This window comes from Dermacentor albipictus, chromosome 4 (assembly GCF_038994185.2).
Source record: "Dermacentor albipictus isolate Rhodes 1998 colony chromosome 4, USDA_Dalb.pri_finalv2, whole genome shotgun sequence".
Classification (NCBI taxonomy): Eukaryota; Metazoa; Arthropoda; class Arachnida; order Ixodida; family Ixodidae; genus Dermacentor; species Dermacentor albipictus.
In genome coordinates, this window is record NC_091824.1 from 25413103 (window position 1) to 25485191 (window position 72089).

The following is a 72089-nucleotide window of genomic DNA, read 5'->3' on the forward strand; positions in this document are numbered from 1 at the left end:
GTCCTGGCCCATCACAATCTGCGCCCGCGACGCAGAAGTTAAGCAAGATGATTATGACGACTGTGGTGAGTAAAGCCCGCTTCTAAAGAGCGCACCAATCCGACAGGGGCCGGTTCTTCACCGTAGCCTTCCGCGCATGCGGGAGCCTACGATGAAGGCTCGGGCGGCGTTCCACAGGCGCCGACTTTAAAGGGCCCCTCACCGGGTCTGGTCATCTTGAGCTGACAAGCGCCGAGCATAAAATGCGCGCCAACTATCGTGTTTGCAAAGAATTACATCGCTACGTGCCGCAGAAAGGCCTTAAATTTCAATCAGAACGCCGTTTCCCTCTTCCCTCGCGGCGAATCCGCCCGGAGAGGGACGGAGACGTAGTCGGGCTCCTGCGCCTACCTAATCATGTCCGCAGTGTGACGTCATGCGTGGTGATACGTGACTTCGAGAATTATTCAAGACATCATCTGTTATCTGTGCGATATGTTGATTGAATTGACGAATTGAAAATAGAAGTGAGGCGTGCAGACAGGACACAAGAGTAGAGAAGTGGACAACACGAACGCCGCACGGCGTTCGTGTTGTCCACTTCTCTACTTTTGTGTCCTGTCTGCACGCCTCACTTCTATTTTGAATTATGAATCCTTACCAACTAGCTCAGCTTTCTGTCGTTCTAAACGAATTGAAGTTTAGAGAAATAGTAAAACTCACAAACGGAATGTGTGGTTTTTTTGGTTTTACTTCTCACCGAAGCAAGATAGATGTACTTCCGCTTTGCCTGCTTCTTCCCACGGTCGTACGGTCACGCGCGCAGGTACCGAAACTATGTCATTTTCTACCGTGTTCCAGCGCATGATCGGGCTCTGTGATCCGCTTGTTCTGCCTTGCTATTCGTGTAGCACTGATTTATATCCCTGGTAATGTTTCCTTGTGCAGAGCACACCATATCGTGCGCTGTGCAAACGAGACAACTCGCGCTTGGCGCGGTCAGCGCAAATGCGAAGCGCAGGAGAAAAAAAAGAAAGCGAGGAGAAAAGAAAAATAAATGCGAGGCCTGTGACGTAGGCGTCACGCGATCCTCGAGGTCTGGTACGGGAGAATGTAGGGAGGGAATTTCACTTGCGAAGGCTAGACGGGGCTGGAGGAGAGAGCGTTTTGCTTGGCAGTAGAGCCCACCTACTGAAATCATGAGTTCACGGCACTGAGATATTTCTATCTCGGCTATTAATGAGCCGATTTGGAATATTTTTGCGTCAGAACGCTCCCTAGAGGACACGTAACAACTTCCAGCGTATAACCGAAATTTCCTATGGGCCCTTTAAGTGTGGAGAACGGTCCCGCCATAATAAGCATATTGTAAGAGTTGAGGAGGACTTTGGGATGAAAACTTGGAAGGTTTATTCACATTATTTACAGTGAGAGTCAATAAACTCTCTCGAAGACACGTCACGTTCGGCCAATGGGAGAGCCCGCTCAGGTGACACCATTTTCGACCAATCGGCGAGCCCGTTCAGGTGTAGTCATTTTCGGCCAATGGTAGGCGCCCGTGCGATTGTGTCACACCCGGCGAAGAGAGTCGCTGCTTGGTCCCCAATTATCCGAGGGCTTACTTCTCCCTGCGGCCTTGCCTTGCTGACTTGCAAGGCGACGCCACAATAGGCGGGTGAGGGCGACGGCGGACCAAGGCCGACAGGGTTTTCACGGTGCCTAACAGCCTTGCTTCTGGATCCACGTTACCTGGAACAGCTCTCGTTTCACTTTCGGGAGGAGTCAAGCAGTGAATAGCTCCACCTGCGGCACATGAAGTGGGGGTCGCCTACTTGTTTGCACATGCGCGCCTCAGGAATGTGGTATCCGTGCTTCTGCGCTTCTTAATTAGCTGTGGTGCGATTCGATGTGGTCTGGTGAACTCGAAGTATGCTCAGGAAACGGCCCCATATCTAACAATATGAAGAGGAGCCACTATCACGCCTGCTAAGCGGGAAGAGCGGTTGCTGATCCCTCCGAGTAGGCGTGATCAGTAAGCGTGGAGAAATATAACGCTCAGATTAGGCGTGCAGAAAAAAAAAAACTGCAAACGTGCATTAAGATGAGCGTGGATTTTTTTAAGGGGACACTAGTGAAAAATGATTTTTTCTGCATCAGTAAATTACCGTTATACAATTCCGAAAACACCTCTCTTACAACGATAAGACGTTTGGTAAGCCACAAAAAGAGCAAGAACGAAATACGGGTGGCGACACCTGCTTACGTTCCCACACCTGGGGGCTGTGATGTCTTGGGTTTTGATTGCATCTTCTAGCGCATACTAAATATATATAGAGGTACAGATTGACTACATTGTGTTCTAAAGGAACGAAATATTAAACATGGCAAGTTTCAGGAACCTTTATTCAGCCAACGCGTGCCAAATGCGAAAACATACTTTGGAATGACTGCCGGCAGTGTTCTCAAACAATACTTCATTAGTCTAAACTGATTTATTGTTTCGCTTTAGTGTACCTTTAAAGTGTACATCAGCTGAAGCCGTATTGTGACCAAATGATACCATCTTCACTTTGAGTTGACAGCATTGCTTCTTTTCCCAAGGGGTGGCGATTGAGGTGAAGAGAAATGCGTTGCCCTGCAATCACATCGCCACTTGTCCGGAGAGGTGCGAACTCGAGATTTTCTGGGCTGATTGGGTTGAAACACTGCCTGCGGTGCTCGCGCGACCTCTCGTGTGCTCGCTTTAGAATTTATTTATCGATCGTATGCCGCGGTAGAAAAGAGTACAAAAGTGAGGTTACACAGATACAAAAAACTTGTCTTTGTTGTTTCGCGCAAGAATATTCACTGAAGTGAAGTAACTCACAAATATTGTACAAATTTAACAGAGAGGTTACGCAAAAGCCGACCACCGGATCTGCCACAACATGAACAGAAAGAAATGTGTTATACAAAGTACATTGCATTCGATAAGACAGTCAAAGTTGCACGTATGCAAACCAATGACCAATGAATGAAGCAACCACGCGTTCGATCCCACTCACAGAATCACCCCTAAAAACGCCAGCCCGTAGCAAACTCAACTCAGTGATTGTGCGTGGAAAATACGACAACATAAACTTTTTGTCTGCGCTGAATTAGATAGCAAATTGTGATCATGGCGATGTCTGGACGAGTGTGATGAAAAGAGTTTGATGTATGTGTGCGCAGTTAAATTTACTGAGTAGGTGTACAATAAGTAAAGAAATTTGTGTTTTGCTATCTTACTTGGAGTGCCCAGTTCAGGCATGCAGTTATCAAGCATTAGCTTAGAGGGTGAATCGGTAGATCTCTATTTATTGAAGATAAAACGGACCCGGTTGCCCGATAGTAACTGCCGGATTGACGGTTCCAAGAGGAGTTTGTATCAAGCAATCGCCTTCTGATTTTATGTCATGTCCCCATCAACATCTCCAATGCGCGCATTCGATCAAAGAGAAATGTAATTTTCATCATATCTCAGTATTTCCAGTTGTCTTTATACAAATAGTTCGCCACCTTTCCTTGTGCCTGTAATTGATGCTTGTCAACATCCGCTACTCAATAAATCGCAGTCTTTCCTGCCGCAACTCTTGTCACCAACAGCTTTGTGCTTAGCAAATCTGGTTTATTAGAAATGAGCATGGTAACGTCTATCTTTCTGTTTCTGGCTCTGTTTAGCTCTCTCGTTCCCAGACTTAGCGATCGATTAGAGCTACTTATTCACAACAGTCAGACGCGCCATTGTAATCACGTAAACATCCTTTCTTCAAGGTCGGAAACTGGACCAGTTAGTAGGTGATTGAAAATGAAAAAAACAGCGACAAGGACAACATGCACAAGAAAAATGCCGCGACGAGGTTCAACAAAGGTGTTGTTCTTATAAAAATTAAACGATAATAAACTAACCTAACCCACTCTAATGTAACGTAAAACCTAGGAGCCTCGTGCTCATGCGAGAAAGCCTCCATCAAACAACGCATAAAACTTAAACTAGAAACAATTCGCCCCGACGTGCTGCCACTCAAGAAATTTAATTCCTTGTCGCTGAGGCTGAAGAGGGTCGCGCTCACGCGCTCTTTCTCCTGCATAATGATGAAAAAGCCTATAAAATATTCCTCTCTCACTTGATCTTTTTGCTTGATTTTTGCTTTTTGCTTGAACAAACTTGAACAGTTTGTTCCAGCCACGTCACAGCATCTTCTTTTTTGTGGACATGATGTTTTTAACTGGTTTTTGTGATTCGATATTTCTTTCATATTCTTACTTCTTCGTTATCATCACACCATTTACTTTCTCGTCTGTCGCCAGCACGTTTGTTCAACTTTTCGTGCAATCGTAGCGCTTTCTTGTCTTCTTTTTTTCTTGCGTTTTTTCTAGTGTGATTGCTAGCTTTGTTTCAGTACAAAGCATCATTGGTGTCAATTATCTGTGAGTTTTCTCCTTCCTACGTCAGACTGGCTAGCCGCAATAGCGCACTTACAAGAAATACGTGTCCGACGGCAGACTCTGACCCAGCTCCACGTAGCGCTGTGCCAGAGGCACTATTTCTGTATTTATCCCTCTCTCCTGCAAGCTAGCACTTTGAGATGCTTGGCGCCAACTTCGCGTCGTGTAGCAACAATTAGTTTGTGAAATAAGTGAGTGTGCGCCAGCTTTTCTAGCAGCGCAGCTGCTGCGTCTTCCTGAGTGGCGCGTTATGCGCGCGAATGCTTTGTCGTTCTATATACGTTGATCCTCGAACTTTGTATTTAAGGTGGCATTGGGCGTTGACCCAACGATAGACTCCGGCTGGCTCAAACAAAACCAGTTGTACCTGATCGTTTGGGAGTGACGTCAAACATTCTCGTCTGTGGTTGTCTTTCATACCCGTGGCGGGACGCGCTCGTATTTGGGTGTGTTTCCTGGTTTTAATTGCGCTGATATATCGTGCGTTGTACTAATTAGGGCATTGCGTATTCTACTACGCATGGTGTTGGAAACCTTGGGCCCTATACCGTAAAATTATTCCAATACGTTTTTATTCCAATCTCCTGACGTCAAACTTGCGTAACCGCCAACGCAAGCATCGGGCGGTGACCCGCAGGGTTGTCTGAATAGGCCAGTCAAACGCTCTCCTCATTTGCAGGAGGTCACTTTTGTTTGTTTTAAAAACGAATAACATTGCCTACAGTGAGCGGCTCGTCTTATCTAATTGGCTGACAAGAAGCCAGGAGCACGCTCAAGTGGAAAGGAATTCGATATGGCCGAGCCAGTGCACTGAAAATTGATAACCGGATGAAGAGGGTGGTGCCGGCGTCTGCGATCGGTCCGCTTTTCCTTACTTAGCTTGCGGTGGCTGGTCGAAAATCGCGGCGGCATGCAACGGAAGCTTAAGAATGCCGCTAAAACGCATCATCAGCAAAGAAGAGATGGCAGAACGAGGTCGTAAACGTGCCGAAAATGCTTGAAAACGTTTCATGGCCACGCAAGAAGTTTTATTGTAAGCAAAAACATCCATGCTCTCCGGCAGGTGCGAGTAGCCAGTGCCTGAGCGATCGGTGCCTGAGCGATCGGTGGTAGCCATCTTTTTACCTGCCGCTATTCAGGAAAAATTCAGTTTTGTTCGGCATAATAATGCATCTCTAAGTCGTACACGTCACTTTGACGCGGTGAGTTTTCGCAATTTCGTGACGTCACGTGACAGGAAGCTGAAGTGGGTGCAGCCCTAAATGTTTTGACCAATAGCCAAGGTCTAATAACGAAAAGGCGTCGAATGAGAAATAGCTATTTTGCTTTGTTCGGTCCAATCATGCATAATCAGTGTGTACACGTTATATCATATGGGAAGCTATCGTGGTTTTCCTAGCATCGCGTTACAGACAGGCGAAGTGGGAATGGCCCAAGAAAGTTTTTCACCAATCGCGGTGTGCTGATTGCAGAATTGGAAGAGAAAAATTTGGAATAGCTTTGCGTTATAGCTCCCCTTGACGTCATAACTGTGATTTATAAGACGAGATGTTTAAAAGGCGCGTGTCAGAGAGCTACTGATCACTCCTTAGGGAGGGGCAAACTGGTTCAGATGTGCACACATACCGAAACGTTAACGTGCGTTGTACAGCGTATGCATCGCATTAACACGGATTGTCAGAATTTCTGGTATTTCCGTAACTTTTATCCCTTTGCGAGCCGCTCATATTTGGTTTATGATTGAGATGAGTCTTAATGAGCCTTTCATATAGCTCATGACAGCTCTAAAGAACTACTTATCAGCCCTTCCTTTGCCAATCCATAATTATTCCTGGCATGTTGCTGAAATGAATAGCATGGTGAGTAATGCCATCTCCAGGTTTCATTTCTTCTCACTTCTTCTCACACACATCAACTAACATATCAAAACTAGAAAAGGTGCAAAGAAAAGCTGTGAGGTTCATTTTTAACAAATACAGTCCCTATGACTCCCCTACAAGCCTCTTAGCTGATGCAGGTCTTAAAACACTATCTGTTAGGGCCAGACACGCCCGCTTAAAATTCATCTACCAACTAATGCACGACAGTTATAAGATAGACCGAACTAAGTACGTTACTTTGTCTACATCACGCCTGTCGCGAAAAAATCACCCATTTACACTAAACCAGTACAGTATTCGCAATGACACGTTCAAGTTTTCACTTTTCCCACGTGCGATCAGAGAATGGAATCTCCTCCACTCAGACATAGTTTCCTCTCCGTCGCTTTCATCGTTCATCAACCTACTGGAGACATCAAACAGAGAAGACGCCACTTAACACACCCACATATCTTAATCTTAACCCACATATCTGTAATACTTATTTCTGTGCGTGGAATTTATGCATTTCAAACCCCAAACTCGCCGCTTCTGCGCGGTTGTCTGCAGTGTTGGCTGTATAAGTTCTGATCTTACAAGTGTCATTCATTCGTTATTTTTTATATGAATTCTAGTAATACAATATTGTTATATTGTCATACTAACTACATTGTTATATTGTTATGGCCATATTGTTATACCAGTCAAAAGTATTGTACTAATGGTGATTTCTGCAGTAGTTAAGGAAGCGTTTTTCCTTTTTTTTCTTTTATGTACCATGTAACATGACCTGTTTGTTTCTTTCTGTAAAATTGAGCCCACCTGCTTTGGTCTCAACTGAGACTGGCAGTATTACAAATAAATAAAATAAATAAACTGGATCTTACTCCTTAGTTAAATATGTTTTTCCCAGCACTGGCAGGTACTGTTTCGATATTGCGTGCAGGACCAGCTACGTTTAGTATCGCGTGCCCTGGAGTCCGTAGGATGGGGCACAAATGCAACAACTTAGTGATGCATTTGCCGATTTCCTTCGGACCACAGTTGTGTCTTTTTCGCTTAACTGCATCATTTAGGCTGTCTGCCACAAAGATGACGTTTTGGCTTGAGGCCGACTTCGAAGTTTTCATCTCGCTTCCACGATAAAGCTCCTTATTCCATCTCCATTAAATATTAAAAGCAGCATCAATGGATTATCTTGCCTTTTTTCTAATGCTACCCTCTTCCATATCTTTGCGATTGAACAAACAGTTTGATTACTTACTCTAGGTTTGCCTCCCCTTTTTGACGAATGACTTGTGAGAGCAGGAGCAGATTAGTCTCTTCCATGATGCGCTGCCTTTGCGTATTGGGCCAAGTAGTGAAGGAAGACGTTACAACGCTTCTCTGCCCGAGTACAATAAATCGCTGGTCGAAGGAGCGCCCACACACAGCGCTGCCAATTGTCGCTTGTCGCATAGAATTTTCAAGTGGAACGCTGACAATCTGAAGCATCCGGCATTTCAGCGTGTCTGGAATTTAAGATCGCTATAATTGCTGCTTCTAAAATGGGTAATTTTTCATCATGTTAGAAAGATCGAGTGACCGTAATTGTAGGCACATGACCTATTTATTCTAACTTATCATCTTGGATGTGTCGTCTATGCTACGACAAATTTGGCATCTGCTGTGTCACAAAAAAAGATGTTCCTGGTTATACAATGTTAACCAAAGTTTCACGAGGAACATTGTTATCAGTAGTATTTACCTCGGCCCACCAGCGCAGCAAGCCGATGATTCAACACAATGATTCAACACTTCAACACTCCGCAAGCACATTTTTTCGTACATGGTATTTATTGAACCATGTATAATAATATACGGAAGAAACGTGCAAGCACTACACAGCGCATCACATATTAATGGCTTAGAAAGGACCTGCAAATCGCAATGTGGACACCATGCACCACAGAAAAACTACAAGCACCTTTGAATTTCAGAAAGTATCGGCGACAGGTGATTTATCAGGAGACGGTTGCAGTCCAGTTGAAACTCTGTTAAATCACAGGTCGCGATACACTTCAAGTCACAAATCATTTGAGCATAATGACATTTCAATGAAGAAAATGCGTTGAGCGTTTCGGTCGAACATGCCAGGTCTCCGATAAGCTATGTAGTCCAATTAGGAAACACATAACAAACGGCAGGTCTTCATCGACTGGTATGGTATGGCAGAACAGATGGTATGCTCGTTCTTAAAGGGCAAGTGCAACGAAATTTCCCGTTCTCTAACATGCCTACAAATGCTTAGCATAGCCTATGAAGGTAATTTTCCAAAGTCGCAAAGCTGGTACGTCTCTAATTTTCTTATTACCAGCCATTAAAAAGCGCCTCAGCAGACGAAGCGGGCACCTGGTGGTGAGTGGTGTGATGCGCATATGGCGAAAGTGCCAGAGCAGTACACGACGGATGATCTCTCTGTGAACGCTTAGGTGCCGAGCCGCATCGGTCGCTACACATTTGCAAGTTGATGGCTTTGTCTCTTGGCGTGCTTTCTCGTTCCACGCCTGGTTTAGGTTGATGCAGAAGCGCCGACTCGTTGCGTGGCCGTCCGGTGCTCGAACACAAGCGAAGGCTGTGCAGTGCAGAACTCTTCGTAGAGGCAGGCCGGATGTATCTTTCCTATATCCAGGGCTAAGGCGGGCACCGCTTCGCGGCAGGTAAGTGTGACGCGGACCAGCCAACGCGCACAAAGCATTAAAACTGCTCATGACGAAGCTGTACAAGCTACATTTCGCCAGCGCAATGACATATAGATAGAACAAGCACAATCAATAAGAACCCTCGGAGTCTACTTTGGCAAACACATGACATGGAACGACCACGTAAACGATATGATTAGTCAGTTATCTAGAGCGACTGATGCGATACGACGGGTTTCTTTTGAATGCCTTGTACCTGTCAACATGCTTCTTTATAACGCTCTCTTTTTACCAATAATTAACTATGGCCTGGTGGGTAGCAGTACAACCACGAATCAAACATCAACAAGCTTGAAGTGTTGAAAAAGCGTGTGGTTCCGTTTATATGTGAGGTTCCATACCATTTTCACAATGGTGACCTTGTCATCAAACATAGCATTATTATTATTATTATTAATTATTGTTTTATGGCGCAAGGGCTGCAGCGGCCAAACAGCGCCAGCAACAATGTTTAGTAGTGCGGTAGAATGTTATAAACATGTCAGCGGGTATAATGGGTTGCAATGCCTGTTATGTACTGCGGTGGCTGTAAAGGCCTAGGAATTAAAAACATAAGACTTTCATTTCTTGGAAAATTTAGGACGATTACGTAGGATTTCGGGTAGCGTAGGGAAGATGAGTTTAAAAGCGGTGAGATATATTCCTCAAAAACTTCACATCATTAAGATAACTTAACAGCCGGTCGGGAGGGAACATCGGCTCAGCCGATAGGAAAAATGCAGGGTGCATACGTAAATTGGTGCGGTAAAGTTCAGTAACGTATTTTTTTCGCGTGTCTTCCATGCCAGGACATCGTATAAGACCATGGATGAGTGTGAGTTGATTTCCACATCTAATGCAGACCGGTGGATCAGTACCGGTTAGCATGTATGAGTGTGTTGCATGTGTGTGTCCTATCCTCAGTCTCGACATGATTGCTTCCTTCTGTCAATGCCGGTGTACAGGTGTTTGGGTAATGTAGGGTTGGATGATGTGAAGTTTGTTATTATTTTCTGTGTCCCATGCTTCTTGCCATGCTTGACGCAGTATTCCTCGACCGACAGGCTTCATATCTGTATGTGGAACATAACGTACATCTATTTGGGGCCTTAGAGCTGCTAAAGCTGCATTTGCGTCTGCCGCTTCATTACCAGGTATACTAGTATGGCCAGGTACCCAGCAGATTATAATATGTAGCCTTCTCTTGTAGGCTAAGGATAAGCTGCTGATGAGAGTATTTATCACCGGATTCTTTCTTAGTTTTTCTAGGTATATCGACCGGACCACACTTAAGGCTTCTGTGTTTATTATTGATTGATTCATCTGTTTTATTGTTAATTCTTTAACTGCGACGAGTATAGCATGAGCTTCAGCAGTGAAGATACTTGTGTATTTATTTGATATTAAATGGGCTATAAAATCTGGACCAATTGCAGCACATGATGTTGTTTCAGCAGTTTTTGGAGCATCAGTATAAAATCCTGGACCCTTGTACTTACTCTGTAGTGATAAGAAGTGTTGTTGAATAAAGGGAAAATGAGACATCCACCAGATTGTAGCAATTGCTACAAAGGAAACCCATACGGGTTCCTCGAAAGAAAAGCGTCAAAGTTGAAGAAAAATTCGTCCTGGTCCGGAACGAATTCCCGTCGAATTCGTCCTGGTCCTGGTTCCTACGAATATGGGATGTCTCATTTTCCCTTCATTAATTACTTCTGTCCACCTTGCGGGTTTCCTCAGAACTATTATGTCAGAAGTGTTGTTTTACAGCTTCTTGGGGTGTATGTTTTTGTTTGTTTCTGTAAACGAGAAGTCACAATGTATGGTGACTGATTCCCATGGTGCTACTAACTCGTTAGTGTTATGCAGGTGAACGTCCGACACCAATATGTTGTTTTCTTGACATAGTTACAGTGCTTTAAGTGGAAATGGCTTTGCTAATGTTGGCCGCTTTGCAAAGAGGGTTTGCGTTTCTGTGCTCTTCAACATTTTGTAACACGGGTGTTCTCGGTTGGAATTAATCTTAAGTGCGTACTGTAGTGGTTGAAGGACGGACTTTGGGATGAAAACAAACTTGGAGGATTTATTTCACATTATATACAGAGAGGTGAGAGTCAAGTAACAGTCGTACAGTCATTACGGGCCGGCAGCAACGCGGACGCTGCGGCCCGCGGCAAGAGTTTCGAGAGAGGTGAATCAGGGAATTCTCTGGTTTCTGTGGAATGCTTCTTTTAAACCCTTCGAGGACTGGAAGTCGTGTCATGTTCGGCCAATGGGAGAGTCCGCTCAGATGACGCCATTTTCGGCCAATGGTAGGCACCCGTGCGGTGGTGTCACACCCGGCGGCTCTCTGCGGTCTTGCCTTGCCGACTTGCAATGCGTTCTTCAAAGGCGGAGAAGGGGGACGCTTGGGCTCCATTGTCCGAGGGTCCACCTACTCCCGGCGGTACGCGCCCCGCTGTGGTGGCAAATGCCTTCTTCAAATGCGACCGGTGCGACGCTGCCAGGCCTTCCCGGCACATCACAGCCATCCGGCTGTCATGGCGCATTACCGCCCTCAGGCCGTCCCGGCACAATACCACCGTCTTGGTTTGGGACCCACTTTACTTCCAACAGTGCTGGGCTATCCCCTCGCTTTCTGGAAGAGTCGAGCAGTGAATAGCTACCGGTGGCGTACGAACTTGTTTGCACGTGAACTTGTGGCCTTCAACGTGTTTGCTGGAGCGCTCCTCTGGAATGTGCCTTCCGCGTTTCTGCGCTTCTCAATTAGTTGGGCTGCGATTCGATGACGTCTGGGGGAACTCGAATTAGGCGCAGGAAACAGCTCCATATCTAACAGCTCGTCCTCGCCCCGGTTGTTTTGAATGGCCGGTGAACTCAATTCGCTGGCCATGAGGAACGCTGAGAGAACCTGCAGGGTATTGGTGTCGAGCCTCGTTTGACGAACTTCGGGATCCTGGGGCCTGGAGAGCATACGTCAAACAAACAAAGCAACACAGCGCTGCACCACGTGTAAGCGCAGGCTCTTCACCCCTGACTCGCCAGGCTATTAATGAGTCAAAATCAACGCTGATCTTTTATTTCCCCAATTTTCACAAAGCAGTTCCAACCACCTTTCCAAACAGCCATCCATTTCGCCCCGAACGCGGACAGAGTACTCGACCAGAGTACTATTGTTGTTGCAAAACAAAGCGTCGTTGACGTTGCAAACAACAAATGAAAACAGCCGAACATAACTTGGGTGGCCTAACTACACGAACAGCATGTTTCCAATCTATCGCAGTGGCGTACTTATCGCACGTAATGGGGCAACTTAACAATCTGGTCAACCTCACAAGTACGTAATCACAAGCGCACTAGCGTTGTGGTCACTAAACAGAACGCGTACTTGCGTTGTAGGCAAACTTTTTATTTATGCTTACTCACGTTTCTTCGCCGAAAGTCCTACAGGACACGTGACTTAAACGAACAATTAAACTTGCGGGACTTACACGCTCCGCAGAACCCTTAAAATAATGCGTCTTTTAATAACTCGTTCCACGCATACTTATCAGAGAAGTCAGAATACGGCTGCCCTCAACACACACGAACAACCCAGTCACAAATCTGCTTCCTTCCGTCCACACAGGACACGCACTAAAGGAACTAAGGATGCTTCTCAATGCAAATCATGCACTTACTGAAAACCTACGCGCTTAACCTTAGAAAATTCAAAAACACTTAAAAAGAAAGAAGGTTAAATAGCACACATGCGCGTTACGATAGGCCTCTCAACGATAACTTTGACCTTCTGGCTACTCACACACACAAAAAGAAAGCCTATTTACTCATTAACTAACACTCGCGAGACTACATGTTTACACAAACCTCATCTTTCAAATCTCGGAGCTTCTCAAACGAAAACACAAACAAAGCTCTAACCTTGCACATTGAAAGAAATCCTAGTCTCAATTCGCGAAAACTTTCCGATGCTCAAAATAAAAAAAAAACACTTCTACGGAAGCGCTCTTGGCCTCCCTTTCCAAACGCTTATGTCTGACTCATACTTTGAGGCGTACCGGAGGTGGGCGCGGTGTGAAAGCTACTCTGGCTGCCGAGAAACAACAAAAGGGCTGATTCACTATCAGCTCCCCCAAGACGTTACGGTCTCCTGCCAATTTGCGTCCTGGCGGCCCGCTTTCCTCACAAACTAGATTGACCGCGTCGCTACTCCCCACTTGGTCTCGTCCTGCCACCTTGCGCTTCTTCATACTGCACGCTGAGCATTGAAAAGAACTACGGAACGACGAGGAGTTTAACTGCCCCGTGCCCTTTGTCCGCGTCCGTGCAGAACAAGCTTCGCGGTCCCCCTTTGACCGGTGGCTCGAACGTTTTGGAAGCGTCAACATCGTCCGTGACGACCGCACCTTTTCCCTCGCGCCCAGCCCTTTTGGGTTTCTCGCCACCTTTGGCGGTGCTACATTAGTTACCGTATTTCGGTCTTTACCGCGCTTCTTTTTACGGCGCTTTCTCTTTGCACTCACTTTCATGTCACCTTCTCGTGCCTCGTGCTGGCCGGTACACATTTCGTCGGCCCGGATCGGTCTTTTACCCGCACAGTCTGAGTGATTTACATTTAAATCTACTCTCACTTTGCCTCGACTGGCGGACAGCCCAACCGACTCTGGAACAATGCAGCAGGCTTTACTCGCGTTATGCAACTCGCACTCTTGCGAACTGCCCTCTACTGCATTGCCCAGCGCACGCTGTGCATCGGCACACAGCCCGTCGGTATCGATCGCTGTCGCACGCGCACAGTCCGAATTATTAACAACGGAATCATCCCTATCTAGGCTATCTAGACTGGCGGAGAGCCGCACCGATCCCTGAACAATGCAGTTGTTCTCTCGGGAACTACGGAGCTCGCCATCCCGAGAACTACTCTCAACTGCATCGTCCAGTTCGCACTTCACTTCTGCACGCAGATCTCTACATGGGTGGCTCTACATGGGTGCTTGCGTCTGTCGGGTCAGCAGTATCCTTTTCTTCGCTAGCAACCTCACTAACATTACAAGCGACGCACACGCGCGGTAACTGTGCCAATTTACTCGCAGCTGGCCTAGCTGTCTCTACAGTCATCTGTTGGCACAGCACCTCGTCGCTCTCCCTGCGGCCTTTAACGGCCTCTGTTGCCACTAGGGCACCGCTAGCAGCTAGCCTTTGCCCTTCACTTATGAATCTGCAGCCAATCTCACAGGCACTACTCTTTTCGTCGGCTTTTGGTGAAAATCCGCTCGATGCTGCCTCATTCTTTCGCTCTGTACTACCTACAGAATTCTCAGACAGCCGTTGTCTCTATGCCATTAACTGATCACAATACTGTATCTCTTTGATCAGTGCTGCTTTTTCTCTCTCATACTTTTGCTCACGCTCACGCTTACGTTCCTGATACTCACGTTCGCGTTCATTCTCACGTTCGTGACGCTCACATCTAAGAGTAAGGTCTTGAAGCTCATGCTTCCGTTCATTCTCGCGTTCTTGACGCTTACGCTCACTCTCACGTTCACGACGCTCACGCACACGTTCACGACACTCACGCTCCCGTGGCTCCTGTATCACCGCCCAAGCAAGCTCAATACTTTTGTCATCATTGCCACTATCGTTAATCGCCTTTATGATAGCTGGCGTTTTCATCCGTTCGTCCGTCTCAACTCCCAAATCATCGCACACCAACAAGTCTAACCTCGTCAACCTTCTAAGATCCATGGCAGCTGCCCCGACTGGTGGTTAGAGCTGTTGTCCTTAATTAATTTGGGCAAATACACAATGCAACAAATTTCCGATTCCCAGAGCTATCAAAATGAACACACAACATTTGATTCTGGCGAATCAAAAGAAAAAAAACCACGCGCTCACTTACGGTTGCAGCACACTGCCATCCGGTTCCTTTGTCCGCTGTTCCCGGTTCCTCCGGACTCCCTGGGTCGAAGGCTCGCTCTTCTTCGCTACTCCCAGTTTCTTCGGACCTCTTTCGACGAAGGCTCTCGCTTCGCTTTTCCCGGTTCCTTAGGATCTCTCTCGACGAAGATTGATCCGTAGCGCTGCCACCAGCTGTTGCATTCGGAGGTGATCTCAACGCTGCCAACCAGTTGAAGGGGTTGGAGGACGGACTTCGGGATGAAAACAAACTTGGGAGGGTTTATTTTACATTATATACAGAGAGGTGAGAGTCAAGTAACAGTCGTACAGTGATTACGGGCCGGCGGCAACTCGGACGCTGCGGCCCGCGGCAAGAAGTTCGAGAGAGGTGGTCTCTCTGGAATGCTTCTTTTAAACCCTTCGAGGACTGGAAGTCGTGTCATGTTCGGCCAGTGGGAGAGTCCGCTCAGATGACGCCATTTTCGGCCAATGGTAGGCGCCCGTGCGGCGGTGTCACACCCGGCGGCTCTCTGCGGTCTTGCCTTGATGACTTGCAATGCGTTCTTCAAAGGCGGAGAAGGGGGACGCTTGGGCTCCATTGTCCGAGGGTCCACCTACTCCCGGCGGTACGGCCCCGCTGTGATGGCAAATGCCTTCTTCAAAGGCGACCGGTGCGACGCTGCCAGGCCTTCCCGGTACATCACAGCCATCCGGCTGTCACGGCGCATTACCGCCGTCTTGGTTTGGGACCCACTTTACTTCCAACAGTGCCGGGCTATCCCCTCGCTTTCTGGAAGAGTCAAGCAGTGAATAGCTACCGGCGGCATACGAACTTGTTTGCACGTGAACTTGTGGCCTTCAACATGTTTGCTCGAGCGCTCCTCTGGAATGTGTTTTCCGCGTTTCTGTGCTTCACAATTAGTTGTGCTGCGATTCGATGAGGTCTGGGGGAACTCGAAGTAGGCGCAGGAAAGAGCTCCATATCTAACAGTACATAAAACTACAATACTTACGTTGTCGGTTTAGGTTCCAGTGATTTGCTTCTACGTGCAAACTTGGAACAGGGCTAGTACGAAATTAACCTAGGGCTAGTCGCATGCCAAGGTTATGTACAGGATCCAGAATTTTTAAAACAAAATGTGAAGCTGACTGGTAAACGATGTTCCCGTAATCGATACCTGTTCTAATCCAACTGTTATTGATCGAGAGCAAGCATTTCCTGTCAGTTCCCCACGACGGGTGCGAAAGAATTTTGAGGATGTTCATAGTTTTTGAGCACTTCATTTTTATGTTTGTTATGTGTTGCACAAACGAGAGCTTATCATCCAATAGAACGCCAAGAAATTTCTGCTCCTTTTTTACACTATGCGCATACCCGTTCACCGTAATATTCGGTTCAGGATGTATGCCTCTTTGCCGAGAAAATAACACGCATGTCGTCTTTTCTTCATTAAATCGAAAGCCATTCCTTTCAGCCCATTTTGAAAGCCTGTTCACTCCCAGCTGAATCTGCCTCTCGCATATGGACAGATTGCATGATTTAAAACTTATCTGTATATCACCAACATAGACTGTGTAGGATATAAATGGTGGGAGTGTTTTCTGTGGTGTGTTCATTTTAACTAAGAGTAGTGTGCAGCTGAGCACTCCTCCTTGTGGTACACCGTTTTCTTCCACAAAGACTCTCGAGACTGCAGTTACCACCCTTACTCTGTACTTTCGTTCGGCAAGGTAGCTTTTTATTATTTTAAACATGTTTCCTGACACGCCATACGACACGAAGTCTTGCAATATGCCATACCTCCAGGTAGTGTCATAAGCTTTTTTGAGATAAAAAAGTAGTGATAGACAGCATTGTTTATGAACAAATGCGCCTCGTATATAACTCTCAAGTAGGACTAGGCTATCTGTTGTGCACCTTCCTGGTCTAAAACCGGCTTGGCGGGGATCCAAAATTCCATTGTATTCCAAAAGTTACATTAATCGGCGGTTTGTCATTTTTTCAAACACCATACATACACAGCATCTTAGAGCGATAGGTCTATAGCTCTGTACACAGGAGGGGTCTTTTCCATGCTTTCATAGTGGTACTATTATAGCTTCCTTCCAAGAGGACGGCAATCGACCACTGCAGAAAATTTTATTGAACAGGTATAAGAGGCATTCAAGTGTTTCCTCGGGTAGGTGCTTGAGCATCTCATAATTAATACTGTCTAATCCTGGCGCAGAGTTTTTGCAGTTGCGCAAGGCTATTTTCAATTCTTGCATCGCGAACGGGCAATTGTACCCATCGGTATAGGATTTTTGGAAGGAGAAGGGTATTGACTCAGCTAATTTTTTATATGTTAGGGATGCTTTTGCGAAATTCGCGCAACTCGATATGTGCTCAAAGTGTTCGCCCAAAGAATCTGCTTGCCCTTCTAATGTAGTAGCACTGTCATTAACCATTGGCAAAGGTAGTGTGGTATTCCCGTTCAGCCTTCGAACCCTACTGTACACTTTCTGGCTATCTTTGTATGAGTTTATTGAGCCGATATATTCTCTCCAACTAGCTCTCTTGGCCTCCCAACGAATACGTATTCCATTTGCTTTTGCACGTTTGAAACTTATAAGGTTTTCTTCTGTTGGATGTTTGGAAAACGTACGCCAGGCTTTGTTTTGTTCTTTTCGTGCTTGCTTGCACTCTTCAGTCCACCAGGGCTTAGGATTAACTATTTTACCAGAGGTTTGTGGTATCAATTGTTTCGCTGCATGAATAATGTGTTCAGTTATACGGGCGGTCATTTTTTCAATGTCAAGCTGCCTTACAAATTCAAGGGACATACATGCGAGCTCATTGAATTCTGCCCAGTTTGCAGCATTTAGCTTCCATTTTTTTGGATTCACAAGTGGGTCATACATATGTATCGCCTCTAAGAGAACTGGAAAATGGTCGCTTCCAAAGGCGTCTGTGAGAGCTCTCCATTCAAACAATGGCAGAAGTGTTGCAGAACCAACCGTCAGATCTATTGAGGAGTAGGTGTTATGTGTAGTGCTATAATAAGTCGGGAATGTTTTCTTAAACAGGGATGCTGCAGAGGATAGAAGGAATTTTTCAATTACGTGGCCTCTTGCATCACAGCGTGAGTCCCCCCAGAGTCCACTATGAGCATTAAAATCACCAACCACAATATACGGCTCAGGAAGCTGGTCTATTAGGTTTTCCAACTCAGTAATGTCGAGCCTCTTGTCTGGTGGAATGTACAAAGAGCATACAGCAACAAGCCTATTAAGCAAAGTAGCTCGTACGACTACTGCTTCATAAGGCGTGTTAAGTTGGAGATATTGGCATGCATCAGTCTGTGATATTATTATTGCCACGCCACCTGATGCAGCATGTCCATCATCATGGTCTTTACGAAAAATTCCAAACAGAGTTAGAAAGTTCGAGTCACTTGATTTTAAGTGCGTCTCCTGAACACAGAACACTCTAGGCTTATACGTAGATAACATTTCTTTGACGTCATCTAGGTTATGCAAAAACCCTCTGGCATTCCATTGCAATATCTGAATGCCCATTATGACAAAGGTGTTTTTCGGAGTGTTCTGTGTAGAGTGATAACGTTATTTTGGTTTTGGTGGAATTATTCGAGAGTTTTTTTTTTCTTTTTTACGTCCCTCAAGCAAGCTGCGCTTGTCTTTTGATGCCGCTGGCACCGATATACTTGCGCCAACCTCCATCTTCTTCTCAGAGGCGGTGGGGGCGGGGTCACGAGGCTCTGGGAGACGTGTCTCGGGCCTCGGTTTTTGCACAGTAATGTAGCCCTGCAAGAGCAAGGTCTGCGTCTTGTTGGATTTGGCAGTACTGGGTGCTGCCTCTGTGGGGGCAGAAGAAGTCCCCGTGGTTCGCTGCGTGTGACCAGGGCGGGCTCTTTAGGCCGTTGTGAGAGGGCCCCCTGCCTCGTCATGGCGGCAAAATTTTCGTTGCGAGGAAATGTAAGTCGCTTTCGAGATTCAGAGAATGTGATGTTTTCTTAGATCTTAAGAGCAATCATTTCTTTCTCTTTTTTTCCAGATTTGGCATGACCGTGAGAATGCAGGATGATCCCCTTCACAGTTCGTGCAGTGTGATTCAGAATTACAATTATCTGATGGATGACCGTTAGAACTGCATTTGGCACACGTTAATTTTCCTCTGCATGTCTGAGAGCTGTACCCGAACCTCTGGCGTTTGAAACAACGTCTAGGATTGGTGATATAAGGCCTCACACGGATTTTCACATAGCCTGCTTCGACTGAGTCTGGTTGTGTTGTGGAGCCGAATGTTAGGATTACATGTTTTGTGGGAATTTTGGTGTCATTCTGACGGATCAGGATTCTTTGAACTTTGGTCACATTCTGTTCTGCCAAACCTTCAAGCAATTCTTCCTCACTAAGGTCAAGCATGTCTTCATCAGAGATTACGCCATGAACACTGTTCCTCGAACGGTGCGCCGTGACAGTTACTGTTATGCCACCAATGAATTTGAGGTCTGAAAGCTTTTTAAGTGGCTCTTTGTCTTTCAGTTCCAGAAGGATGTCGCCACTAGCCATCCTTGTAGCTTTGAATCCTGGGCCTAATTTCTCTCTTAGGCACTTCAAAACTTCAAAGCGAGATAGTTTTCTGGCTGTTATATTGCCGTCACTGTGGATCACATGGTACTTTGCAAAGTTGTCGTAGCTCTTGAGGAAAAATCGAGTGGTTGCTTCGTTGCTACCCCTTTTTAGAGGATGATCAATTAGGGAAATGGAAGGAGTAGCCATAAAAAGTATATGTCTTCGACAGCAGCGCCAGCCACCCACCACCGAGCCCAACAAAACATAGCATTATTAAGGTCAGTTCTATGTACACTTATAACTTGTGCCGCCAAAAAAATTTGCTATAGTCAACGATAAACGCCCTAGCAACACTAGCTGACTAGAAGCAAGCATTACAAAATATAATGCACGCAAACCGCAAGACTTATAATTAAAAAATGTCGCACAAATTATGACTAGCCCATGCTACAGTTCTTATTACCCGCATTATTAAATACAGTTTTCATTTTCATTTTACTATTCCTCAAAGGTCCTAATTGGGGCACTATATGAGGGATGTGTTTTGTTTACAGTGAAAGTGCGATTCCAGTGCCGCCTTGAATAGATGTGGGTCGGAGTGGTGCACGGCAATTGAGCATTGATGGTTCCAGTCCCGTGCGGTCGTCACAAAAAAGGAGTGAAGATGAGCGGTAGTTTGCGCTAAGGGAGGGTAAGCCGCGGGACATGGTTTGTGCGGCTGGACAAGCGATGAACTGGCAAGATAGCTGCTACTTCAAAGGGAGCGTTATAAAATTTGTGGTAAAAGCATAGCCAAGATATGTGAAGTCGCAATTCAAGGTTAGTAAGGTGATCACGAGCCTTAAGCTTGGAAACGCTGGAATGGTAAGAATACGCTGAGTAAATAAAACGAGCTGCAACATTTTGGACTGATTCGAGAATGTTAGATAGGTGAGATTGATGAGGGTTCCTGACAGCGCATGCGTATTCTGGCTTTACTTAATAGAGAACTATCTTTGACATTTCACAACTCTCATTCAAACAACGACGGAAAGTATTACTGGAAGTACCATCTTTACCATAACATCATACACATTAGTAGGAAATTTTTGGTGATTTGTCTATGTTCAGTTTCCTGTTCACCCAAATAGTGTTTGTGTAAGTTTTCGGACGTGTCCCTTAGCAAGTATGCTTTGCCTGTACATGAGCCATGTACACTGCACTGTATTTCATTTTATTTTTTGTAGTTTTTTTTTCCTGCAGCCACTACCATTATGCCAACGTGTGTGTAAGGTCGCTAGGTCCTCTCAACCTGTATAAACTGTTTTCACTCCTGGTGTCCTGCAGAATTGTTGCAAATGAACTCAAATTCAATTCAATGTAATTAGCCGTGTGACATCTAATTGCGATATCTCCACCCCTTCCTGGGCGTCCGCTTCAGCTGCTCGTTGTGCATCTTCAGAAAAGAAAAGCTTTGAAGAAATAAAGCTGTCTATTTCATTCCTTCGTTAAAAATCTGCCTGGCTAAACTAGCCCGCAATCACTTCATCAAATCACTCCTTGTTATGACCAGCGTATCAATGACTGATCCTATACTGCTCGAAATAGTGCCGTAATGAGTAACACCACGCGGACCAATGAGCTCATAACAAGTAGATTTGTCAAAAGCGGCGATGGCAGTGGAAAAGTGACTGTGTCATTCTTGCACATGTGCGAAAAAAATTTTCTGCCGATTTCAGTTTTTCCGCTCTTTTGGCTTTCCAAGTTTGGCCTAAATGAACATTCCGGGTGGGCAACGGCATAGGCGCAGCGCACTAAGCAGCTAGCAGAGTATTCTAATTCTGTGGCTAGCTGATGTGCAGGAGCTGTTCGTTCATAGACCGGAAGGGAAACAAGGATACCAGACGACCTTACCACTGGTTCACCACACTCTAAACCGTACGTCATCTCCGGCGAGTGCCAAAGGCGGCGTTTCTTTTTTCACTTTTGGTGTAAAATACATCGAATCTTGCGAGCGTTTTGCCAAGCACCCACCGGCACTTCAAGGGTAAATTTTTCCACAGGTGCTATTGTGTATCTACATTATCGGAAACGGGGCTTTTTACGCAGTCTACAGTTTCATTGCAGTTGACCTTTAAGAGTTACTTTTAGCGCATGTCCAAAATAATATCGCATCGTTAAAGCTTACTTATAAGCGCGTAGTTTCGGCTACACCACAAAGTCGACAATTCACAGTTGATACAAAAATGACTTTTTTATACAACAATTTTTTGAACGGGCGCGTTTCACTGTGCAGGGGAAAAAATTCCTGGATAGGGATAAAGGCAGCTAGCGAACTCGCCTTACTACGTCATGTCCTGACAGACTGAAAATAGTTGAACGGCATTGGGAGGTAGAAGAATCATTGATATTGAATGCTTACAGAGTTGTTTTCCTGATAATGTGCAGAGGTATTCAGCAAAAAACCGAACCAAGAGGAATTGCCCAGCGAAATATACATCATACAAAAAGGATGCTCAGAATACTGGAACGAGACGGCTTTGTTGGGTAAAGCACTGGCTAATTAACTTGTAGTGTACTGGGTGTGAAATATTACGAAAAAAAGAAGAAAAGACAAGGAGTCTGTCACAAAAATAGATGCACCAGACCAACTTAGCCAGCTCCAACTTCACGTACGCTTTTTTCGTGCCAACACAAACCGGCTATTTGGGATGAACACCACGTGTGGATAATTATGATTCCTATACACCAGTCAAGGAGGTGTGAACTGGAGTGTCGCCTGTACACACAACGGCAATTGGCTAGGGAGTGTTTCCACGTGTTGATTATGGTTATGATAAGCATAAAATGGCACACGCCAACATCAGATGTTTTGCCAAGTAATGGAAGGTAAATATTCTGTCAACGCCAGCTGTCGTTGCCTCAAAATGTGGCTCGTACCGACGAGGAGGCTTGGCCAGTTAGCTTATGATTGCGGCGTGTTGATGATGATAATGCTTTCCATACTGCGGCACACACAGTAAGGAGAGATCGGCCAGAAAAAGCACCCACGTGCCTATTACGGTGATGATGATAATGATGGTTCACATAAAATGGCAAGTACGTCCAAGTAACTTTTTTCTCCTGTGTCACTAACGACATCTTGAGTCTAAGCACCGTGCAGCGCATTTTTCAAAGCGAAGCTTTCTTTGGCTACTAATCTATGTTTTGGCCTGGGTCGGTCGGTTGGGCGGTCGTACCTTGGGTCGGTAAAATATGTTCCTCAACGCAATCTTTTTTTATTTACTTATCGTAGACACTGCGTTCACTATAGATGGAAAGGATAGTAATCGGTGAAAGACGAGACTAGTCGCAGTTTAATAGGTATTGTTTTAATGATCCTAACGCTTTGTGCACAAATTTATAGAAAGATTAGGTATGAATTCAATCACAAAAATTGCATTGGAAGCTTCTTTCTGTGCTGGCACTTACGTATAATTTCCTTGGCGCAAATGATGCAGACACGCAACTTGTGTAGCCCCTTGGGTTATAGAGCTCCCAGGAGTCGGGAGTGTTCTGTACTCTTACCGACCATGAGAGGCTGAAGTGGGCCTTATCGCAGTTGCGCTTCGTCGGACAGGAATTCGCTTTTGCGTTGAGGCTCGAGGAGAGAGCGGCTTCAAATCAAGCGTCCTCAATCAAGATGCCGGGCACGAATGCACACCGATGCGTGTAGACAATCGCTAGCAATAAGGACGTGTTTGTTCTTTCGATTTTGTCTCCGTGCTTTTGCCGGCACTCTGAGGTTAGACACTGGCGACCTGAAGAATGTTTTGCACTCTTTGTATGTCATGCTAGAGTCCACATTTTTCCAAAGGAAGAAAGACGTGTAATGGTTTTCTTCCTTTGTCGTTCTCATGTAGAAATTATCCTCCGAAGACTTCTTGCAGCAGTAACTGGGGAACAGTTAATGTTTCCATGAAAGTTGTGCCAAATTTGTGTGAAAAGACACAAGAAAAAAAGAGTCAGCTGGGTAAAGGTTTGGTTACTTGACACAGGATATCTGTATTTTGATCGTTAAACTTTGAGTAGGCAATAAACCTGCAGCAGCACCCACGTCTAGCTAAGAGAACGCGCGTTAAGAAATGTTTTCGAAATCAAAGAATGTGCTCTCACATTTGAATTCTTAGTAATTTCGCGTCGAATTTCGTTTCCGCCCGATATATGTACGTTTCGCACATGAACACTAATACACCACAGCCAGCTACTCACAAGCTATTGCTCTGAAGCCTCCCAAAATACAACACACATTGGACATTTAAACATAAATAAATTTATTAATTCATTTATCCATCTATTCATTTATTCATTGCTGCTGACGCCTTCTCTGTAACAGTGCAACTGGTTAGATTGGTACACGTTGACGATACAAAATCAGTGGACAGCAGTCAACATCACCACTGACAACGTCAGCTCGTATTTACCACAATAACTCATTAGTTACCATGCATCACATGGTTACACAGTTACCGTCACACAATTACCATGCATTCACAGCCCAACCAGCTTTCCCTTCTCTATCTACGAATACAATCAGGGTAACGGTCCGGCAATATTTGACGGAGTACATCCAGGGACAAAAAGTACAGCACAAGAAAGGGAGAAGAAAGGAAACCGAGCACCCGATTTTTATTAGTCATAGCATAAGAAGTCAACAAGCAAAGTCAACAAGGAAAGCATAAAGGAAATTGCATGCGCTTAATAATTGAATAAAAGAAATTATACTTTAATGGAAATGAAAGTGGCTGAAAAAATCAACTGGCTGCAGGTGGCGCACATGTCCTTACATTACGCGTGCGACGCTCTTGCCAAATGAGGTACCACCCCCTACAAAAATTTCTAGTAAGTATGAATAAAATTTCTTTAGACAAATGTTACTAGAACCTACCGACGGTTTATTGAATGTGTTCAAACCGCTTTTAAACTTTCTGCAAACTTCATACCAGCATCCTGCCGACTATTCGCAACCGATATTGAATAGAACATGCATTTACAGACTTTTTGAACATGCTTCAAACATTAAAAGCAGGATTCACTAACCATCTTCATACTTCTTAGAAGCTTTAGAGTAACATTCTATCAACTTTTTATTTCTCTCCTTAGAAGCGTCCCAGTATATTATTTCCAACTTTCTGTTGCTCACCTTAGAAACATCCTTGCAACTTTCGTGTACGTTTCAGAAACACCCTAGTGACCTTTCGCTCTTTCTCCAAAATTTATTGTAGTATTCTGGTACTGTTCTGATGTAACCATGCACATAATGGCATGTGCATGCATCTGTTATTATTGTTTGTTTTGAACACATATACACATATACACACTTTGCAGGAAAGGTAAAGGAAAAGGGAAAGGGAGCAGGTTACCAAAACATAAGAACCTTTTCAAACACTGATATTTATTTTGCAATCATTTCATACATATCCTTCGAAGCCACAATCAAGCAATGGCGATAATGCATTCCTCATATGCCCGCGGTGAAATTAAGATGCCTTACTGTGAGCCTAAGGGAGAAAAATGCAAAAATGGTTAAGATAGCCTGACGCATGTGGACGGGACAGCATGCAGTCATGCATGCTGGACAGATAGCAGTCATGGACAGATGCAGTCATGGACAGATAGCAGTCATGCAAAAGAACTTCAAGGGACCCCCAATGAAATGGAAGGTTTTAACTGACTGCCTCGCCACACATGCTTAGAATGCCACTTACACATCTGGGGCCCAAGGCCTCTTTTTCGGCGACGTCCTTGTGGGCATTGGAACACCACCCAAAAAGCGAATGAAGTGGTACTGCCCCACAGAATGTGCTCCTGTTACAAGTAGGAATCATGCAATTGTGTAAAGTAGCCATAAATCAGTTACAGCAAGAATATTCAAACTTCTTAGAACGGCTTTAGCCACACATGCCTAACTGTCAATAAATACGATGACATCACTTTTGCAGTAAACAACTTTACAAACTTGAAAGGTCCATCACACAGTCCTTGTTACTTCAATTTTCTTGTATTTAGCAACTGTGAACTCATCAGTAATAAAAGCAGCTGCCTGGACTGCTCAGTTATAGAATATCCCTAACCATAGTGTCTTACAAAGAGTATTCTACACTGTATTTGACAAATTATTCTAAAACAAGTATTTAGAAGAAATGCTCCATAATGAATAGAGTTATGAACAAATTTCAGAAACAGCAATTGCCAAGTTCTATATCTCCTTGCTTGTAGACTGAAAAAAATTATATGCACAGAATGCACCATGAAGCAAATCTAATGTACTTTTAAAGCAATGTTCCCAAATTATTTGCCCTATACTCAAAAGTACAATGTGCAAGTAAATTTGTGTTTTGCTCATCTAGCTGGAACTATGGGAGACAGGCAGCGGAAAAGCTGAAAAACCAATGCTTTGGCAGAGCACGCAGCAATGAATAAGTACAACAATCACAGGAGGAACTCTAGTATAATGGGCCAGGAAAGGAACTGGAAGCCACGCCTTTACCTCTGGGGTCCCTAGAGATGAAATCACTACGCCACACGCTTATCGAAACGAAGGAAACCTCTACCCATCTTATGCGCAGTGATTGCATCACATGCTAAAACGTACTTAAATACGCGCTTCTACGTTTCTTGCCACATTGCGAATAAGGCTTTCGTATGGAAGCCAAAATGTCTAGCTTTTAAGTTTCTTTTTGTTTATTCTATGTCTTTCTTTGTCATGTTTCATCCCGACCAGACAAGCTTCCATCAAACTCTCAGTGATAGAACTTTTGTGCGAAAGCATTAAGACACTTTTTGCCTAAACCATGTATTTGGGTGGTAGAACAAATTTTTCTAGGCGCTCTAGTGAACATTATTCACAGTATGAAACCTCAATTCGCTAAGTGTGGAACGAATAAATACACCATATTAAAAAGTGAGTATTTCAAAAATTCAGTGCAGGGCAGCATGAACTTTAAGCAGGCATCCTTGTGACATCTTGGTAAATCTGAGGGAAAGTAAAATGAATTCTTCACATTACAGATAAGTGGCTGCAAAGAACAAGCTTTATCCCACGCAACTGAAAAAGGGCAAGGAAATGAAAAAAATAATATGGGACTGTAACAGTGAATGCTCATCATTCAGCTATGTTGTCATGGTATGGCTTGCAAATACTGCACTGGGCTATTTGTTACATAATTGAGCAGTATCCTATAGCAGGTGGCCAACTCAAATTTCTCTAATGTAGAATGGTTTACTGTCCATAGCCTACAAAGTATTTACTAAGGTAATCGCAAATAGAATCAGGAACACCTTAGACTTCTGTCAAGCAAAGGATCAGGCAGGATTCCGCAAAGGCTACTGAAAAATTGACCATATTCACACTATTAATCAGGTTATAGAGAAATTAGCGGAATATAACCAACATCTATATATAGCTTTCATTGATTACGAGAAAGCGTTTGATTCTGTCAAAAGCTCAGCAGTCATGGAGGCATTGCAGATTGCAGAATCAGGGGGTAGACGAGCCGTATGTAAAAATACTGAAAGATATCTATAGTGGCTCCACAGCCACCATAGTCCTCCATAAAGAAAGCAACAAAATCCCAATAAAGAGAGGCGTCAGGCAGGGAGATACGATCTCTACAACGCTATTCACAGCGTGTTCAGAGGAGGTATTCAGAGACCTGGATTGGGAAGAATTGGGGATAAGATTTAATGAACAATTCCTTAGTAACTTGTGATTCGCTGATTATATTGCCTTGCTTAGTAACTCAGGGGACCAATTGCAATGCATGCTCACTGACCTGGAGAGGCAAAGCAGAAGAGTGGGTCTAAAAATTAATCTGCAGAAAACTAAATTAATGTTTAACAGTCTCGGAAGAGAACAGCAATTTACAATAGGTAACGAGGCACTGGAAGTTGTAAGGGAATACATCTACTTAGGGCAGGTAGTGGCGGCGCATCCGGATCATGAGACGGAAATAATCAGAAGAATAAGAATGGGCTGGGGTGCGTTTGGCAGGCATTCTCAGATCATGAACAGTAGGTTGCCATTATCCCTCAAGAGAAAAGTGTATAATAGCTGTGTCTTACCAGTACTCACCTACGGGGCAGAAACCTGGAGGCTTACGAAAAGGGCTCTACTCAAATTGAGGACGACTCAACGAGCTATGGAAAGAAGAATGATAGGCGTAACGTTAAGGGATAAGAAAAGAGAACATTGGGTGAGGGAACAAACGCGAGTTATAGAATCTTAGTTGAAATCAAGAAAAGGAAATCGGCATGGGGAGGACATGTAATAAGGAGGGAAGATAACAGATGGTCATTAAGGGTTACGGACTGGAATCCAAGGGAAGGGAAGCGTAGCAGGGGGCGGCAGAAAGTTAGGTGGGCGGATGAGATTGAGAAGTTTGCAGGGACGACATGGCCACAATTAGTACATGACCGGGGTAGTTGGAGAAGTATGGGAGAGGTCTTTGCCCTGCAGTGAGCGTAACCAGGATGATGATGACGACGATAGTTATGATGATGATGATGATGATGATAAAGGAGAACAGCTTCCAGTGTGAAGCGACCTGCACTTGGGACCCACAGTCAGCTTCTAACTTCAAAAGGTTAATGACTTGTTATAAGCTTGAGGGAATTGAACTCTCATACTGTCGCTAGGAATTCAGCAGCTATCTAATAATGCAACTAAATATATATATATGCAATAGGGGGTGTGAGAAGTTAACTCCATAAGACTGCATAATGAAGGGACAAAAATGATACACGCCTGAACACCTCATGCATCTCAACAAGATTCTTAGAAAAGCAATTTAGATAGATTAATATAGAGCCTGTATGGAGTTTATCATGCATAATTACTCAAGCCCCCAATTATATGTAACTTAGAGGAGGCTGCTTTGGTAAGTTGATTAAACTGAGGGCCCTCCAGATCAACAAACGATAAAATTCAAATTATCTGCCATTAGAAATCCTGGAAATGGCACATACTGCAAAATACTGCATATTACACAAACGTTTCCTACACCTCACAAGGTAGCGACATTTTTGTACGCACCTTTGTGACAGCACGCAGATCCGGTGCTTTATCGCTGTGCTGCCCAGCTTCCAGCAGTGCAGCAGGTTCCTGTGTGATGTAGGGATGCCTCCAGAATCCGCATAATCTTCAAGAATAAGAAATGTTTGTTTATTACTTTGTGAAGATGGAAATTTGTGATTTACCAGTGTCATGTGGAATTGCAAAAAGAACCTTACACAGGCAGCTACATAAATCTACGTCTCGTCGGCAAATGGGCGTTCGTTATATCTGAAGAGGTTACAGTGCTAGTTTATTTATTTATTTATTTATTAAAAGACCTAAAGTCCGAAGCAGGCATAAAATTGGGGGGGGGGGGACAACAACAACAGTAAGCACAAAGCAACGCCGCACTATGATGTGTACAGAAGACGTTCGTCGTTAACAGCATGTTGAAAAGAAAAACGCAGTATATAACGACAGATAGCAAGAAGCACCAACAAGCATTAAGTTTTTACAGAGAGCAGTGTTATATAAAAGAAAGGGGGGGGGGGCAGAATGAAGGCTTTAGCTCAAAGTGGCGTTTCAGGCTGGTTACACGCATTTCGTAATTAATGACAGGTGCAATGGTGCCAAGCAGAAGATTCCATTGACGGATGGCGAGGACGAGAGGCGAATGAAAGAAGAAAGTCAGCGCCCGTGCGTCGTCTTCTTGTCACGTGTCCCTTCTACGTTTTGCACTGTTAACACCAGGATGGAAAACCAAAAAGCCAAAGCTGCTATTCTTGTGACATGTACTGTACTTATGGGATTGCTTATATAACCTTGATTGGATTGCCTATATATTTATTGCCAGGAAACTCCTGAGCAAACAGTAACTTTCAGTGTTTTCATATTTGTATGCGCATTCAGCCATAGCATTTAGGGCGGGTAGTATACTTCGCAGTGAATGCAAGTGCGCAATTACACCAGAGGAAGCTGTCCTGAATTGGTTAGCTAAATGTTCACAGCATAACCTACCCTCAGAAAGCACTCTGCTCTGGTTACACAAAGCTCATCACATGAGCCATAAACTACAAGAACGCGCGCAAGCGCCAAGCTTGCGTCCCTTTCAAGACGTAGTCGGCAAACGCTCCTTCAATTCATAGGTACCATGGCTCCGACGCTTTTTCCGGCGCAAACACCGTAGAACGTCCGATGAACTCGAGCTTGACGAAGGCACAACCATGAACCAATTCTTCCCATGAAGCCCAAGTACCGCAAGCACCAGGCTTTTCACGAGAGAGTGCGAACAGGCAGCTCGGCAGAACGAAGGCAGCTCGGCAGAACGAAGGCAGCTCGGATGGACTCTGTATTAGCACACTTTTGACACTATTGCATCGCACGAAACACGCAGCGAACTATTGGCATTACAAGAGTCCGGAGGTTTTACGAAGGTTAATGCACAGGATAAGGAGCATATTCTGTCTAGGCACTTCTGAAATATACTTAATCTGCCGCATTACTGCAACGAGCACTCAGGCCCAGTCAGCGTCTTGAGTGGTCCAAATGGATGGTTGGTTATATGAGCGTTCTATTTAGACCGGGATGGTGGGTTGAGCCACCGTGCTCTTGCTATTATACTGCCTAATGTCCCACGTTTGTTAAAGAACAAAAAAAGGGGAAAAAAACCACGATGAATTTCCATCATAAAATTTTCCGACCCCCTATTGTGACCTTTCTTTTGTGCGTCTCCGTTTTTAGTCGTTTCCCTACTTTTCTTCCACCAATCTTTAATTCGCCTCTCACCAATCTCTATTGCGGCCGTGTTTACTTTCGCCCTCCTCTCGCTGAATAGAAGGGCTTCAAGGAGGCCAGCGGTGCCTAAATTGGTCGCTGGACAGATGTCTTCCCATTCAATAAAACATGTTCCATCGTTCCCCTAGCTTTACCGCAGCAAGCACATGCTTCATCCTCCTTCTTATATCTAGCTTTTTATGTGCGTGTTCTAAGGCATCCTGATCTCGCTTCGAAAAGTAATGCGCGTCCCTTATAGTTCTCGTAAATTGTTTCTTTCCTGATATCGTTTTTTCCTCGGAAGTAGTTACTCGTGGCATGTTTCTTTTCCATTGCCGCCACCCATGAGATTATTTCAGCCTCTCTGTATTTCCGCTTGACATTCTTTATTGCTGTGTTGCTCACACTACAGGCCGGATACTTGCTCGTAAGCTTCCTAGTTCTTTTCCTCCAATGTGCATCAATGTTTTTTCCTGTACAGATACCTCAACACCCTCCCAGCCCATTTACTTTCTTCCATATTCCTCAGTAGTTCTTCATAATCAATTTTACTGTGAGATTTCCTCACTTCAAAACTTTTCCAGCCCATATCACCCTGCACAGCTTCATTCCTTGTCTTCCCGTGGGCGCCCGATGCGAGGTGTCCCACTGACCTTTGGTTGCCATCGAGTCGTGATGGTAACCCTGATTTCAAATAAACAACTGCATTTCCAAAAGCAAATCCTGGAACCATTGCCTCTTCCCACTTACCCCGGGGCACCTAGTACTTATTGTATCGCCATAGCGCTCTGTGTTTCATTATGGCTGCATTTCTCTTTCCCTTTGCTGTTATTGTTTTGCCGGTGTTTCCATATATCTATTGCCTTCGTTTATCGATATACCACATTTTTATATTATTTTACCCGAGGTATTTCTTGGCCATGTATTGCCAGCGTCTGTTCCCTGCTTTGATTGAATGCCATGACACCTGATTTTCTAACGCTTAAATTTCAAACCTCAATTCTCGCCTTCCTTTCTACAGATATCAGCCAGCCGTTGCAACTCACTCTGCTTGTTATCTAGCAACACAATGTCGACCACATAAAATAAACCTGGAAGTTGCTGCGCTACTGGTGTACCCACCTGTCTGTATGAGAAATAATACCCGATATTACTTCCTTCTAGTGCTTTCTCAATCCTCACCATGTACATCATAAACACCAGTGGGGTTAAAGAGCATCCCTGCCTCAGTTCCTTGCTGATATGAACATTTTCCTCGCCCCTCATCCCTTTCCATTCAACACAAACTGTATTTTCTTGGTGAATCTCTCTCAAAAGCTGTAAACAATCGTCACCTAAGCCTTCCCCGCCCAGAACATCCCACAAAATGTTGCGGTCTACATTGTCATGCGCTCCTGAAATGTCTAAAAAGGCCACATATACCGGTTTGATTTCTTCTCTTGATATTTCAAACCTATTATGAAGCCTATCTAAATTTCTCCCAAAATGGCCATTATTCTTTGTCCATGCTTGCAGCTTTAATTTGATTACCTGCATTGCTAACTTGTATATTAGCGATGTAATGGTCAATGGTCTATAGGAGCAATTCTTTCTCCCCCTTAGCTTTATAAATTAACTCCATTCCACTTTGTGGCTATTTGTCTGGTATTCATGTATTATTTGCCGTTTTTTTTTCCACTGCTTTCACCAGAGCTTCGTTACTTCTTGGTCCTAGTTCATTAATCAGCCTAACGGGAATCTCGTCAAGCCCTGCGGCTGTGCGCTAAGGAACTTTCTCTTCGGCTTTCTTCCAGTCGAATTTTGTCAGCACGTGCTCCTTTTCCATCTCATTCTCTTTCATGCTCTTTTTTTTTTCTTCAGGTACAACCTCGTCTTTGCCTTGGAAATATTCGGCTCCTATTTTTCTGATGTAATTTGACGCCGCTTCCCCTTCCAGTTTGTTTCGATCTTCGTCTAGGATATCTTGTATTGTTCTTGACTTCCTGTCTAGTAATTTTATGTGATTCCAAAATATTCTAGGTGCGGCCTGCTTTTTCTCACGTATTTCTGACAACCAACGATAACTTTCCCTTTTTACCTTTCCTTTCACCAGTATTTGAACCATAGATTCTTTTTCTCCCGGTATATTTCCCATTTACTGGCTACTTCATACTGCGCCAACTACGCTTTTTTTGCATGCATGTGCTCTCGGGATGCTTTCTGTCGTTAAGCGATCGCTTCCCGTATCTCCCTGTTCCACCAGCTTTTCGGTTTCTATTTTACTTTTCAACGAAGATGTTGGTTCTCTTTCCGTATTTCTGTCATTATTACACCTTAGAAGCTCACTATATTCCCACTCTTTACTTGGCCTTTAGCCAAGTTAGCCAAGTTCTTCCTCGACTTTTGTGACAATATTTGTTAATTGCTCAGCGTTCAAATTTGGACTGGCCATTTTGCCATTCTTCCTCTCTTTCCCAACTACATTTTTCAAAAGGATCTGTTTATGGTTACTCCGTATGATGTTATACCCTTCCATGTCAATAACCATTTCCCTCAACTTATCATGACTTCATTCTGTCATCAGAGAGTAATCAATGGTCGATTGCCAGTTTCCCACTTCCCACATGATCTGCCCTTCACACTTAGGCCCTGTATTCACTATAACGAGGTTATCTTGCTCACAAAGACCTAGCATTGACTACCCGTTGTTGTCGGTATAGCCATCTGGATCCTGTATGTGGGCATTCATGTGACTTAATAGGATAATTTCGGCATCATTCCTGAAACTGCTGATTACGTGTGCATGCGAAGCAAAAAGTTATACGTCTCGTTGCTTTCTTTGAGACGGCATGAATGAATTATCACTGTGACCCTGTGGTATTCATACTAATTATTGTCTTACCAATTTTGCATGTGATGCTTCTTTGTCGCAGTGGTAAATGAGCAAATGAATCAATTAAATAAAACTGATATAATTTTCTTTAAACGATAGAGCCCCGCCAACCAAGTTTCTTTAGCCGTTTTCCCATCCACATTCTAGGGTATTTATATTTATCTAATAGAGCTAAAGGTGGGAGTGTCAGCCACCACACTACACGGCTTTGATGGCAGATGTGAAACATCCCTTTTTTCCGAAGGCATCGCATTTACGTAAGCTTTTTGGGGTCAAGGCAACTGGTTAAATAACCCAGACATGCTATCTGAAGGCAGCAATGCTGCCGGATTCGAGACTTCGCTATGCAAGGAACGAGAAGAAATTAAACGTAGGGCTCGATAATTTATTAGTCATGTAATAAGAAACCAAGAGGGAAACCAAAGACAGGATAGAAGAGTTTACATGTACTTAATAATAGAAACAAATAAATGATAAATAATTGAAATGAAAGTGGATGAAAAACCGGCCCCAGGTGGAGCACGAACGCACGTCGGCGTATGGGAATAAGTGGGTTTGTGGCGCACCTGCAGCTTGTTGTTTCTTTATCCACTTTCAATTCCAATAATTTACTATTTCTTTAATTTAATTAATAACTACATGTAACTACCCCTATGCTGTCCTTGTTATTTTTGTTGTAGGCTTTGTATATGATAGCACAAAAAAGCGCGCACTGTAGCTTCTCTTGTAACACCAGAAAAGTCGACACGGAGCTAAGCTCGTATTAATTGTTTTACGACTGAGCACATGGCGGCTTCGTTATTGTAAATATAAAACAACAAAACTGAAGGAAATCTCTCGAATTAACAACATTTCCTTCATCTACTTCACCGATAAAGTGTCAACGCAAGAGTAGCGCAGAATGTCAATAAATGACCATTAGAAGTGTCTCAATACACCTAGCACTTTTGGATTTATTACTTAGGAGAACAAAGCCCCCAAAATTTAAAAAAAAAGAATAGAAATAACATCTGAACGCGTCCGCGCGTCAGAGATTGCAGTGGTCTCAGAGATAACGCTTACCATGCTATATATTGGCCTAGCTTATCGCTGTGGCAGCTGCATCCTGGCACTGTATCTCATTCTTGTCACTGTCGCCATGTTCATACGGCTGTCCTTGCCTTCATCTCAGTGTAATGGTTGCCTTGCCGTCGCTGTCATGGAATTTTCGTCATGCCTTCGTCGTTATGCGATAGTCGCATGTCCTCCCCTGGAAGGTCACTGTCATGAGATCGGCTTCTAGCCACTGTCTTGTCGCTTTCATCGCAAACATGCTTGACATGCTCACCTCACATGCAATTTCTCGCTTTACACTGACACGCTATGCCATCCATCAACACTTTGTGGAAACTTAAACGACGTCATTTAAGTAGGGACTGTTAGTACGCTTGGAATAACTTGAAACGCGCACTGCCCGAAGTGGCGCGGTAGCTTAGCGGCTGTGGAGTTCTTTTTACTAAGCACGAGGTCATGTGCTCGATTGCCGACCGCAGCGGTGTCATTTTGATGGAAGCTTACTGCGAAATGCACGGGTTCTCTGATTTAGATTCGCATTAAAGAACCCAAGGCGGTCAAAATGAATCCGCAGTCGCGCGCTACGACGCACCTCGTAATGATATCATCGTTTTGGCACGTAAAATACCGTAATTTATTATATTTACTTTACAGTGCTTCGGAACCAGGTTACGTAAATGCGATTTTTATCCTGTGAAATACGGTATATCGTTCTTACATTACGGTCATGCTGAAAAAAGTGCCATAAGAATTGCGTGTTTGCTCGTCGTCTCCGAGCTACCTATCATTAAACTGTCGGTAGAACCATCTTTCAAAAGCAAAGACATAAATTACGCCTGACACGGGCACAGCCTTCCCCTTTCCAGCCATTGTTCTTTTTCTTTCCCTTAAGTAGGCGTTACGAAAGCAGACCACTGTGTTGTTTTACATAGATTACGGCGGTAAAAGCAAGATTGCTTCCACGAGGCGGCCGCTTCAGTTACCTATGCTAATTACTCACTGCGCTAATGCACATGCTGCAAAGTGAGAGTAGTCACGACTCTGCTCTTGTTTTACCTGCCACGGAAGACGTTCTAATCGAGCTCGCCACAATGAGAGAACAGAAGTTGGCAGCCGTGCAGTGGGGGGGAGGGGGGGAGGGACATCATGTGCCTTCCGCACTGAATATACAGCATCCCAGCTGTTCCTACGCGAGCATGAAGGCGCCACTCAGCAGAATAAAAATTGTGGTGGGTACGTCATTTGATCATGACATCATTCGATCGGTGATCCTTAGACCATGATATATCAAACGCAGGACCCGTGGTCGAGACAAGCGGTAGTCTAACACCTAACTCGAAGACTGCTTTGGTCTTCTTGTACAGCTTTATTGTTCTTGTCAGTATTAAACGAGTGTACTTGTCCTTGTACACTCGAGAAGCGGAAAGAAAAAGAAGTAATTAAACTTGGAGACAAATATGAATTTCCTTAAGGTCAGAGATATCTGCAATAGCAGCAAATGACCAGAGCTCAACTGCTCAGAACCTGTGAGGATCTTGGCAGTGTCATTTTCTCAGACGGCCGATGGCATTGTGGCAGAAGTGCTAAACTTTAATTAAATCGTAGGGCTTTACCGGCTAAGTCCACAATCTGATTATGAGGCAGGCGTCATTGCAAGTCTCCGTTTTAATATTGACCAGCTTCGATTCCTTAACAACAACCTAATTCTGAGTACACGAACGTTTTTGCATTTTGCTCTCGTCGACATGCGGCTGCCGTGGTCGGGATCAAACCCGCGACCTTGAGCAGTGCCATTGCCATAAAGCTACCGCAGCGGGTGCAACAGCGTCCATTTGAAGGGCGGCCGCTTCACTAGTGTCGTCTACAGACTACGGTGCTTTAATGCGGCTTGCGTTCGCATACCATACGTCTGTTGCTCGCTCGACAAATGGTATCCACGGTTTTTATTCTTCAGAAACAGCAGAAACGTATCGCAGCGTATATTCAATTTAAATTCATCGATTTTGTTCGCAAGCGCGGACGTATCTAGCAGTAGCGTTCCCTTGCCATCTTGCGCCCTGTATTCCATCTCGCGCCTTATGCGAATGGCGAATGGCAAGGCTGTTCTTCACTAGTTTCGTGGCTTCATTGGTTCTACCCAATCTCTCCCTCCCCTGACCTCCTGCGCACCATTCTATCTACCTTTTCTCTGGACTGTTCCACGTTAGTAGGAAGCCAGGTGCTGTAGTTTCCGTAATCCATTTGCGGGGGGTCGCGCACATTTACAGCAGTCAGGAGGCCACCTTGATGACGCCCAGTGATCTCCAGTGGGCACTGTTGCGACCTGACGAAACAAGCTTCTTGCATCGCTTTTCCTCTCCGCTGCGTCCCTGCCATATATATGCACGCTTTGAACCACCTCCTGACGCGGCTTTCAACAATAACAAAACAGGAGCAGCAGCAGCTGCTGCACCATTTCTTTTGCAGTTTCTATATTACAGCTCTTTTTTTACGTTGCTCAACGCAGTCTCCCATAGCGCACAAAAACTCCGAAAGAGCTAGTAAGCTTTGGTACGAGAAGAGCGTACGTGCGATTGCGCGCTCCTTCTGTGCACTCGTGTGTTGATAATGAGGGAACTTGAAAGTCAGAGAAGAAGAAAAATACTATTTTGGTCTATTGATAGAGCATTACGTTCCTGTAGTTCAAGTCGGAGCTTCAATTTTACTGTTTGTCATGCATGTATTTTATTTTATTACTGATGCCAGAAATGAGGCGAGACCTACCTAACTACCTACCTACCTGTCTACCTAGCGCAAAGTGTTTGTAATGAGGCAAATAACTTTCGAAATTAAAAGGATGAGGTAGGATTTCTGAGGTATCCATCCGCAGTGGGTGCGTGAAAGGCCTTTTGTATTCAGCAGAAGGTGTATGTGCACCCGACAGCATTTATGTAACTAATGCCAAAGGGGCGATTATTCAGATATTATAAAGTTTACGTGCCTGTCTTGCCATAAGTGGGTGTCTTACAATGTAGTTAGGGATCGCGCTCGCTCCCTATTTGCAATATACCCGCTTATCTTGCAGCAAGTGTTTGGGTTCTGGATAAAGAGCTTCCCACCACCGTACCTTTCCAAGCATCTTCACTGCGCGCACGGTAAACATGCAGCATGCAATAATTGTTAGCAGCATTCTATTTGTTTTTAAGCAACTGTAAAACATAGGTGCCAGAAAATAGCACGAAATGAGGCCTGCTTGCTGTGCCTTCGTGTGCAGCGAGCGAATGAAATCTAGAATGTATTTTCATGCGTTTTGCATCCTGTGCGGGAAGGATGAGCTGGAACAATGCTCTACGTAGCTGCATAGAGTCGGCCGCAAAACACTTCACGCTCTAGAAGAGCACCCGCTTGTGCCAGGTCACTTGAAGCAAAAAGCTTCCTATGCCTCTTTTGCCCGTTTTCGAGGACGGCGGTACACGGTCGGTGGTGGCGGTGGTTGATGGTCTGTCATGAGACTCGCAATGCAAATGCACCGAGGAAAAGGGCGAAAGCGAGTGGCGCGCAACTGACTGACGGTGAGACCTAGCGAGTAGGAGGAGGGCTACTGTCATGCGCGAGTTTTAGCGCAAGAGAGTTACGAGGACGGATGGGAAGGTGGGGAAGGTAAAACCGTGCTATTCTTGAAAGTAGCGACACTTTCCTCCTCGCGTGTGCTTTCCTCCTCCATTCTCCTTGGATTTCACTCTCCCATGGATCGGCGCGTTGGGCACGGCAGGCTATTCGGGCCAACGCCAGGAGGGTGCCGTGGGAGCATTATTGGGAATTCATTGCATAATGACACTGATATAACTATGGTGAACTTCCAATAGGTCGCGCTAATGAATGTTTTCGAAAATAGACTCTGAGATAAACTAGTAAAAGCGCTCTAAAAATGTCTATCGTTCAGCGGGCTGTTTCCCATGAACGCGCCGCTTTCGCCATCCGTGGCTCGGCGTGGTACGATATAAGGAAAATTCAAGCAGTGAGACAATTTATGCGTTCACTTCATAAGTATGGCTTTATATAAAAACACTTAAAAAATAAAGGGGACTACATATGATGTTTTTTAGAGCAAATCCACCTTTATTGATGGCACCGAAAGCACTTGAGCCAATGCCAATACGCTGGATGTATACCGGGCTTGCGTGTAGAGTCAATAAACGAAACAATGCACGCACTTGAACTTCGTCGCTTGAGCGTCGCTTCCTAATTAGCCAACAGATTTCAACGCGCACATTTCACCAGAACCAAGGGGCGAAATGCAAAGCGCGTAGTTCGTATTCTGTGACAAGCCGCAAATAAACACCGTCACTTACGCGATTTTCTTTCGTGTTGCTCCCTGCTTACTGTACAGCGGATGCTGATAGTACTTTTAGCAGCGGTGAACTGATATGGTTTTTTTTTATCCTGAAAGTAAAAAAAAATGAAGAGAATTAAGGCCCCTACAGTATGCGTTTGAAAAATCCGATCCAATCCATGCATAAAACATAACACTATTTTTCGTTCAAGCCATTCGCTTGCCGGCGTTCCAGAATTTCTGACACTTACCTCATCCGAACTGCCGACCTTATAAGGATGCGAGCACTAATGACCGAAACATATATAAACTAATCGGCACAGAAACTAATGGATAAGTTGAAGCAATCGAGTGCTCCCGGTCCTGATGACATAACTACAAAGATAACTACAACGACAGAACTACAAAGGCACAACGGAAATGTCATGCCAGATATTACCAATAATCGCAGCTCAGTCAATTTCCACTTCTTCAATTCCAGATGATAGAAAATTAGGCAAGGTTGTTACGGTTTTCAAGGCAGGCGACCATTCGGATTCATCAAACCAGCGTCCGATTTCACTAACATCTATTTTTTCTAAACTGTTAGAACATATAATTTACTCACAAGTCGCTTCTCACCAGGACATTAATTATTTCTTTTTTCCCAAGCAACATGGATTTCACGCTGGATTATCTTGTGATACCCAGCTTCGCGTGTTCATCACCGCCCTTAACCTAAACTTATATTTTTCATTTCAAACTGACATTATCTACATAGATTTTTCTAAAGCCTTTGACCGGGTCCCACATCAACGTCTTTAGGCCAATCTTGCCTCCCTCTCCTTAGATTCTTTAACACTGTCCTCGATTTCCTCCTTCCTTTTAGACCCCACTCAGTTTACATTTGTTGGAAACCATCGCTCAAATTTCTACAATGTTATTTCAGGCGTACCTCAGGGCTCTGTCGTCGGGCCAATTTTATTCTTAGTCTTCATTAACGACCTTCCTAGTAGCATCATGTCCCCAATTCACCTATTTGCAGACGATTGTGTACTTATCGTCGCATGTCTTGTAGCGCTGACCACGCACTCCTGCAGAAAGACCTCAACTTAATATAAATCTGGTGCACCGTCTGGCCGATGAAATTGACTCTATCCAAATGTGAAACTTTGCACGTGTCGCGAATGCGATCCATCCTAAATTATTCGTACTCTTTATTCTCCGCGAACCTTGTATGTGTTGGTTCGTACGAATATCTACGTGCCTGTATAGCAAACAAATTTAACTGGTCAGGAAACATCAAGAAACTAGTAGCAGGCACATCCAAAATATTTGGCTTCATTAAACGTTCTCTTTCTTTATCCCCATGTTACATCCGAAAACTTGCCTACGAGGTATACGTTAGAGCTAAACTGGAGTACGCCTGCGCGATATGGAGCCCACACCAAACTTATTCAATTGAATTACTTGAAAGTATCCAGAATCGGGCGCCTTGCTTCATCTGCTCTGAATATTGTTACGTGTAGCTGATGTACAAGTCTATTTACAATATATTTACACGTAGACCAAAGGTGATGAAGATGGCGACGCTATATCAAGCGGGCACACGTCGTCTTATTTCTCCTCAATGCAGCAACACTGTGGCGGCTGTTCCATATCATCACCCCCGGAGGTAGAAACACCGTCCCGGTGCTTAATCTATACATCCGCGGTGAAAAGTGTACGGTATGGGTTCAGTCTCGCTACGTGAACGTTTTCACTTGCAGCTGTCGATGACGCTGATAGGTCGGCGGGGATGATTTCATACGTGACATCGGTCACTTGTCGCACCACTGGTATGGGCTAGTGTAGTGCGACAGCAGCTTTCAAAAAGGCCCACACGTTGAATGGGTGACCAAAGAAGCACCAGAGAACCCTGAGAAAAGTGCACGTTGCGATGGCGGCCATCATAGAGGCGTCTCTGATGCTGCTGTGAGGCCTTGAGACGGGTGCGGGCGAGCTGGCGTGCGTGGTCGGCTTGTTTGATCGCATCCCGGGCCTATTCAGTGGCGGAACGTGTGACCGAGGGCAGCAAAGTGTCAAAGGGCAACGCGGTTTCTCGCCCATATAGGAGATAGAATGTTGAATAGCCGGTGGTGTCGTGGCGCGATGAATTATACGCGAACGTCACATATGGTAACTGAAGATCCCAGTCGCAACGCAACGTACTTCGAAAGCATGTCGGTGATGGCCGGTTGAGGCGCTCCGTGAGGCCGTTGGTCTGTAGGTGGTAGGACGTGCTGAACTTGTGCGTTGTCGAGCAGGAGCGGAGGATGTCCTCAACAACTGCCGAGAGAAAGCTGCGGCCACGGTCAGTGAGTAATTGGAGCGGAGCACCGTGCACTAAAATGATGTCGTAGAGAAGAAAGTCAGCAACGTCAGTAGCACAACTTGTCGGGAGGGCTCTGGTGATTGCATACCGCATAGCATAATCAGTAGCGATGGCGCCCCTTTTATTTCTGGAGCCCGAGCGACGGAATGGTCCAAGAAGGTCTAGACCAACACGGAAAAAGGATTCGGGTGGCATGTCGATCGGCTGGAGACATTCAGCTGGAAGTGTGGAAGGGCTTCTACAGGTGCTGACAGGGCTCACAAGGGGCAACGTAGCGCCGCATGGAGTGGGTGAGACCCAGCCAAAAGAATTGACGGCGTACACGGTCATCTGTGCGCGAGACGCCCAAGTGTCCATCCAAGGGAGCGCGGTGAAGTTGGCGGTGGACAGTCGAACGCAGGTGTGATGGAATGACGAGCAGAAGGTCAAGGCCGTGTGGACCGAAGTTGCGACGGTATAATGTCCCCTGCTTGAGGAGACGCATCTGGAGAGATGTGTCTTGTTGACTCCAGACGGTCGATGAGGGCTCGTAATGAAGGATAGCGGCGTTGCTCGTTGCTGATTAGAAGCAACTGGGACACAGAGAAAACGCAAGAGATGGCATCCACATCAGCTGGTTCGTCGACAAGGTAGCGGGACAAACAGTCGGCATCCTGGTGCAAGCGTCCCACAGAGAAGGTATGTAACACAGAGAAGGTAAATTCTTGCAGGCGTAACGCCCAGCGAGTGAGTCGTCCCGTGGGTTCCTTGAGCGAGGATAGTCAGCTGAGAGCGTGGTGATAGTGACCACACAAAATGGGTGCCCGTACAAGTATGGACGAAACTTCGCAACAGCCCATAAAAGAGCGAGGCACTCGCGATCTGTGAACAAATAATTACGCTCGGCGGGTGATAGAAGTCAGCTGGCATAGGCTATAACGCGACTATGTCCACGCTGGCGTTGTACTAACACTGCTTCTATGTGGTGAACACTGGCATCAGTTCGAACTTCCGTTGTGGCAGACGGGTCAAAGTCGGCCAGAACTGGAGGCGTGGTAAGGAGAGCAGTGAGCTACGAAAAAGATATGACATGGTCAGGATCACAAGAAAAAGGGGCGTCTTTCTTCAAGAGGTCGCTAAGGGAACGTGCGATGGTCACGAAATCCTTCACAAGGTGTCGGAAATAAGAGCACAGCCCTACGAAACTACGAACGTCCTTGGCCGACTTCGGAACAGGAAAGTTCGTAACGGCGCGAATTTTGTCCGGACAAGCTTGCACGCCTCTGGCATCCACGAGGTGTCCAAGGACGGTGATTTGGCGGCGAGTTAAGGGACATTTTGACGAGTTCAACTGGAGATCGGCGCGGCGGAACACGTCAAGAATCGCTGAAAGACGGTGGGCAAATAAGCGATGACATCGTCCAGATAGCACAAACTGGTGGACCACTTGAAAACCTGAAGCAAAGTGTCCATCATTCGTTCGAAGGTGGCGGGTGCGTTACAGAAACCGAAAGGCTTCACCTTGAACTGATAAAGCCCGTCAGGGGTAACAAATGCAGTCTTCTCTCGGTCCATGTCATCGACGGATATCTGCCAGTAGCCGGACCGTAAGTCGATAGAAGAAAAATAGGTGGCACAGTACAGGCACTCTAGAGCGTCATCAATACGTGGCGAAGGGAACATGTCCTTTATTGTGATTTTTTTCAGGTGCCGATAATCTACACAAAATCGCCACATTCCATCTTTCTTTTTGACGAGTACGATGGGAGGAGCCCAGGGACTACAGGAAGGCTCGATAATGTCCTTTTCAAGCATCTTTTTTGACTTCCTGTTGAATAACAGCTCGTTCCGACGCAGAAACACGATATGGACGTCAGTGAATAGGGTTCGCGTCGCCAGTATTTATGCGATGGGTCCCAATTGATGTTTGACCTAAGGGTGAATTGTCAAAGTCAAAGTTCTCGTGATAGCCTTCAAGAACGCGGCAAAGGGTTTCAGCTTGAACAGGTGTAACGTCAGAGCAAACCATCTTCTCAATGTCGACGTCAGTACCATGCGATGACGTCATGGTATGGGCTGAGGCGTAACAATCTTCCACTGTGTAGGCAGAACTTGCGCGGTTAGCACGAAATTGACAAGGGGAGGGCAGGCACGGTTGCCAGTAATTGTCAGCACAGTGTGCGACACGGTAGCACCATGTGCAAGGATACCAGCCGGGATTGGTGCGACCACGTAATTGCCGTCAGGTACACCTTGTGAGGACAATAACTCGACGTGTGTCACAGAGCGAGGTGGTAGGCGAATAAAATCCATGCGCCTCAAATGGCTTAGAGGTGGGTCCACAGAGTCGGCAAGAAGGGGCAAGTCACGAGAAAGTGAGCCAGCCGAAAATCCAGAAAATCCAGACTGAGAATGAGTTCGTGAGGGGAATTCTCGATGACGGTCAAGAGGACGACGGTGTCTTTCAGCAATGGTGAGTCGGGCAGGGCACGTGCCAACAATAGCGACAGTCCCTCCGTCGGCGACTTGTACAACTTGGTTCAGGGCAGGCGTCAGAACTTTCTTGAGCCGACGGCGAAGAGCAGCACTCATAATGGACGCATGTGCCACGGTGTGAATCAACGCGCACACATGAACATTGTCGACGAAAGCGTCCAAAAGATTCTTGTTCGTGGGTAAGGTGAAGCGAGGATTTCGTGCCAATGTCGTCATTGCAGCTTCACCTCCAGAAGCTGCACTGTCAAGTTTTCCGGTCGGGGGTTAGGCGAGTAGGTCGGCGAAGGAGTACGGCGTGACGGGGGCGAGCGAGATTGAAGGTGGGAGGGAGAAAGCGAGCGGGAGTAGCGGGGTCGGGTAAAAGGTGTCGCAGGGTCCGATGATGGGGCGGGCATAGAAGGAGCGAAGGAGAAGGACGCGCTCGAGGAACGAGGATGGTAATCAGGAGAATAGCGTGTCGGAGAAGTCCAGCGGCTGCGGCAGTAGCGACCGACATGTCCAATGCGTTGGCCGTTAAAAGAGATGGGCTTGTCGTCGACGGTTCACCATTCAGAGGGGTTGCGCTGTCCATAAGAGGAGTAAGAGGAGCGTGGAGGGGACGTGCGTGGAGAAAGAGGTTCCAAGCGTACAGAGCGAATCGATTGCAGGCCGACGCTGGACAACTCTTGACGGAAAATGGCCTGGATCAAGGAGATTGTCGCCGGAGAATGATCAGGTGACGGGAATGAAGGGGCCGCCGGTTGTGCTGCTTCGACCTCACGACGAATGATACGGGTCAAGTTGTCACGTCGCGACGGCTGGTAGAAGAGGTCGTCACAAGATGACGTAGCAGCTATGCTGGGAAGTCACGTGATGTGCTGGGATACCCGGCGGCATTTAGCATGCTCGAGATGTCGGCACTCCTTGAGGACGTGTCGATGCTGGTGACGTTCGCAAACACCAGTAAATTGAAGGAGTCGTCAGCAATGCCTTTGAGGAGGTGATTAGCCTTACCGTCTTCGGACATGTTCGGGTCAGCCTTGGCACAAAGGGCCAAGACGTCGAGAATGTACGACACGTAGGACTCGGTCGACGTCTGTACACATGTGAAAAGGCTTTCTTGGCATTGACTTGGCGGCTGAACGGATTGCCAAAAAGGTCGCGGAGCATCTCTTTGAAAAGATCCCAGCTCGAGATCTCCTCTTCGTGAGTCTGGAAGTATGCCAGTGGAGCTCCGTCGGGGTAGAATAGAACGTTGGCAAGCATAATAGTCGGATCCCACCTGGGACTGGTGCTGACACGTTCGTATAAGCGCAGCCAGTCGTCAACATCAGGACTGCCCACTCCGGTGCAAACAACAGGATCCCGAGGGGGGGAAACGGCGACGTAGGTCGGCGCTGCAGGCGGAGACGCTTGCGCAGATGAAGTGCCACCAGCAGGAGCCGAAGTTACACTGTCGCCATTGCGACCGCTGCGGAGCTCCATGGCGGGTACGGGGAACGTCCGCCTCTACCAAATTAATTTTACGTGTAGCTGATGTACAAGTCTCTTTACAATATATTTACACGTAGACCAACAGTGGCAAAGATGGCGACGTTATATCAAGCGGGCACACGTCGTCTTCTTTCTTCTCAATGCAACCACATTGTGGCGGCTGTTCCGTATCAATATGATACTCGGGTTAGCATTAGTGTCATCAAATCGTCCACCAGTCTCGACTGAATAACGTGTGTCTATTAACGTAAAAAAAATCCCTAACCATTGCAGTAATACGTAAATAGTACCCGTCCCAGTTCATTTACACTATTAATGGTAAACCACTAGCGAATATAGAACAACAAAAGTATTTAACCGTTACGTTGATGTCTCACCTCAGATGGGACACACACGTTGCCAACATTACGGAAGCCGCACTACGCAAGCTGTTCTATGTAAAAAGATGCTTAAGAATGGCACGCGCGTTAGCTAAACTACTAGCATACACTACATTCGTAAGACCAGTGTTAGAATATGCTAACGCAGTTTGGTTCCCTCATCCCCTAACTAGTATAACAAAATTGGAGATGGTACAGCGCAAAGCCAAAAGATTTGTGTATAACAAGTACAAACGCACGGACTCTTCCACTAACCTTCTAGCTTCCTCTGGCATTAGGACTCTATCCACAAGGGCAAAGCAGGCACGTCTCAAGTTTTTGTAACAACCACTCCATGACATCTATAAGATAGATGTGTCTAAGTATATCGCATTTTCACAGTCGCGCCCGACTCGTGATAAGCATGAATACACATTAATTGAGTATTCTTTCAACAATAACTCGTTTGGGCAATTGTTTTTTCCACTTATGATACGCTAATGGAATCGGTTAAATCCCGATGTCACGGACGCCGAAACAGTGTCCGCTGTCACTGCAAAGTTAGAACATGCATCTAACCTCTAGTACCATCGCCATTGCCAAGCACCCTCTCTCAATTGAACGCTAGGTCCCTTTTCTTAGATTCCTGAACTTTTACAATGTATTTCCTTTCCGAATATTTGCTGGTGATGACCGTTGAAATGTGTACCGCTTATCTTGGTGTAAGAGATTGCTTATGCTATTGCACATAATTTTGTTCTTGTATTATCACTTGCTTGCTTTTTTATTCCATTCCCATTTTTGTAAAAGATTGCACTCCTGTGTCTGGTTGTGCTTCGCTTTTTTCTTTTCAATATTATTTTCTGGTGTTTGCACATTGCGCATGATTGATACGGCGTTGATTCTCTTTGCTTGGCAAACTGGTTGTAAACCATCCTCATGGTTGTGCTTCATTTCGTGTGGGCAGCATGCATGTTTTAGAAATGTTAATTTGAATTTGTGGGTGATCTTTGCCTTATTTGCTCTTTATAGAAGCTTGCTTTCTTCTCTTTTTGTCGAATAATATTTTGTATTTAAAACTTTTTTTCACAGTGTGCTTGATTGTGCGCTGTTAAACTTTATTGCAATGTTGATATTTTTACTTGAAAAGGTGCTTAGACCACATTTATTGCTTTATTGCTACCACGGCGGATGTGCTTCGGCATTTCCTTGTCGATTCTTTTTTCTGTTTTTTTTCTTTTTAAACATGAATGTCGTTGTAATGTCCACCTCTAATGCTCTCAACTGAGTGGCAGTATTGAAAATATATAGATAGATAAACAAAAAAAAATAGCTCAATGAAGAAAGACAGTGCGGCTGGCACTGTTTCGTAATCTATATTACCATCGCCCTGACCTTCAAACCTCCCTTTTAGTAGCACCTGCACGAACATCACGTCCGCTTTTCAATTCCACGAATGTGTGCTGTATTACTGGCACCACAAATGCATTCGGTAATTCATTCTTACCACCGGCCATAGAAGGATGGAACTCGCTTCCTGAATTAATCGTCCAAGAACGTGACAATTCTAAATTCTGGCAGTACTTATCGGCTCACTTTGCTAAATTAAAGTGATCAACAGCAGATGTATTTTTACCTTGCTGAACCAAATGTGAAAGTGGAATCTCGCTTTGGTAGTTAGTATTTTGTCTTACTTATGTATAATATTCTGTCCTGCACTTTTACTTTATTCAATGTAAAGTGTGCTATAAAACGCTCTGCTTTCATTTTGTTCGCATCGGTATAGTTGTATTATGTCACCACATCTTGTTCTTGTGCTTGTAATATCACTAGATCAATATTTTCTACACGCAGACGCAGTACATGTTGTCCTTTTACGCATCATTTTTTAAATTATGGTTTCATTGAATCCTATAACGTTAACGTTCGTGATATTTCATTGTTTAATAACATGACAACGGATATTTTTTTTTCTTTCGCTACCCTCCCCTTATGCAATAGCCGAACCCAGGGCCCGTAAGGGGCAATAAATGATGATGATGAAATGGTTCAAAGATTTTCCGGCTTGATTATGCCTTCATGACTCGTAGGCCATTCGCAAAAACAAAAGAAAATGCTGTCGGAGATCAGCGTCGAAGTAACGGATTAATTATTGTGACCTGAATGTTTTTTTTTGTTATTGGTAAACATAATTTTGGGAGATAAGCACTCCTCGTTTTTTCATTTAATTACATCGTCCCATAGGAGCGGCAGACGTATGGAGCAGTCTATATTGTGTGTATGTCAAAAGAAGTTAGTGATCTACATTGTGACCTAATGGCTGAATTCATGTATTGTATCGCTAAAAATATGCGCGTGTGAAAATAATTATTTTGCCGCATAGCGACGCACCCTAACATACAAAGAGAAAGAAATATCATGCTTTTGTGGCTTCCCAAGTGCATTTCACAAAAGGTATGAAGGGCAACAAGGCACATAATTATTCAAGCGAACGCGGAGTAGCAGGAAGAACATTGTAAATGATATCTGGCTAAAGAATAACGCAAATGAGAAAAAAGAAAGCACTGTACCATGACGTGAACGGGTCGAAAAAATAATAATTAGCGAGATGTTTCACCAGCGCTAAACGTGCAGAGCTGCATTAAGAAAGAATCTAGCATGCAATTACGATAAAAATCTTCGTGTGAGCTTGTCTACAAGTATTAAAAGCACAGTACTTGCCTCGCAATGAACGGCGTGTTTCGATGGTGCGAAGTCTTTGTTCCGATGTTGTGTAGCCATTCTTTTTGTCGCACGACGTCTCGTTTAACGTAATAGTTCTGCGGATAACCGCAAGGTGGAGAGAAGTAATTAATTAAGGGAAATGAGACATCCTCCCATTAGTAGCAATTGCTAAAAAGGAAACCCATACGAGTTCCATGAAAGAAAAGCCTCGCCTTTGAAGGAAAATTCATTGTGGTCCAGGACTCCAAACCGGGACCACCGCCCTTCAGGGGCAGCCGCTCTACCACCCGAGCTGACCAGATGGTAGAGCGGTAGTCTCGGATTCGAGTCCCGGAAAAGGACGAATTTTTTTCAACTGCGATGCTTTTCTTTCCAGGAACCCGTACGGGTTTCCTTTGTAGCAATTGCTACAAATGGACGGATGTCTCATTTCCTTTAATTATTGACGTCTCGTTTGCTTCCGGGGATTGCAAACAATGCTAGTCTTTTTCCCGCCTGCTGCCACATTGAAGCAGCAGCCAGGCATTCTTCCGGCCAAGAAAACTCAGCTGACTCGCAATACTTGCAACACCCACATGCGCCGTTGCAGGGAAATCCACACGTGGCCCACAAAAGGCGACCGGAAAAATGAGGGGAAAAAGATAGATAAAACATGTTTCATGACGTCCCCGTGACGTGCCGGTCAGCTGATAGGGTGGCTTTGAGTGCGGCAGCCAATCGGCACGCGGAAAGCGCCTACGTCGGGACAGCGAGGATGAAAAACAGGAGGAAAGCGTCGCGTGTGAAGCTGTGGCGGTCAACATCTAAGAGTGGCGATAATTTCCAGAATAGATGCGTTGTAGGACCAGGAGGATCGTTCGTCATGTTTTGGTGTCAAAAGGCCATCACAACGGCATAGCGTCCTAGAGCATGTCATCGCTCTGTCCTTCGCTCCGACTTGGCAAAGTATTTCTGCGCATTTAAAAAAAGTATTTATTTATGCAAAAGCTATACACGATGATTTTCAATGGAAGCAAATAGCCCGAAAGAATGAACTAGCGTGCTAATGAATGAATGAAATAACGATCACGGTTAAAACATTTATTGGTCTCTGAAGGGTCCTTTGTTGTTGTCCATTAGGGTCTTGGACGCTCTTGACTGGGTTTAGCTTGATTGGGGCCCTTTCTGCACGGTTTCAAGAGCCTCAGCTGCCCTGTGTTCTCGCTGCCCGAGACCAATTAGGTCCTCGCAGGTGTCGCTGTCCAGCAGTGCCTCCTGTAGCTCCGCACTCGTATTTATGATTTTAGGGACTGCTATTATAAGTTGGCATTCCCATGTGGTGCGATACAAGGGGGGCTTTTGACCGCACCCCGGGAACTTAGTTGCGTATCTGTTGGGATGCATTTCACTTAGTAGGTCTAGGTTAGAGATGGTTCCTGTCTGGAGTTGTCTTCTGCCAGTGGCCTCCACCTCCGTGAGTGATTTATGGGGGGATGATATAGTATCGTGGTTTCCCTGTAGTGTGCCTATAAAGCAGGGTATTCAATTGGAACAGACGTTAGCTTTTCGAGTGTGGATTTCGAGAGTTCCTGTCCGTCTCTTTGTTCCCCGCTATCCCTGCATGTCCCGGTACCCTCAATATATTGTGTTGCATCGTCTATGGTTGTGTTGTGTAGGCTTTTATGCCAGCTGTCATCTCTTGAGTACACGGAGTGCGCGGTGGCTTATTCTACCGTTCAGAAAATGCCAGTAGGTGTCTTGAGAATCGGTTAGAATTTTTAGAGATTTCTGGTCCTGAGAGCTTCCGCCGCTGCTGGAGCGACAACTAGCTCCTAAGCTTCAGCCATGGTGCTTTGGCTTATTAATTCACTTGTGATTTCGCGATAGTTTGACAATGGCAACAATAGCTAACATACCAGATGAAATCCGCAGGGAGCTTAGAGGGAAATAAGGAGTCAGCAAGCGACAGGTTCCTCCTCCTGCTCTTTCTCCAGCTCCTCCGTAACTTTGTTACGCGACAGCTCACACGAAACTCTCCCCCCTGAACCTACATGCAACATGGTCGCACGAAGCGCGGTGGTTCTGCGGCAAATACTCCGACCATAATTATGGGTCCCGAGCTCAAGCGCACTACACCAATGTGTATTTTTGCCTCTTACAAAGTACTTTGCTATTCCTGTTACGGACGCCACCGGATAGCGGTGGTAGCTGTAAACATCAAACGACTAGGTGCGTGAGTCCTTATAAGTTATCCCTTCACAATAGTTCCATTTGTATTCACCTAAATTGCAAATTGGTCTGCGACTACAGAAACGGCACTTGCACAGCAAAAGAACATAACAGTGTGTAGCCATAGTGGTGCAGATGTTACATCTATGTTCATCATATGAAGGCGTGTGCACACCCAGACGCATGGCGCTATATTGTTTGCAGGACAGATAAGTTTTTTAAAATAAAACTTTCACTGTTGGTTGAGTATACACCAAGCATTGGTTGTTGGAAAAAACACACGGTCTGATGAATTGTCTCACGGCACAGCACTTCCTAGTCCAAGTGATGTGGGCTTGTTTTGTTTTATTTTTTTATTCAGTTTGAAAACAGCGTCATCAACTGCCATTGAAAGTTGAACACATAGATGCAGTATAACACGCTACTAGCGCTTAAAAAATCCTTTTCTGCGCCGTAAATTCAGAGTAAACAAATGCAAGAAACAGCTTGAAAAAGTTATTGATGTGCTAGTGTAAAGTACTTGAACGTTTCAAGCTCAAAAGTTATCTTTTTTATCGGATGACTCAAGACCAACTGCTGGCGTATGTTGCAGCTTTTTTGTTAAAGATAACTGATTTATAGATTTTATAGCTTCCTCAGTTGGCAAAGTTTACTAAGCACATTGCAGGTATTGAAGACTGCGTTTTTATTTAGTATAAAGAGGCATGAAGGGCGTCATTGTGGCCTCTTCGGCCTCTTCAGTCGCGGTGCTTATATTAAAATGGCGAAACGATGAGACCAGTGAGTGTCACCTGACATAGCAGCTATAACATCAGGGTCTGAACTGCCAGATATTACACACCATCTTTGGACGTAGGGGTAAGTGTTTACGTTATTAAGGAGACATAGAAAACACAGCTATACGCAATTCGTCTTACTTGGTCCCTATGCGAAATCTATATATAAGGGTTTGTTATGACATAATAGTTCTGAGGAAACCCGCAAGGTGGAGAGAAGTAATTATTGAGGGAAAATTAGTCATCCCCCGTTCGTAAAAACCAGGACCAGGACGAATACGACGGGAATTCGTTCCGGACCAGGACGAATTTTTCTTCAACTACGAGGCTTTTTCTTTCGAGGAACCCGTATGAGTTTCATTTGTAGCAATTGCTACGAACCGGTGGATGTCTCATTTTCCCTTTACTAATAACTTCTCTCCACCTTGCTGGTTTCCGCAGAACTATTACGTCATAACCAAACCTTATATATAGCTTTAATTGATTACGAGAAAGCGTTTGATTGAGTCGAAGCATCAGCAGTCATGCAGGCATTACGGGATCAGGGTGTACACGAGCCGCATATAAAAATACTGAGAGTTATCTATAGTGGCTCCACAGCAACCGTAGTCCTCCATAAAGAAAGCAACAAAATACCAATAAAGAAAGGCGTCAGGCAGGGAGATACGATCTCTCCAATGCTATTCACAGCGTGTTTAGAGGAGGTATTCAGAGACTTGGATTGCAAAGAATTGGGTATAAGAATCGATAGAGAATACCTTAGTAACTTGCGATTCGCTGTTGATATAGCCTTGCTTAGTAATTCAGGGGACCAACTGCAATGAATGCTCACTGACCTGGATCGGCAAAGTCGAAGGCTGGGCCTAAAAATTAGTCTGCAGAAAACTAAAGTAACCTTTAACAGTCTCGGAAAGAGAACATTACTTTACGATAGGCAGCGAGGCACTGGAAGTGATAAAGGAATACATCATTTAGGGAAGGTAGTGATCATGAATCCGGATCATGAGACTGAAATAATCGGAAGAATAAGAATGGGCTAGGGTGCATTTGGCAGGCATTCTCAGATCATGAACACCAGGTTGCGATTATTACTGAGAAAATTGTATAACAGCTGTGTTTGACCAGTACTTATCCATGGGGCAGAAACCTGGAGGCTTACGAAAAGGGTTCTACTTAACTTGAGGACGACGCAACGAGCTATGGAAATAAGAGTGATAGGTGTAATGTTAAGGGGGGATAAGAAGAGAGCAGATTGGGTGAGGGAACAAACGCGAGTTAATGACATCTTAGTTACCATCAAGAAAGAGAAATGGGCATGGCCAGGGCATCTATAGAGGAGGGAATGTAACCGATGGTCATTAAGGGTTACGGACTGGATTCCAAGAGAAGGGAAGCATAGCGGGGGGCGGCAGAAAGTTAGGTGGGCGGATGAGATTAAGAAGTTTGTAAGGACAGCATGGCCACAATTAGCATATGACCGGAGTAGTTGGAGAGGCATGGGAATGGGAGAGGCCTTTGCCCTGCACTGGGCGTAGCCAGGATTATTATTATTATTATTATTATTATTATTATTATTATTATTATTATTATTATTATTATTATTATTATTATTATTAATCATGCTGTGGAAGCACCTTCCCGATTTTTCATTGGCTAGTTGAAGTAGATGTGTCCAGTGATGGGGCTGAAAAAGTTTTGTTAGTATCACAGAAATAACGCTGTTGGTATTTCAAAGAAATTTTTAGTCAATAAAGTCGCTATGAGGCGATGAGTGTTGGTTCAGGGAATCAATTAGTTTCCAAATGCCAGCCATATCAACGATCATTGGATATATTACTACAATAAGTCAGGCAATTATCGCAGGACTATTGGGGCGGAAAGTATAAAAAAATCACTGAATTGGGAGCATTTAGACAATCGTCGACTTAAGTTTCGATTGAAACTCTTTAATGCTGTTTACCATATTCGTGTCGGGATTGAAAATACAAAATATTTGCTTGCACTTAACTATGTCTCAGACAGAGTTGATCATATGTACAAGGTACGGGAAATCGCATGCAAGACTGATTTGTTTCGATTGTCTTTCTTTCCTGGAACAACCCATGAATGAAACCAATTGCCATGAAACATTGCCTCTGTTATGTCTAATGATGGTTTCTTTTCTATGTTAGCATAAGCGCGTTTAAGCTTGTTCCAATGACATGTGTATTTTGTGACTGATTGTGGTAGCGGTTATTTTTCTTAGTTGTGTGACTGACACTGTATGTATTTATCTATCTTTTTGTGTATACCCTCCCCCATTGTAATGCCTGTTAAGGCGCTGTGGGTAATTAAGTAAATAAATAAATACTGGTGAGGTGGAGGTAGGCGGTCATTGCAAAAGAAAGGAAAATTTTGCGCTAATGTATCATTAAAGGCAGCAGTTCACTGTTCCTTAGGTATATATAAGGATGCCCAATGGGTCTTCCAGAGTTAGGTGCTCATCACGCAAGGGGTTGATTACACCCCAATACCTCTTAACGTTGGTCGTACATTAAGTACGTTAGATAGAAAAGTTAGACTTAGCGTTCTTTAGTGCTGTTACGTACGCCTCGAGTGAAGACTTATGAGCAGACCAGCGTGTGTCAGTTGGCGAGTGTTCTTGCCGAGTAATTTAGGCGCTTCTTGCAGTTAGATATGCCCTAAAGATGGGTATTGTACCAAGGAGCGTCAGAATTTGAGATAATGATGCGGGATAGAATGTACTTTTCAGTTTATTCCTGAACTTTAGCGGCGAATATGTCGCAATTGTGCTGAAGCGAACGATTCTCAAAATTCAGTAGGAAAGTGTCGAGAAATGCAGTTAGTTCGTTATTTATGGTGGCAAAGTTAGCGTCGTTGTAAATATGTATAGTTCTTCTGATTTTATTTGGTTTCGGGGTTAAAACAGTCATTGAAAATGCCGTAAGGCAGTTATCGCTGTTACCGGGTGGATGTGTAATCTCTGAGACTGTATCAGGGTTGGATGTCAAAATCAGGTACCCGTGTACAGGTCTACGTGTCCATGTGTCCAGTGTACAGGTGTAGCTTCGAATGCTTGCAGCACTAGAAGCTACATGTGTACACCCGTGAGCAATACTATGTGCACCAGGGATTCCCCGATAAAGCCCATTTTTTCCTCTGTATGTGAATGCAACTTGAAATCGAGCACTGCAATCCAAACTTGGCATTGCGGACCTTCCAGTGTACTCGTTAATTCCTGTTTGTACATGTTAATTACAAAAAAAAAGTTTTTTTTTCGACGACCCTGTGATCTGTATACTTTTTCTCGCCAGTGTATGTTGTGTTACTAGCTGTGACAATTAAAAACTTAAACCAAGTCGAAAAAGTCCGCAGCTTGCGCCGTGCAGGAAGAGAGTGGAGGAGGCTGATCGTTCCACGTTATGTGTGGAAGATTAAAAAATTAAATTGTGGGGATTTACGCACCGTAGTGGAGGCCTCCGGAAATTTCGACCGCCTGGGGTTGTTTAACCTGCACCTAAATATAAGTACGCGGGTGTTTTCGCATTTCACCCCCATCGATATGCGGCCGCCGTGGCCGGGATTCAATCCCGCGATGTTGTGCTCATCAGCCTAATACCATAGCCACAGAGCATCCACGGCGGGTTATGTGTGGAATATTCAATTTGCCCAGAAGTAGGATGGGAGAGGAAGGAAATTGCGTGAGAACAAGGTTTATACTGTCGTGCAGGTCATGGAAAAAACGCAGGTTTTGCAGAAGCGGAGAGATAGCACACGCTTATGATGCTTTTTTTTTTGTGACTAAGAGTTGCAGAAACCCAGACAGCCTCTATATCGTTGCTCGTACAGACAAAAAATGTCATTTGAAATTGCCAAAAAGGACGCCACCTGGTCTGCGCGCAGTACGGTCGCAGCAATAAACACAAAATTGCACAGCACGGTGAAACATTCCTGTGTCAGTGACATGCGCAGGCCACTAGGTTTTAGTAAGATCGATGATTTTTGTAAGATCAATGATTTTTGCAGAACATGTGCCAATTGCAGAAGATAAACAATCGTACTTGGTGGAGGCGTTTCTGACGTTAGAATATAAAGCTGAAAAAAAAATGAAGCACTGCCCCTCGCGCTTTCCTAGATCGGAGGACATGGCGGAACAAGACATGCACGTGGCTACACTATCACTACGTTGCTTAAGTTCTTGAATTGAATTGTGGGGTTTACGTGCCAAAACCACTTTCTGATTATGAGGCAAGCTGTAATGGAGGACTCCGGAAATTTCGACGACCTGGGTTTCTTTAACGTGCACCCAGTGGCGTAGCCAGAAATTTCGTTCGGGGGGTGCTCATGTTGCAGCTTGGCCTCCTCATATAGAATTAGCCGAGGGAACAATATATATATATATATATATATATATATATATATATATATATATATATATATATATATATATATATATATATTTTCGTACGTATGCAACGACCAGGGGAAAATCTCAATGACGCCGTCCTTTGTTAGAATGTATTGCGCGGGAGCAGCTGTCACCGGTTGTGCATTGCGAGTAATTGTTCCGAAATTATAGTCGCTACAGAGAGCACATATAAAAAGCAGGAGTTCTGCAAAATATACGAGGGCGAGTCAAATGAAAGTGAGCCAATGCGAATATATGACAAACGGGGTACTTTATTTAAAAGTTGTCACCATAAGTATTTAGACACTTGTCCTACTAACGAGTCGCGCAATTCCCGTCTCATAAGACTCCTTGGGTTGCTGTCTCAAAAATCTGTAAATGACTACACGTCTTCTTTCGACACGAATCTGGTCCCCTTGAGCAGTTTTTTTCAAATTCTACTAAATGTGGAAGACGCAAGGCATCAGGTCTGGGCTGCATGAGGGATGCAGCATTTCCCACTTGAACTTTGCCAGTTTTGTATTAACCCCATCAGCGACGTGGGAACGGGCAACGTCGTGAAGCAAGATGTTTCCATTGCTCAGTTTTCCACGTCATTTGTTCTTGATTGCGACACGCAGCCGATCCGACCTTTCACAATATCTGAAACGATTTAGAGTCTTTCCAGGTTTAGAAAATTCTATCAATAATGGCCCCTAACAATCTAAAAAGAAGTCAACACTTTTCCGGCAGAAATGACGGCCTTTGTTTTCCTTGGGAGTGGTGAATTCAAATATTTCCACTGTAAGCTTTGCCGTAGTGTTTCAGGCTAGTAGTAGCGGCATTATGAGTCATCCCCGGTGACAACTGCAGACAAAAAGTCGTCACCCTCATCTGGGGTTCTTTGACGTGCAGTTAAATCTAAGTACACGGGTGTTTTCGCCTCCATCAAATTGCAGCCGCCGTGACCGGGATTCGATCCCACGACCTCCTGCTCAGCAGCCCAACACCATAGCCACTGAGCGACCACGGCCTTTTCATTGTGTTGAGGGTGATTGCACGGTAGCTTTGGCCCGGGCATGGATCGTCTTTGTGACTTTCATGTCCTTCTTTGAACAGTTTGCTACAACGCTTCAAAGTGGCCAATGAAACGCAATCTTCCACGCATACGGCAGCCATACGGCGAATAATTTCTTTTTGGGAGACATCTTCATTTGTCAAAAACCTCACGACACCAAGCTGTTCAACTTTTGGAGTGTCCATTATGTCACGCAATCATGTTCAACCCAGTGTATGAGAGCATTAAAGAACATTTAACCTCACCTCTGCATGTCACTTGTAAATGATATGCGTATGCGCTGCGCGCATGCCTCGAAAATAATGAACCGAACCATTATTGCGCCGGGCGGGTTGTCTCACTTCCATTTGACTCGCCTTCGTAAATTAGAAATGCGAAGATACAATGCAATATACAAATGCGAAGATACAGCTTGATACAGGGCAAAAAATTGTCACTGGAAACAAAGTTCACTGCGCATATACACAAAACCTCGCAACAAGATGTTTAAATACACGTATAAGTCTCCAATAAATCTACGTACCTAAGAAAAAGCCACTATATATAATGCATCAAACAAGGCAAATAAACATGTTGCGCAACCACAGATTCTCAAATCACAGCACCCCCCCTCCCTCCGCTCCAAAATGTATCGCATGCGACGGAAGGCGGCGCGCTTCCTCCCCGCTTTTCTCCCTTGCACACACAAGACTGAGCCACCATCGCCGGCTCAACCCCTCCCTCTCCCCCCACGCTTTCACTCGCACATAGAGCTTGCGGTCACGATGTTATCGCCCTTGGCCTTTATTTATACGGAACATGAGGGCAACAGCAGGAATGCGCCTGGAGTCTTCATATAGCTGCTATCGCAATAATATAATTGTATCCGGCAACTGAAGCGTCCCGTGGCCCATTACTTTCCGCAAAAGAAGTAACAAAATCGAACTTTCCCCATGCGAAAATTCGCTGCGCCACAACAATGTCTTCTTTTTTTTCTTTTGTGGGGCGGGGAGCGGCGAAATAGAATAACGCAATGGAAAGCATGGGCCCTATAACGTAAAACTATTCCAATATGTTTCTATTCCAATTTCCTGACGACAAATTTGCGTAACCACCGACGCAAGCACCGGGCGGTCACCCATAGGGTTGTCTGAACAGACCAATCAAACGCACTCCTCGTTCATAGGAGGTCCCTTTTGTTTGCTTGAAAAACGAATAACATTGCCTACACTGAGCGGCTTGTTGTATCTAATTGGCTGACAAGAGGCGAGGAGAACGCTAAAGTGGAGAGGGATTCACTAGGGCAGAGCCAGTGCACTGAAAATCGATAACCGGATGAAGAGGGTGGTGCCAGCGTCTGCGATTGGTCGGCTTTCCCTTACTTAGCTTGTGGTGGCTGGTCGAAAATCGCGGCGGCATGTAACGGAAGCTTAAGAATGACGCTAAAATTGACCCTCAGCAAAGAAGAGTTGGCAGAATTAGATAGTAAACGTGTCGAAAGTGCTTAAAAACGTTACACGGTCACGCAAGAAGTTTTATTATACGCAAATACACCCATGCTCTCCGGCAGGTGCGAGTAGCCAGCGTCTCAGCGATCGGCGGCAGCTATCTTTTATTCCTTTCGGAACGGGGCAGCCTGCGGCTATTCCGAAAAAAATTCAGTTTTGTTCGGCATATTAATACATCTTTATCGCGTACACGTCACTTTGACGCGGTGAGTTCGTGCGGTTTTGTGACGTCGCGTGACAGGCAGGTGAAGTGGGTGCAGCCCGAAAACTTTTTGCCAATAGCCGAGGGCTAATGGCGAAAAGGGGTCGAATCAGAAATAACTGTTTTTCTTTTTTCTGTCAAATCTTGCATAATCAGTGTGCACACATCATATCAGATGGGGAGGTATTGCGGTTTTTGTAACGTCGCGTGACAGACAGGCGAAATGGGGGGCGGTCGAAAAAAGTTTTTGACCAATCGCGGAGGCCTGATAGCAGAATTGGAATAGAAAAGTTTGGAATAGTTTTACGTTATAGCGCCCCATGTTGGCTACAACTGAATGCCTACTTTAGGCACCTAGTGTGGCTACCGAAGGAATATCGAAGAAAACGTGTGACGCTTGGTCCACAGAAAATCATACGCATACTGCTCGGTATCCTACACCGGCGAGACAAAATTTTCCGGAGAGGTTGCGCTCAAGCGAATGCGTTGCAATCCGTCGAGTCCCCGCAGTGCTGGCGGCGAGCGACTATGCATTGTTTCTTTTTCTCGTCTGCTCGCCAGAAAGCGTCCAAAACTCTGCCAGGTGAAAATGCAGTCGGCCAGAGAAAAACGAACGCGCATCCAAGTGCGCCGCGCGGTTGTCGATGCAGCACGAGACAAACGCATGCGCTTTGGTTGGATCAGCAGCCCATGGGCTTCGAGAACAAAAAAAAAAGAAGAGATAAAGGCTTAATGTATCCTCGCGAATAAGAGTCTAGGTAGAAAAATAAATAAGAACTTAGTTACAATGGTGGCTTTAGTGTCTTGACATGGATGCTTTGGTGCAGGTGAAAAAAAAATGTTCATATTCTTTTCTGTGACCTGATGGCACAAATGAACCGCCACAACGCTTTGTCTCGTCGGACCTCGCTGCGTGCTTTGTCAACTTCTCTGATAGTATGCTGATTTGGTTTGTCTCGTTGTATGGCCCGATGTACGACTTTAGAAAAGTCTATGCACCTTTGGCGTCAAATATTTACAACAGCATTAAACCCACAATGTTCCGGAATTGAAAATCTAAAGCACGACTTTGGAAATGTCAATGCACCTTTCGCATCAAAATGTTATGAGAACTTTATACCCACAAAGTTTCAGAATTGAAATCCAAGCGCTCCATAGATACTGTGGCCTCCGCGAGGTGCCGAGACGAGGCCGCTCGCCATAAAACGCCCTTGAAATTTTGTACTTGGTAGGGCTCCTTGCGTTACGATATGCGAGTCCCGATGCATGGGCGTTTCCGCGAAATCCAGCCCGATTTCTCAATGTTTGCGCTAAAATGTCTTTTTGAGCGTGAATTAAGGACATTCTAGACAAAATTGAGCATGATATCCGGCGCCGGGAGGTGTTTTCGTCGGCGGCGCATGAGAGCACAAAAAAATTTAACATACAAGTAAACATTTACAAGTAAACGTTTACAAGTAAAGTAAACATACAAGTAAGGAAGTTATTCTTCCTGCTTCGGTACCGTTCATCTTTACATATTTCAGTATTCTGCTGCCATTAATGTGAGTGATCAATTCTGGACTCTGCTCAGGTTTTTTTAGTGAACAATGCCTCCATGTGCGACGGTGTGTCGTTTCTTGTCGTTAGTAGGATGTCATCGGTGGAGCACTCTGATACATCATTATAGAAAACGGACTGTCTTCGCTATTTGTGGAAGAGCCTCATTGACAGAATAATAGATAAATTCACAGTTGCAACTTCAGTTCTGTAATCAGCACTGCGTTTCTTTTTGCTTATTTTCTCTTAGAGATGACACTTTTTGCGAAGTGGGTTTGCGTTATTTCCTTAATAACAGCTTTCCAGAAATCGTTGATTTAGCAATCTCCTCTCCGTGCGTGTTGAGTGAATAAAAGAAATATATAACATGAACATAAGTACGACAGCATGGCAAGTAAGCCATGTACTGATGATCATTTCCGGAAAAATAAGCAGTGATGGTATCATTAGAACTACTAACATTTTGGTACCAGTATTGGTGCTACATGTACATGTACATGACCTGTACGGGGTAAATTTCGCGCGGGTAAATAAAATACAGGAATGAAGACAAGAACAAGACAGGGGAAAACACAGTCGCTCTGCTTTGTTTTTTGTATTTATTCCGTATCTCCACATCAACTTCATTTTTTGTGTCTCGTATAAGTATTCAAAATCAAGAAAGGCGCTGGCAGATGAAACAGCACACTGTGGTTTAAAGATTATAAACAGGGATAAGGTCTACAGAAAGGCTGGCCAACGTTTCAATAGGAGCACCTATCTTCGCCAAAGGCGGCCTCGTCTTCCTCGGCATGTTAGCTTTAGTAATCCTTCAAAACTCACATGCCGAGGATGACGAGACAACTTTTGATGAAGATAGGCCCTCCTATAGAAACGTTGGCCAGCCTTACTGAGGCAGCTTATATCTGTTTAGAACTTGTATAACTATTGTTTTTTTTTTTGTCGGGAAAACACGGGGAAATCGTGAGATGGAAATTCAGGACGATGAGCAAAACGAGCACAAGGGAAAAGCAGGAGCCAACGTTTCGACAAGTGGACACAAGTCAACTTGTCGAAACATTGGCTTCTGCTTTCACCTTGTTCTCGTTTTGCTCATTGTTATTTGTGCTATGTTAGGATGCATGCTACTTTTCCCCCTCTTGAATGCCTTGTGGCGATGAAGGTAAAGCACAAATAAGTAAATAAATGCATAGGCAACCCAACAATGGCTTTTTAAGCGCGGGTACGTTACACAGCCTGAATTAGCTGAAAATCGTCAAGTGTTAATTGCTTTATTTAGCCTAAGCAGTTGCCCTGTGAAGCAAAATTGTTAGCTGTAAGCGCTTTTGCATGGTGGTCCTTCAAACTATACAACCAGCCATACATATGGGAACAACTTCAAAGTTCCGCACCTTGCACAGCCTAGAAAATCACAATAAGTTTTAAGTTACTTGGCACTTAAGGCTGTTCTTCTTTAATTTCAATATAACGAGACCATATGTACAGCGCTTTAAAAATACCGTAGCTGTCAGTAATTTATCAGTACCGCTTGCCATAGTGAGCGGTATAACTTATTTACGACATTAAGATAGTTAGACTCGAAAACAAAGGCCATCAATTTTTCGAAATTGTGTGACCGGTGAATCGTGGAAGGCAGCCTGGAAGACTGTTAAAAGAAATTGGAATATACTTGTGGATTGAAAGCACTTCAGTTGTTTCCGCACTGGGCACTCTGCCAGCAGAATATAAATACGAAGTCGACGATAAAGCTTAGCTGTGTAGCCTTAATGGCCATATAGAATAAACCAAGAGTTACTGACAGTAGATCTCCTCTAATCGCAGATGAAGTAGCAAGAGAAAGCAATGTGGGCCAATGAGTTTGCGGGACACAAATATTTGCTGTAACTGCTAGAAACAGTTTTCCTAGTATCAATCCTAACAGAATCGATATTAGGCCAGGGAGCGAAAGAATGCAGCTTTCGCACCAAGTGGCTCCGTGGCCTGAACAAGGGTGAGGGTAAGTGGTAAGGATGAAAAACAAGAACACGCTCATAAGCTGCCAGTCAAGCCAGACACGTACACTAACTCTCGAAGGGAGTTAAAGTTCGCAAGGCATTCACGTGCGGCTGTTTCGTAGTACATTCTTCCAGTAGGGCAATTCCACGTCTTATGTGCTTCTTCCTGACTATCGCAAGACCAAAACAGTCTCACAGTGGATGCCTGATTGTCAGGCTGGCAGCGGCAAAAGTCACTGGCCATGACAACTCGTAAACTTTTGTTTGTCCTTCCCTGTGTTCTCGAGGTGTTGCCTTTCGTGGTGACCAAGCGTCTTCGTGCGGCGTACGGACACCACTTGACCAAGATGTCTTCAGTTGTCCTCTTTTGCCAAGACTCTTCTCAACGTACATTCTTTGACGCAGCCATATTTGTGCTATTTCTGCAGCGTGGAGAGCGTATATGAACACTCAAGTTCTTTTTAAATCCTAGGGCTTCAAGCGTAGCGAATACTCCACCTAACTTGCATTATAGCGTAGTTAATATTGAGTCAGGCACGTTAGTATCCGTTTCCTTGATAATGTGAACAACAAAGTACGGGCAGTGAGTCAGCCCGCAGTTATGACGCAGCCCATACTTATACATTGGTTATCACAGCCATGCGATATTTTCAGGAGACTACGCGGCTGTCCGACGGTGTTTCGCGTAGCTCTGTGAGAACAACCCATCTGAAGCTAGTTTTCATACCGGTAAAGGTGAAAATCCTAGCCGCTGAAAAAGCACAGAGTTCAGTTATATAAACATTCTCATTGTCAATAAGAAAACATTCGAAGTCCAGTTTATAACATGGCAGATAAGAGTAAATAAAGTATAAAGACTGTAGGCGATATTCTCGTACTTTGCAACTTTAAGTGAAGGTGGGATTCATTAAAAAGTTACTCATTCTTCTTCGAAAACAAAACATGCAATGTTTTCACTTACAACTTCGAAATGCCCAGAATGGCAGATTCTGTCTGGTGACAAAGTCACGGTGGGAACGTCGCCTGCCTTTGAAGGCTTCCTGGGGCCCCATACCGTAAAATATTCCAATGTGTTTTTATTCTAATCTCCTTAGGTCAAATTTGCGTAACTTCCGACGCAAGCATCGGGCGGTCACCCGCAGGGTTGCCTGAACAGACCAATCAAACGCTCCCCTCGTTCACAGGAGGTAATTTTTGTTTCCTTGAAAAACAAATAGCATTGCCTACACAGAGCGGCTTGTTGTATCTAATTGGGTGGCAAGAGGCGACGAGCACGTTCATGTGGAGAGGGATTTGATGGGGCCCAGCCACTGCAATAAAAATTGATAACCGGATGAAGAGGGAGGGGCCGGCGTCGGCGATTGGCCCGCTGTGCCTTGTTTAGCTTGCGGTGGCTTGCCGAAATCACGGCGGCGTGCAACGGAAGATTCAAAATTACGCTAAAACGAATCCTCAGCAAAGATCAGTTGGCAGAACGAGGTTGTAAATGTGCGGAAAGTGCTCAAAGATGTTGCACGGCCACGCACAAAGTTTTATTATACGCTAATAAACCCATGCTCTCCAGCAGGCTCGAGTAGCCAGTGCCTGAGCGATCGGTGGCAGCCATCTTTCTTTGCTTTGAAATGGAGCAGACTGCGCCTATTCAGAATAAAGTTCAGTTTTGTTCGGCATATTAATGCATCTTTAACGCGTACATGTCGCTTTGACGCAATGAATATTTCCGCTTTTGTGACGTCGCGTAACAGGCAGGTGAAGTTGGTGCAGCCCGAAAACTTTTGACCAATAGCCGAGGGTTAATGACGAAAAGGCGACGAATCAGAAATAACAATATTTTTTGTTTGGTCAAATCATGCTTAATCAGTGTGTACACGTCACATCAGGTGGGAAGCTATCGCGGTTTTCGTGATGTCGCGTGACAGAGAGGTGAAGTAGGGTTGGTCCAAGAAAGTTTTGGCCAGCCGCGGAGGGCTGACTGCCGAACTGTAATAGAAAAGTTTGGAATATTTTTGCGTTATAGCGCCCCTGGTACAAATGCTGCATTTGTTCCCAACCCTCTTCACCTATTCTCTGCCTCTTAAACCACGTATCTTTCTCCTACCTTAGTGAGTGAGGGTATCTTAAAATCCAAAGCGCAATTTACTTAAAACGAATGTTAAAGGGCATAAGGAGAAAATGCTTCATACGTTCGTTTTGATCAGAGAACTCTATACATAGTCCTACTCGCATCCGCCAACCAGTTTCCACGAAAGCCCTCAGCTGCTGTACGCTGGACACATTATGCCCTTGAGGAAGCCGTGTTATTTGGCCACTCTCCAAAAAACTCATGACCAAATGACTTCTGCTTTCTCAATTTGCTTGACAATGAGAGGAACCCCAAGCTGCATTAAAGGTTCTTTGGCAATCCTTACAAATCAGAATGCTTATATAGTGATACAAAAGCTCACCGGATGGTTACGTGTCTGCAACGCGAACGTTTAAGCATTACCTGAGGTGTCGGCTAGACACGTTCGCTCCTGGTCTCGAGCTCACGAAAGCGCTCAGGGATTTGAAGGTTCTGCTGTCGACATGATATTTACATGCTTCCTATATGATATTTCTACAAGCAAACCTTCCAAGGAAAATGGCTGCAAAGTGTTCAAAAATAAAAGTGATAACCAGAAAAAAAAACACCGCGTGTGCCGTGAAGTCAGGCTGATGTCGTCACATGTGCCATAGCTGCTGTATAGCGGGTTTAAATTGGATGTAGCTAAATAAACCACGATCAATGTTCCTGTTCTTGGTGCCTGAGCGTCATTATGCCCCTAGGCACCCGTCACATGACGTAGACGGGCTTTCACAGCTACACTCTCAAAAATAAAGGAGGAAACAGGTTAGCAAAGTTACTCCTTTCAGGGTGTAGTTTACCTTCCACAAGCATTTGTCCTCTTGGCCTGTAACTACTTTTGGAACTGTTATTGTTTATGCAGTTACTCCTTCAAGGAAAAACAGTTGCTTTTTTCCGATCCTTCACAAGGGAGTTACGGTCATTGTTTCAGATGCTCCTCTAGAAACGAAATTACCGACGTTAGACATTTCTACGCTGATAAAAATTATTCAGTCACAAAATCGACCCCATTGTAGCATTCGAGCTCAAGTCTCCACGTTCTAACGTCAGGTGCTCTAACCGATCGACCATGCTATCTTTCTTTTCTCAGTTGCCACATCAAACAGCACAAGCACATAAAAAGCTACATTTAGGATACCAGACTCCAGGAACTGTCTTTGCATGGTCCAATTAACATTAACGCATTTTGCACAATACTTTCGCGCAGTTGACGCGACAGAATACTCAGAGCGTGTTAGGCATATCAACGCAGCTGCGGTACTACAAAAGAGGCTCCACGCTTTGAGTACAGTATGCGGCGAGAGTCTTTTAATTGAAATGAATTATGGGGCATTACGTGCCAAAACCACGACCTAATTATGAAGCGTGCAACAGTCGGGGACGGCTGCACGCTTCACAATTTTGATCACCTAGGTTTCTATAACATGTACCTAAATCGAAATACACGGTGTTCTTGCATTTAACCCCATTAAAATTCGGCCGCCATGGCCTGGATTTGCTCCGAGGTGAGTCTAATGCTTTTTTGTGCTTGCAACCGCAGGCAACTGCCACAAGAAAACTGCCCTATTAGTCATAGGATAACTTAACCTGAGACACAATATGTGACGGATGTGCAGACCATATGGGGCAAGCAGGATGAGAGAGAAGACGAACTTCTCAGTCTCTAATAGCGGGCCTTGTTTCAGCTGCACATCGCTTCACTTAAGTCTGCAATCTCTTCGGAACAGAAGCAATTCAGGTATCCTTTCAAGTGGTCTGAAGTATGAAGCAGCGCTCGGCTGGGTTAGCGAGGAAGTGCCCCGCGCAGTTTATTCAAGTATACACACTGACACATCTGACCGCTGGCGCCGTCTAGTGGTGTGTTAGTAGTGTTTGAAGTACGTCTGTGTTTTATTCAATGCACAGTACTACACCCGCCTTTGCCAGAACGCACGTCGTCGATTAAGTTACAAGTTCAGTCGAATTAGTGGAGCTGTCCACATCCCCACCTCATAACTCTCACGGGGATCTTGCTAGTATCTGGCTCCAAACTTGCTTGTCTCTGCTTCGTTCGGTGGCAGTCATGCTTGGTTCAGGACCGAAAGTGGTGATGCCTGGCCTGGGTGACGCGGGGACGATGACGTCGAGCCCGGAGTGGGCTCGTCCGTTCCAAAAGGCACCAGATGCCGGCAGTTCTGCTGTAGAATGCCCCATGGCGTTCGCACATTGTAGGAGCGTGGTAGTTGGGTCCCGCTGAGGACTTGTGCAGAACACTGGGCATCTTTAGCCCACACTTCGTCTCCTTGGGCAAGGTCACGAAGCTCTCACACACCGTCGCAACGGTTAAAGTTCTTGGCTTGCTGTCGCTTGGCGGCGCTGTGTTTATGGCAGACAACGTTGGGTGGTAGTACTTACGGCGGCATTCTGGAATTGCCCTGGGTGCACTTGTTCGCAACCACCAACCCATCAGCAACTCGGACGGGCTATAATTGCTGACGCATGGTGTTTCACGATACGGCGACAGCGCCAAGAATTGATCACTTTTGCGGCAGTGATGAATCAGTCTTCACTGCACGCCCCACTGCGTGGTTGGACTGAGGATATCAGAGACTGCTAGTGACACGGTTGGACCTATAATTCATTGCAAATCTTCTGTACTCGTACGTCGAGAGCTCGGGTCCATTATTACTTCGGAGGACTTCTTATATGCCGAGGTGAGCCATGGCACTCTTCATGGCTAGAATCACAAACATGCCGGAAGTGTGCGTAGCGTGAAAACACCGGGTTGCGGCATTATATTCCACGAGCAGAAGTAAATAATGTGCTTTTATCAGTAACAAATCAATCCCATTTGTTGCCATGACCACTCCATTGAAGGCGTTGTAGCAAAGGCTCGACCAGCTGAGTCCTTCTGTGCGCAACTTTCGCACATCAGTCCACCATTGCATTGATGGGCTTGCCTACATGCGTCCATCAAAAAGAGGCGCGAGCGCGTGGGTTGAAACAATTCAGGCCCTGGTCCAGACCGTCCGCTCGCCGCGGTCGTTCCAGTACTTCGTGATTTGGAGGAACTTTTGTCTTGCGAGGCCAGCCTTGTTTTCAGTAGTTCATGAGGGTGACACACCAGCCGTTGCTCATTTCGTACCGATGAACTCCTTCCATGCTAACTGGTAGATCTTCTCGGACACCGTCGACGACTTGGCTTGCTTCTGCTATCGATACTAGTGCTACCGCGGTTCTTGAAACAGCACCTACCATTGTCAGCAACTTGCCCGGGACGTACAAGACCTTATACTGGTGCCTCATGAGTCGACTCGAATTCTCTGGATCCCCACTGGCAAGGCGCTCACGTCCATGACACGCATTTTGAAATGAGGGCCTCGGATGACCTCACCAAAACACTCGACAGCATAAACAACCACCAAGGCCACCTTTTCTTCTGGCTGTACCTCTGCCCATTTGGCAGCGCAGATCACGGTGCGTAAACACACCTTGATGCTATCCGGTAGGCTCGCCTTGCAGCAAAACAGTGCCCAGGTAAAAGGTGCTAGAATCCGCAAATATGTTGGTCGGATGCAGTGGGGGATAGTTGGCCATGCAGACGTCTGACAAGATTGTCTCTTTCAGCTCCTGGAATGCTTTCTGCTGGCTTGTTTCCAAACTCCGCTCGCTTCTTTTGTTCAGCTGCTGACGAATGGGCACTATAACCTCGGACAGATGTCGACGGTACAGCGGGGAGATATGTTGCGTGACTGCTGCTGTGGGCTTTTACGTATGGCCTTCGTTCCATCGGTATTTATCACTCTGGGATGTACTGCCCACCTTGGCGAACACGCTGAAAGATTTGTTCCTTTTTCTTCTTCTGCCTAGGGAACATGAATTATCGCTTCCTGTAACCAAAGTTTCAGATTGCGGCAGAGCTTGTCCGCTCTTCTACATCTCGTGAAGGATTATCGCAACGCTTTCCAATGTAACCAAGAGCCGGAATAGTACAACAGTTGACTCGACTGTCTGTTGAACTCGACCATAGAACCTTGCGCTCTCATACAGCTCGCTGGCGATGTGTACGAAATGCCCATGGAGCTTGAGGGTGGTGCAGGTGTACCTTACAAAGTCTTCGTCGCTCACCTGCAGCAAAGTTGGACTGCCCCGTGCCTCGGTTCCCATAAAGTAAAGTAGCATCTGATGCGAATTCCTTTGTCGGCAGCGTGGAGGCCCGCTGTAAAACGGCAGTCGTCATACTGTTGACCTTGCCATACCGCCGGGTTTTCGAAGTCAAGCTGCGGCGGATATCGCAAGTTAGTTGCGGCTGCTGCTTTGAATGCCTTGTCGTTCGGTACAAGTGACTTGCTATCTTTACCGTCTTTAGACATCATCGATTTGAAGCAAGGGCCACTTCTGATACCATGCAGTGCTCCGAGAAATGAGGCAGTATTTGACTAGTCCATCGATGAAGTGACTGGCGCAGTTAAGTGTAAATGAGCTAAAAAATACGACCGCTTGGTGGTGGCGTCTGGTGGAGTCCTAGTAGAGTGTTAGTGGCGCCACTGTTTTTTTAATGAAAGCGCACTACTACTCAATGGACACAGAATACCTACCAATCCATCAATGATGTGCTCATTTAATGTACCCACCGCGGTTGCTTAGCAGCTATAGTGTTGCTCTGCTAAGCATGAGGTCGCGGGATCGAATCCTGGTCACGGCGGCCGCATTTCGTTGGCGGCGAAAAGTAAAGACGTCCATGTCCTGTGTATTGGTGGGCACGTTAAACATGCCCTAGTAGTCAAAATTATTCTGGAGTCCCCCACTACGGCATGCCTCAGTCAAATCCTGGTTTGGGCACGTATAATTCCAGAAGTTATTCATTCATGCTCCTTTAATGTGTGTCTGTCACTTAATGCGCCCACACGAAGTGCATGGCTCTTCATATTCCAATAATTGCATGAAGAGGAAAAGCACTGATTTGCGTGTAGTTTAATAGACAGAGCTCAAACTTCCAATTATTTAAGACTTACAGGGGCAATACCCACGATACGGGGGAAGCAGCGAAGTGCATGAGAAGTAACGGTTGCCGTCTTTCCTCCCGTACCTCTCTTTCCGAGCAGGGACAAAACACTTACTCTGGGTATTTGCGCACGGCACGCATACTGCTACATTTCATCCCTTGATAGATCAAAATGCTCCATTTTGGACTAACTGTCCAGTTACTCATGTTTCCTGCGGCACCTTTCTAGGAGCGTGCAGTTATAGCATTTAAAAATCAAGATACCCGTGCAGTTATACAAAAAACTCACAAGATGGTTAAGCGTCTTCAACGCGAATATTTCTGCATTAACTATAGTGCAGGTTAGGTGCTTTCGCTCCTCATCCATCGAAGACTCCCGATGGCTTGGAGGTCTGAAGGTCCTGCGGGTGCAATCGAAATTTTCCACCTCGTGATTGCGCGTGGCATCGACGGTGTGCAGCTTCATCTCGTAATTCTTGCACACAAAAGCGATTCATGTCTCTGGAGACTGTCTTGCCATTCCCGCGCGTGTCATGTATGCACTGTCGATAGGGAACGTACGACGACCGCGACAATCGACCGTAATTGTTGTGTTACACCGCCTGTGTTGCGCTGTAGGCAACACTATCTGGTAGTGTTGCAGAGAACCGTCACCGAGGTAGTCGTACTCGTTTGCGGAAGCGCATACGGTGTCACATGCACTTGCAGCGATAGAGGCAGTTGCTGGCACACTCCCGAGGTGTATACGCTCCGCATGGCTACCCAAGCGCCTATGTTTACAGCACGAAACAGAGCAACAATGTAACAACAACTTCGGCAGAGACCCTTAGGCTGCCTAAGTGTGGGAATGCGCAAGCATTAGAGTCTCTTTGGTGAAATGTCTTTTTTTTTTCAGGTCGTTCCTTGTTCACGCAAACTTTTTCCCGAGTTCTAACGACGTCTCGGTAAGGCCAAATGAAAGCGCGCGAAGCGTTTCAACGTGGTGGCTTTCCCGTGAGGAGTTCATATCTTGAAGGACTACTCAACAGTGTACAGTTGGATTTAATAAGTAGAAAGATGGCCGAGTTGAAAAGGATGCATACTTATTAACCAGGGCGAAAACAACGGAAGACATAGCTCAGCGCTAGTCCTGTGTTCTTCTAATTCTGTGTCTTCCGTTAGTTTCGCGCTGATTAATAAGTATGCAATTCAATATCAATGCCTTTTTTACTCCTTTTATACAATCATAACGTGGCGCCACCTCCTCCCCAATGCCTACGCCACCACGTGCCCAACGACGCACACACTACGCCAAACGTTTAATCACCCAGATGGTTTCGATGTGACGCATGAATTGAATCACGCACAGGCACACTAAAGTCCCTAGATATTAACGCGACAACATTAAGGGCCCCATGTCACCAAACATTCGGTCTAGGATTTTGTCGCTTCTCGCTTTTCGAAAAATCATTCCGAAGCACAACCACGCTAGCCCTCCGCGCGGCGGAGGGCCTGCGTGTTTTATTTCAATTCTTTAAAGTAACGTACCTCCGAAAAATTGTAAAGTACGGCCTAAACACCACCTACAGACATTATAGCGCTGGAGCTTAGTTTGAATATACCAGAACACATCATTCTTTTACGCGAAAGCTCAAACACAATCCCTTTTTCCGAGCGGCACGGCCCACCTGGTTCCTTGCAACAACAGCACCGCAGTCGCTTCCGCGCACACGCAAGAAAGCTACGGTTGCAGGGAAGCGTTACAAGCAGTCACGAATCTTTTAAAGCTGTCACGTTCTACTCCTAAAAGTGAAGCCTAAGGGTCGTTCATTTTGAAGCGAGAATCTTCACTACGCAATCCAACACCGCGCTTCGCGCGAGCCGGCGTATCTCGAAATTGGCTCCGCAAGCGTGTTCGGAGTCGGCGCAGGTGGCCACTGCCACGCGCTATGCGTCATCGTTTGACGTTCGCCGCAACCGCGTGTTTATCGCGGAGGCCGACTATATAACCGCTTGCCAGAGAATAGGCGTGCGCATTCAACATGCAGGGAGAAGAGAGTCATACTACCGATACAGAGAGCTGTGTTCATGGCTGTACAGAAATCGCAAGACAATGTGCCCAACAATGATGAATAAAGAAGTTTAATAATCCTGCATAACTTATGGTATATATCATTGATAAAAAATTTGCATAACTACACAAGGCCCACGTATAGCATAACCATAAGCTAACCAAAGCATATCCATTAGTGAAACCGTAAGCATAACCATAGGCTAAATCATAAAGCATTTAAACATTTAAACAAATAAAATCAACTTTAATGTGATGGGTTATACCTAATGTCTACACTCTTTGAAGTTTTCTTAATGAAGTCATCTTTAATGTCAATGTCTTTTTTTCTGTTGATGTAATAATATCTTGTTCAGTTTTTGCAATATCATTGTTTTCCTATATTTTCTTTCTTTAATTGTTTATTTGTAAACATAGTACTACCAGCTGACTGCCCAGCCCCGCAGACAAGCAATGTTGCTTATGCGGGCTGGATCTGTAACCATGACATGAATGTATGGAATAAAGATTATTATTATTATTATTATTATTATTATTATTATTATTATTATTATTATTATTATTATTATTATTATTATTATTATTATTATTATTATTATTATTATTATTATTATATCCATAACTTTAGCCATAAGCATATCCATAGGCTACATCATAAAGCATAACCATAAGCTAAACCGTAAGCATAACCATAGGCTAAATCATAAAGCATAACCATAAGATAAACCATAAGCATCACCGAACCTTTTCGCTTCGAGATATTCAGGCTTAACCTTAGCTAAGCCGCAGCCAATTTTTTCTTTCGCTTTTTTTTATGTAGATTGAAGGGCCGACGACGAATTTCAATGGACGGTGCTCGTTTTCTTCCTAACGCTCTTCCCCGCGCAGTCATTTGGACGCGACTGCTAGCGAACTTCATGGCAGGCTTAGGACGCACTATGTTGACCAGTGTTTGTGAGCGTGTTTTGTCTTTTACTCTTTTCTTTGTGCGAACGATTTTATGGGGTCGGTGCGACGAGCAGACTCGAAAACGCCGCGTTGCAGCGCCCGGACTTGGTGAGACGCGTCACAGCGTTTTACGCTTTCGGCTGTGGCGCATTTCCAGTAAGCGCCTCAGTTTTGTCATATTTAAGATTTTTAATTACGCATATCTGTCGCGGCCACCTTTTAGCACGTTGTATTGACGCGAAGCGTAGTTTCCGCCTTCAGTACATAAGCTTCCCAAGTTCCTGTAACGCACGGGCTCGATTCGGGCCGCGGTGGCAGCGTGTCGCTGGAAGTGGCGGCTGCGTATAGGAGCTGGTCGGGAGCGGAGTAGATCTCACTACATCAAAGAAAGCAGAAAATCTAAGAGCTTTTGGCCCACGTTTAGTGT